This window comes from Apium graveolens, chromosome 10 (genome assembly GCF_009905375.1).
Source record: "Apium graveolens cultivar Ventura chromosome 10, ASM990537v1, whole genome shotgun sequence".
Classification (NCBI taxonomy): domain Eukaryota; kingdom Viridiplantae; phylum Streptophyta; class Magnoliopsida; order Apiales; family Apiaceae; genus Apium; species Apium graveolens.
Genome location: NC_133656.1, coordinates 133653288 through 133724597, shown reverse-complemented (window position 1 = coordinate 133724597; position 71310 = coordinate 133653288). Strand labels below are relative to the sequence as shown.

General features: G+C 36.2%; 2 protein-coding genes across 2 annotated transcripts; both read right to left on the bottom strand.

The window, feature by feature from the left end:
* Nucleotides 1-30463: 30463 nt before the first annotated feature.
* On the bottom strand, nt 30464-46632 carry LOC141691015 (protein FAR1-RELATED SEQUENCE 5-like). The gene is made up of 3 exons (XM_074495766.1): nt 46590-46632; nt 45351-45909; nt 30464-32093 (listed from the first exon to the last, which is right to left on the bottom strand). The coding sequence occupies exons 1-3, from the start codon at nt 46630-46632 to the stop codon at nt 30464-30466; spliced, it is 2232 nt and encodes a 743-aa protein (XP_074351867.1).
* Nucleotides 46633-62450: 15818 nt separating this feature from the next.
* LOC141694000 (putative inactive patatin-like protein 9) lies at nt 62451-64469 on the bottom strand. The gene is made up of 2 exons (XM_074499203.1): nt 63252-64469; nt 62451-62799 (listed from the first exon to the last, which is right to left on the bottom strand). Exons 1-2 carry the CDS (start codon nt 64182-64184, stop codon nt 62578-62580), a joined length of 1155 nt encoding a protein of 384 aa, XP_074355304.1. The 5' UTR covers nt 64185-64469; the 3' UTR covers nt 62451-62577.
* Nucleotides 64470-71310: the final 6841 nt, after the last annotated feature.

Genomic DNA, 71310 nt, shown 5'->3' with positions numbered 1-71310 from the left:
ACTCTTAATGCGATGCTATCCTATCTAAACCCTCAACTTTACGGTACCATATGATATGTTCATGTTGCGAGCCTACGAGCCCATCTCGTATGGCTTATCTATTAGTTGACAAACCTTAAAGTAATGGACTTTCAAAGTTCATCATGTTGTAGGCTTGCAGCTCAATTCTCAATAAATAGATCAAAGTGTGGGCCAATTGACCCATCTCATATTTTTCATAAATTTAGGACCAATTTCTCTTTTGGCCCATTTAATTTTTTATGCTCGTAGGAATATGTTTAGGACCTATGCCAAAAAAGGTTAAAAAAAGGTTAAAAAGGCCCAAATCCATGACACAATTCTAAATTTTTTATGATATGTCTGAAAGATACCTGTAGAGAACCTGCCACGATCACGTAGAAACAAGTTTTGCTACCCGTATTACCCTATGACCACATAAAAAGGTTAAAACAAATTACACACTTATACAACTAATCCCATTAACACATTAAAAGATTAATTGACTTTACAGAGATAGCAATCACTAAACATAATTGGTTGACCATATATCATAGTCAATTCATGCATCTCTATAAGCATTGACGTATATATAAGCACAATCAAGAACACATCTCATAATATCAAACTTGTATAATTGTCATAAAATTTGAGGGTTTCAAAAAAGTCATCCAATAATAATAAACTACATATCCATAATCATAGTAAAAGTGATAAGATACATGAGAAGATTAGAATACAATATAAAGTGTAGAGAACGAAAAATTATGCCTATATTGTTAATGTTGAAATCTTCAAGGATAAAGTCCTTCTTCTCCTATTTTTGGCTTCTCCTCTCGGTGGCTAAGGATATGTATATCCTATCTCTAATAATATAAACCTAATATAAAAAGTATTTTTATTGTTTATAGGAATAAAATAAAAGTTTCTCAAACTGAAAAGGTTTCTCAGGTCAAAATTCGTAGTTGAGTTTTCTCATCGGATCCTGGGCTGGTCAAAGTAAAATTTGATATATGGGCCTGTCTAGAATGAAAGAAAATCACGTTATATTCGCATGGTGTTAGATAATAAATCACACACAGAAGGGGGGTGAATGTGTTTTTGTGTTTTTCTGCTTTTCTTGAAGTATTTATGGTGATGAACAAAGTAAATTAATTCTTGTATTTAAATGTGTTAGTACTGAATTTAGACAGATAAAACAGTTAACACAATTCTTTTAAAACTCACTTAATTTTATATTAAAATTAAGAATGTTTTACTACAAAATTTCTAGGCTCTTTGTTAATAAAGAGCTTAGCTTCTTCCTTGAGAGAATACAAGATTTTTCTAATCTAAATTGTTACAGCTAACAAAGCATTCAGTGTTTACTTTATAGAACAGTAAACACTGGTTATTACACAGCATGCATTAGCATGTATTAAACCCTATTTTTGGATAATCAAATCTTTCTATTTTTTGGCTTAGTGTATCTTTTCCAATCTTGCACTCGCGTGACTTTACTTTGCCAGTTAATCTTGGTCTTTGATCTTGTATTCTTCAAGCTGCTTTTGTAGACTTGTCAATCCAACTGATTAGATTGTTTGTTGATTGATAATCTTGGATATTGAACGGGTCTGCACTTTGTACTTTGAAATTTTACCTCGAGATCTCCAGTTTGATATATGGAGAACTTGACATCTCGATAAGTATATTGGCTTATCGAGATCTCCAATTACTCTATAGTTGTTTTGACTTATCGAAGTCTCTGAGTTCTCTATAAGAGAATTTGGCTTGTCGAGATCTCTCATCTTCATGTCTTCACTTTGGCTTATCAATAACTCTGAGTTCTCTAATGACAAGTTGACTTATCGATAACTCTGAGTTCTCTAGTGACAAATTGGCTTATCGATAACTCTGAGTTCTCTAGTAGCTTTTCCTGACTTGTCGATAAGTCATTCTTGAGTTCTCGAATGAGTTCTCTATGACACTTAATCTGTGACTTGTAGAGATTTTGACTTAAAATATTTTCCCAAAACAGATTTATTCAACTCCAAACTTCTTCATAATTCTTCTGAGACATGATCTTCTTGATCTTCTTCCAGATAGAATTCTTAGACTTGATACTGTTTACAGAAAAAGACTTCAGTCTGCCCTTGAACATTTTTACAGACTTAAGTGGTACAGTACAAAATACAAACTTAGATTACAATACAACTTACTTAGAGTTCTCAATTTGACTTAGTCTTGTTATTGTACAGGCATGTCTTGCACAACACGTGGGCTGTTAAATCGCCCAAATCCGATAAATATAACTCAAGATACGGTCCAAACAAAGAGTCTTGCGCCCTAATAAATCCGAATTTTCTTCTAATTTAACTTCAATCATTTCCAATTTAGAATTCCTTTTTCCTACAATATATATTAAAATCTAATTAGTAAAGATCCAATTAAATGCAAAATATAAATAATATAGGAAAAAAATCATCTAGAATATATATAAATATATTGTCGTATTAATGTATGTTTATAAAGGATGTAATGTAATATGAAAGATGCGAAAAATTAGTAATTTTGATCAAGAATATCTATTCTTATAGCCTGTGATCAAAAAATAAACTTTTAATTTTAAATTACAACTAGCGGTCCAATGTATAGTGTTAGATATATTTGATAATGTCATATCTAATATGATTTGTGTTTAGTTTTCAGATCTTACTTAAACAGGACAAATCAGTACTTAACTGGATATCAGCACTTATACTGAAGTCAAAACTTAAGTTATCAGTACTTAAGGTTCAGGAGATATTTATCAGGAGATAATATCAGGACTTAAAGGAAACTTTCAGATAAGGAAGGCGGCTGATTGAAAGGAAAGAAGATCAAGACAAACGCAAGAAGAGATATGCATGAAGAAGAAATTCTATGAAGAATAGAATACTTGGAAGAAAAGATAACTGGTTGATATATTTTAGGAAGCAGAATTATATTCCATATCAATTAGCGATTATCTTGTAACTGTGTAATATATAAATACAGACATAGGGTTTACACTATAAGTGTTATCATTATCAAGAATATTATTCATTGTAACCCTAGCAGCTCTCGTGATATTTTATTCATCACTGAGAGAGGACAGTTCTACATTGTAACAGAGTTTAATAAAGTTAGTTTTTTGTTACTTGTGTTCTTTGAATTCGATTTGATTGTGCTATACACTATATTCAACCCCCTTCTACAGTGTGTGTGACCTAACACATAGCTCTAGAATGGGACCTGGAGGGTTTTTAGCACATAAACGCAGCGAAAACGTAAATTTAATCTTAAAAAAACCGAAACCCTCCGCAGGATCCATGCGAAAAAAAATAATATTTAATTCGTAGTTCATTATGTTTACCTTAAGAAGCTTTACGGTAATGGAAAGATGGAGGTCTTTAAAGCGATCCAAGAACGATGAACGGAGATCCTTAGTAGCTGCTCCTCAAGTGTGAAGCACTCCACCGGTATCCACCAAGAAAACGATGTAATGAAGGAGGAGGAGATGGAGAGAATTAGGGTTTTGTAAATCTTTTTGGTTGAGGCAAAAATAGGGTTTATAATAGTATATTTATAGGCAAAATTTTCAGCTGAAAATTTTCCCATAAAATATTATTATTATTAACCCTTTATTATTCTCACTAATAATTAAAACACCTTTTAATTATTAATCCTTTTTCTAAACTCTTTAGAAATAATTCTCACTTGATTTAATTTCCAAAAATTAAATTCTTAATTAATAATATTAAGAACCTTTTCTTAATTAATTTATAATCAATTAAATCTCATTTAATCAATTATTAAATTTGCCAATTAATTATTTATTTCATAAATAAATAATTATCAGCCATTATTAATTAATTCCTCCACCATTAAATCATTCTCTTTTATGGTGTGACCTTGTAGGTTCAATATTAAGCCGGTAGTAGAAATAAATAATAATAAAACTATTTTATCATTATTTATATAAATTCTCTAATTCATTAAATATGATTAATTAATTAATCATATTTATTCTACATCGTGAGGGATACTTCTCAGCATATCGCGACTATCCGGATAATACGAATTCACGGCTTAGAATATCAAGAACTTATTCAGTGAATAGTTATCGTACAATTAATTCCTTCTACCCTGCAATGTCACGATTAAATACAAGGCATGGAACTTGTGTCAAGTCTATCTTATTTAATCACTTGCTTTCCCATTCACTATGCTTAGTTCTATTTAATGTAAAGTAGAAACTACTTTCTAATTTCATTCACTCTGGCCAGAGATTCCTGAACTAGCATAAGTGGATCAGCATTGAATATTCTCTTCCTTCACTGGAAGGGGTAGATCCTTTATTGATCATACACTATCTTCGTGTACAAATTCCTATACCCAGTAGAGCCCTTATAATTTTCCCTGGAGACTAAGAACTAAACCAAAGCATAGTTCAGTGTACACAAGATGACTATGATGATCTCAAGTCTAAGGATACTTGTACAACTATCACTATGTGAACAACTGCTGACACGTGAGTGAACTTCATCAGTTGTTCAGCTGTGTGAGTCATGTTCAGTGAACTTATTCTATAATAAGCACCTACATACTAGCTATAGTGTCACCACACAAATGTCTATGAGAACAGACATCCTTCATAATGAAGCAAGCATAGTATGTACCGATCTTTGCGGATTATTAATTACCAGTTAGTAATCCTACAACCAGGAACTATTTAAGTTTAGAGTTATCATCTTTTAGGTCTCATTATTATGATCTCATCATAATCCATAAAAAGCTTTACTCTAAATTGTGGTATATCTTATTTAAACATTTAAATAGATAGAGCCCGCAATAAAAACAAAAAAAGTCTTTTATTAATATCAATGAAATCAAAACAGATTACATAAAAGTTATTCCTAAATCCTCATACATGATTGGACTTAGGACATATCTCTTTCAGGACCAACCGGTGATTTAGAATGTATATTAACATTTTTGATGATAAATAAAATTCATCCGGTAAGATACAACAAACTTAATTTCGTACTATAGTTATGTAAATTGCTGAAAAGTATAAAATCCTCCTGTTGTACAAGACATGCCTGTACAATAACAATACTAAGTCAAATTGACAACCCTAAGTAAGTTGTATTGTAATCTTAGTTTGCATTTTGTATTGTAACATTTAAGGTCTGTAAAAATGTCAAAGACCAGACTGGAGTCTTTTTCTTTAAACAGTATCAAGCCTAAGAATTCTATCTGGAAGAAGATCAAGAAGATCATGCCTCAGAAGAATTATGAAGAAGCTTGGAGTTGAATAAATCTGTTTTGAGAAAAATGTTCTACATCAAGATCTCTACAAGTCACAGATTTATTGTTATAGAGAAGTCATTCGAGAACTCCAGAATGACTTATAGAGAACTCATAAAAGTACTAGAGAACTCAGAGATATCGACAAGCGAAATTGAAGACATAAAGATTGGAGATATAGACAAGTCATTTCTTCACTAGAGAACTCAGAGTTATCGACAAGTCAAATATCACTAGAGAACTCTAAGTTATCAACAAGTCAAATATCATTAGATAACTCTGAGATATCGATAAGTCAATTATCACTAGAGAACTCTGAGATATCGACAAGTCAAAATAACTAGAGAACTTTGAGTTATCGACAAGTCAATTAGTCACTAGAGAACTCCGAGATGTCTATAAGCCAAAGTGAAGAATGAAATGGAGAGATCTCGACAAGCTAAATTCTCTTATAGAGAACTCAGAGACCTCTACAAGTCAAATCAACTATAGAGTAATGAGAGATCTCGATAAGCCAATATACTTATCGAGATGTTAAGTTCTCTATATACCAAACTGGAGATCTCGAGGTAACACTCAAAGTACAAAGTGCAGACCAGTTCAATATCCAAGATTAATAATCAACAAATAATCCAACCAGTTGGATTGACAAGTCTACAAAAAGCAGCTTGAAGAGTGTGCAAGATCAAGGGTGAAGATTAAATGACAAAGGAAGATCAAAGTTAACACAGTATGCAAAGACATGCTAATCCAGAAATGGAAGATATACTTTTCCTAAAATGGAATGATTAGTGACAGTTTACTAAAGTGAATAGCATCTCTTATTACACATTGTGTAAACCAGTAGTTAACTATCGTATAATGTTAACACTGGTCCTTTGTTAGATTTAACAATTTAGATCAGAAAAATCTTGTATTTCTCTCAAGGAAGAAGCTAAGCTCTTTAGCAATAAAGAGCCTAGAAATTTTGTAGCAAAATATTCTTAATTTTAATATAAAATTAAGTGAGTTTTGAGAGATTTGTGTTCACTATTATTGCTTGTTTAATTTCAGTATTAACACATCTCACTGCAAGATTTAATTTACTTTGTTCACGACCATAAAAACTTCAAGAAAAGCATAAAAACACAAAAACACATTCCCCCCTGTGTGTAATTCATTACCTAACACCTCCCACCTCATGTATTTAAATATTTGTTATCAATATTAATAATTTGTATATTTGTTATTATCGATCATATCGATCGTAATGAAATGTATTATATAACTGAAGGAGGGTGTTTATTAAAAGTATAAGATTATATCATATGATTGGAGAAGAGTACTGAAAAGTATAAAATACGGTTGAGGCTATCCTTTATCCTCCTGAGGAGAATTTGCGTTTGAGGATTTAGTTTTCATCTATAACTAGCATAATAACACGTGCGAGGCACGGGTCATATTCTAGAGTTTTTTATGCATCATGCAATTATAATGTTTTTTGTTGTTTCTTATTTGTAAATGTTGTACAATGTCTAACGCATATCAAATACAAGTTGATTGTTTATGTGTATTATTTTCATATAAGACATTATCAAATTATACAACATTTCGAATATAGATCATTAAACAAATATATATATATATATATTCTTGTTTGTGTTATATAATTTGTATTTAATAAATGAATATAAACAAGGTAGTCAGTGTACGTTTAAAACGAAACGATTAAACTTAATCTATAGAATGCCATTACTATATTTACAAAGAAAAAGCTAAAAATTAACATATATGTTGAATACAGAGTTGACAAAAAATTTTGAATTTTATTTAAATAAATTATATGTACTGTTCTGTATTATTACTGAGTTCACTCTTAACTTACAATTAACTTACTCAATTTAAAAAGATAAAAAATGCATAATTGAAGTCATAATGACTTGCAATCATAATATACAATAATGTAAACTTTACATTACTGTTAATATAAAAGTTGATTTTAATGAAAAATGTTAGTTTTTGAAATTTAACGTATGTATGTATGAAAAACGTTAGTTCTTTATTTACACTACTTTTAACAAAGTAAGAATAAGTTATATGTGTGTGTGTTAGTTTGTAAATTATCGTATGTTATATTTCTTAGTAAATTATGATGGTTTTAATTATTTATATGTTAAATATCTGATTTGTGTATATGTATAATCATTATTAACATCTAGTGAGTCAATTGATTACTTAAATAACATGCATTTATAATTATTCAAAAATTAAAATTATGTAATAAATAAATTATAATAATTTATACTCCCTCTGTCCCTTCCATTTGTTTACACTTTTCTTTTTGGGATGTGTTAGGAATATATGTGCATTAGTTTGATGATACGTTTAACAAAATACTTAAGTAGAAATCTAGTGTTTGTAGCCTCAACGGATAAGACCATTTTGGCTATCCGTTGATGGTGTAGCTTTACTTAGAAATAAGTCTAGTGTTGTAGCACATTTCAGTCTCTGAATTTGAGATATAAATTCTTAAATGTTGAGGGAAATTATAAGTCATGTTGACTACTAGAGGATATGCAGATAGGAAGGCCAATTGTAAGTATTTCAAGCCTTGTAATTTTGTATAAATGAAATGGTGTCAACGGATAACTTAAAGACCTTCAACAGATGAGAAACAAAGCTTCAACGGATGTCTCTAAAGCTTTAACGGATAACATCCTTCAACGGATGAGTGCATCAACGGATAGAGCTTCAACTGCTAACACATCAACGGATAAAGCCATCAACGGATGAAGGCTTCAACGGATGTTCTGTTAAATAGCAGTTGACAAGTGGTAGTTGTACCTACAAACAGAGGCACATGGGTTGACAGAGACAACTGAGATGTGGTAGCCTATTTCAGGAACATCAGAAAAAGCAGTCGTTCTACTCTAGTATAAAGAGGCAATAGTCAACAATGCACTGGAGTAAAATGGAGAAGAAATAAGTGGAGAACTTATTTTATTATTGTACTTTTTATCTTTGTCTTCACTTGTAAACTTGGTAATATATAAACCAAGTAGCAGCTAGTAATTAGATTAGAATTTTTCCAGAGCTGTTTAGAAAAATCTTGAGAGAAAAATTATCTAGTTTGTACTAGGACGCAGCTGTGATCAACTTCTTGAATCACAGATTTTCTGAAATACCATCTCTGGTGGAACAACAATCCACCAGAAAAGTTTTTAAGGTCTGTTGTGTTCTTTACATTAGTGTTTGAATATATATCTGTCAGTATTAGCTTAAAGCAATTCATACACTTGTTTATCTTAAACACATAGCCTTTGAAACTGCTCAAAACTTGAAAAAGTTTTGAGATTTACATTCAACCCCCCTTCTGTAAATCTCATTGTTAGTTCATTAGGAATAACAATTGATATCAGAGCAGGCTCTTGACACACAAAGAGTTTAAAGATCTTGGAAACTAACAAAGATGAGTAAGAAGGATATTGGAGTAAAAATCCCAGTTCTTGACAAAGACAGTTATCACCATTGGAAGGTGAAAATGCACCTTCATCTACTCTCCCAAGATGAAGGTTATGTAAACTGTATTGAGAATGGTCCTCACATTCCCCACAAAGTAGCCACAGTTGATACAGCCACAATTGTTGTTGGTCAATCCATTCCAAAACCTAGAGCAGAATGGACAATGGAAGACACAGAAGAAGTCCACAAGGATAAGAAGGCTATGAACATTTTATTTAATGGTCTTGACAAGGATATGTTTGATAATGTGATAAATTGCACAACTGCCAAAGAGGTTTGGGACACAATTCAGCTACTATGTGAAGGTACAGAACAAGTAAAAGAAAACAAAATGCAGCTTCTCATTCAACAGTATGAGTATTTTAATTTTGAAGAAAATGAATCTTTAAATGACACATTCAATAGATTCCAAAAGCTGTTGAATGGACTGAAGCTGTATGGTAGAGTGTACCAGGTGAAGGATTCAAATCTTAAATTTTTAAGATCCTTGCCAAAGGAATGGAAACCCATGACTGTCTCCTTGAGAAACTCTCAAGATTATAAGGACTTCACTCTTGAAAGATTATATGGAATCTTGAAGACTTATGAACTAGAGCTGGAACAGGATGAGGTATTGGAGAAGGGAAGAAAGAAAGGAGGTTCAGTTGCCTTGGTAGCTGAAAATGAGAAAGAATGCAGACAAGAAACTGTGAGATCAACATTAAACTCCAAAGATGGCACAAGCAAATCAGAATCAAGCAAGGGTAAGGAGCAAGTTGCTGAGAATGAAGACAACTCCAGCCAAGATGACTCTGATGGTATTGATGAGCATCTTGCATTTCTGTCCAGAAGATTTGCAAAGATGAAATTTAGGGAAAACACTAGAGCCACTAAACCTCATAAGAACATGGTGGACAAATCCAAGTTCAAGTGTTTCAATTGTGGTATAAGTGGACACTTTGCAAGTGAGTGCAGAAAGCCAACTTCTGAAAAGAAGAAATTTGACCAAGTAGATTACAAAAAGAAATATTTTGATCTGCTCAAGCAAAAGGAGAGGGCTTTCATTACTCAAGAAAAAGACTGGGCAGCTGATGGAGAAGAAGAGGATGAAGATGTGGAATATGTCAACTTGGCTCTCATGGCTGATTCTGAGGAAAATGAAGTTAGTTCATCAAGCAACCAGGTAATCACTACTGATTTAACACAGCTTACTAAAGAAGAGTGCAATGATGCTTTTAATGGCATGTCTACTGAACTGTATCATTTGCGTGTGTCTCTTAAATCTCTTGCTAAAGAAAATAGTAGGATTAAAGAGAATAATTTGTTTTTAAGTAATATAAATGTTGTGTTAGAAGATAAGTTGATTGACCTAGAGAAAACTAAGCTACATTGTATATCTGTTGAAAATGAACTAGCTGAATCTGTTAAGAAAGTAGAAATACTTTCTAATCAATTAGAGAGAGAGCAAGAGGTGATTAAAGCCTGGAAGACATCTAGGGATGTTAGTGCTCAAATTGTCAAGGTCCAAGGAATTGAATCATTTTGTGAGACTGCCTGGGATAAAAACAAAAAGAAAATGGAATTAATTGATGGGCTGTCAACGGATGTGGAATCAACGGATGATGAAAATTATCCGTTGAAGGAAGAAAAGGAGCATCCGTTGAAGGTTCCTCAATTAAAACAGGCAGATGTTTCTAAAAGTGAAAATCTAAAGAAACTCAACAAAAAGTTTGGTTCAACTTCCAAGAACTTTGTCAAAGAAGAAGCAAGCACATCCAAAGATTTCAGTAAGGTGAATATAGGACACATGACCTTAGAACAGTTAAAGAATAGGCTCAAAGTGGTTGAGGATAAAAAGGAAACTAAAAGGAAATCTAATAGAAATGGGAAGGTAGGGGTTAACAAACATAACAATTACACACCTGATAAGTATGCTCCTAGAAAAAGCTGTGTGCATTGTAGTAGTGTTAATCATCTATCTGCTAATTGTAAATCTATTAAGAAAACTCTCATACCTGTGCCCTCTTCCATGCCTAATATGTCTGCATCACCTCTGCATGCTATGCCTGTTATGTCTCAACAGAATCCTTATGCACATTTTGCAAACATGCCATATTTTAACAATCCTTATCTTGCTGCATTTAGTATGCCTCAATTGCCATACAATATGCCAATATGGAATAACATGCTTGCACAATCCATGCCTTATCAAATTCCAAATGTGCTAAATGATTCTGTGACTAACCCTACACCTCAACCAACTACATCTAAGATCAAGGTTGACTCAAAGTTACCTAAGTCTAAAGATGCAGGAGGAATGAAGTCTAGGAGAAAGGCTAACAAGAATGGACCCAAGGAAACTTGGGTACCAAAATCAACTTGATTGATTTTATGGTGTGCAGGGAAAAAGAAGAAATCTATGGTACTTGGACAGTGGTTGTTCAAGACACATGACAGGAGATTTCTCCCTGCTCACAGAGTTTAAGGAGAGAGCTGGCCCTAGCATAACCTTTGGAGATGACAGCAAAGGGTTTACTATGGGATATGGCTTGATTTCAACAAGGAATGTCATAATTGATGAAGTTGCATTAGTTGATGGTCTCAAGCACAACTTACTGAGCATCAGTCAACTATGTGATAGAGGGAATACAATTTCCTTCAATTCAGAAGCCTGTGTTGTCACCAGTAAGAAAGACAACAAAGTGGTTCTAACTGGAGTTAGAAAAGGAAATGTGTACTTAGCTGACTTCAACTCTACAGATGCAGAATCTATTACTTGTCTCTTCAGCAAAGCAAGTTCAGCTGAAAGTTGGCTATGGCACAAGAAGCTATCCCATTTGAATTTCAAGACAATGAATGATCTAGTCAAAAAGGACTTAGTTAGAGGAATTCCTCTTGTTGAATTCTCAAGGGATGGTTTGTGTGATGCTTGTCAGAAAGGCAAACAAAGGAAAGCATCATTCAAAAAGAAGCTTGAAACAACAATTGATGAACCATTACAGCTGCTACATATGGATTTGTTTGGACCAGTCAATGTATTGTCAATTGCAAGAAAAAGATATTGCTAGGTGATTGTAGATGATTTCTCAAAGTTTTCATGGGTTTATTTTCTTGGATCAAAGGATGAAGCAAGTGAAATCATTATCAATCACATCAGGCAAGTCAATAATCATCCTGACTTGAAGGTTAGGAATATCAGGAGTGACAATGGAACTGAGTTCAAGAATTTGACAATGAGGCTGTTCTGTGAAGAAAATGGAATCATGCATGAGTTCTCAGCTCCAAGAACACCTCAGCAAAATGGGGTAGTTGAAAGAAAGAACAGATCTTTAATTGAGGCTGCTAGAACAATGCTTGAAGAATCAAAGTTACCAACATATTTCTGGGCTGAAGTTGTTAATTGTGCCTGCTACACTCAGAATATTTCTTTGATCAATCAAGCTAAAGGCATGACTCCTTATCAGTTGTTCAAGAGAAGAAAACCAACTCTAAACTTTCTTCATGTCTTTGGATGTAAATGCTTTATACTGAGAAATCAATCTGACCATAAAGGGAAGTTTGATGCAAAGGCTGATGAAGGGATATTTGTTGGTTACTCAGCTGGAAAATCTAATAGGGTCTACAATCTAAGAACCAACATTGTTATGGAATCTGTGCATGTTGCGTTTGATGATAAAAAGATTGATGGACTAACAGATGAGGGACACCATGAAAGACTCAAATTTGACAACATTGAGATATATTGTGATGATAGTGAAGAGGAGATTGATGGAGATGACACTTCAAAAGGGATTCAAGATATGCCCTAGGATAATGCACAGAATTCTGCATCCGTTGAAAGAGGCAATGCAGTATCCGTTGAAAGACATAGTGCATCATCCGTTGAAGTACATAATGAAGCATTCGTTGATCATAGTTCATCAACGGATAATCGATTTACATCATCAGTTGATAGAACTCCAAGTTTCCTGCAAAGGACCAACAACTCAGGGGGAGTTTCAACTGATCAACACTCTGTCTCACATCACGACAATACTGAGGCCACCTCATCTAGAGCACATCTTCCACCTCAAAGGAAATGGACCAAGAATCATCCCTTTGAACTGATCATTGGTGATGCATCATCTAAAGTGCAAACAAGAAAAGCTACTCAAAATGAATGTCTGTATAGTAGTTTTCTATCTCAGGAGGAACCTAAGAAAGTGGAAGAAGCCTTAATGGATCCAGATTGGATATTAGCTATGCAGGAAGAGCTGAACCAATTTGAGAGAAACAAAGTTTGGAAGCTGGTACCCAAGCCAAAGAACAAGAGTTCCATTGACACAAAATGGGTATTCAGAAACAAGATGGATGAAAATGGCATTGTCATAAGGAATAAAGCCAGATTGGTTGCTAAAGGCTATTCTCAACAAGAGGGAATAGATTTTGATGAAACATTTGCTCCAGTTGCAAGACTTGAAGCCATCAGAATCTTTCTAGCCTATGCAGCTAATGCCAATTTCAAAGTTTATCAGATGGATGTCAAGAGTGTATTTCTAAATGGGGAATTGGAGGAAGAAGTTTATGTAAGCCAACCTCCAGGTTTTGAAGATCAAAATTTTCCAGTACATGTGTATTATCTGTTGAAAGCACTCTATGGACTAAAGCAAGCACCTAGAGCCTGGTATGAGACTTTGTCAAAGTTCCTTCTAGATAATCATTTCACAAGAGGTACTTGTTGACAAAACTCTCTTCTTTAGAAATGTTAATGGCTCTAAGATACTTGTACAAATTTATGTAGATGATATTATATTTGGATCTACAGATGATAAGCTTTGTAAAAAGTTTGCTAAATTAATGCAAAGTAAATATGAAATGAGCATGATGGGAGAGCTAACTTACTTTCTTGGGTTACAAGTAAAACAAGTTAGTAGTGGAATTTTCATTAGTCAAACTAAATATATTTATGATCTTTTAAAGAAGTTTGACTTAATGGATTGTTCACCTGCAAAAATTCCCATGGCCACTGCCACTAAGCTTGAATTAAACAAGGCTGAAAAGTCTGTGGATATTACAAGTTATAGAGGCATGGTTGGCTCACTTTTATATTTAACTGCTAGTAGACCTGATATAATGTTTTCTACATGTCTCTGTGCTAGATTTCAAGCTGACCCTAAAGAATCTCACTTAGTGGCCATTAAAAGAATTTTCAGTATCTCAAGGGGACTCCAAATCTAGGAATTTGGTACCCTAGAGAGTCTGGTTTTGATCTAATTGGCTACTCAGATGCAAATTATGCAGGTTGCAAAATAGACAGGAAAAGCACAACAGGCACCTGTCAATTTCTAGGGAACAAGCTTGTATCATGGTTCAGCAAGAAGCAGAATTCTGTTTCCACATCAACAGCTGAAGCTGAGTACATTACAGCTGGTAGTTGCTGTGCACAAATACTATGGATGAGGAACCAGTTATTTGACTATGGTATGACTGTTGACAAAATTCCAATATTTTGTGACAACACAAGTGCCATTGCCATTACTGAAAATCCAGTGCAGCACTCAAGAACCAAGCACATTGATATCAAGTACCACTTCATTAGGGAACATGTGATGAAAGGTACAGTGGAACTTCATTTTGTTCCAAGTGAACAACAAATTGCAGACATATTTACCAAGCCACTTGATGAATCAACATTCACAAGATTGGTAAGTGAGCTAGGTATGCTTAATTACTCTTAAAATTCATGTCCTTATTGCAATTTGAATTGAAGCCTGAAATGTATTAGCTGCAAGAACAAATTTGATTTTTAACACAGATTATTCCATCAACGGATATTCCCTATCCGTTGAAGGTCAAAATTGTTCTGTCAACGGATGTTCATTATCCGTTGAAAGTCATATACATTTCTGGAATTTTTATCCGTCAACGGATAAAACTGAAGTGCTCTTCAACGGATGACAGTTTACCTTATCCGTTGAAATATCACATCAGTCGATTCAGGTGTTTCACAGCCGTTGATTCTATTGTCTTAACCATTGATACTCATACATACAGCTGTATGTATTTGTTTTAAAGGTAGTTTTTAGAATACTTACAGTTTATTCTTAAACGGCTGAAATTCACTTACATATATTTATTGTTTAATCTCTTATTTATGCTTTTTAATTTGAGAAAGTATATAAGCCCTTCTGATTTTTCATTTTTTAATTTACGCTTTCTTGAAATTTCAAAACTTTTACCATTTTCTCTCTGCAAAACCTTCAAGTTATTCTCTGCAAATTCTACTCACAATAATGGCACCAGTAGTAAAGATTATGTCTCAATCCGGATTCATCTATGAGAAGAACAATTTCATAGCTTTGGTAGAAAAGAATGAAGCCCACTCCGATTATCACAAAATGATGGACTTCATCAAAAACTGTAAACTTAGCTATGCAATGCTGGAAGCCCCAACGATTTACTGTGAAGTAGTTGAGGAGATTTGGACAACTGTTGAGTTCAACTCAATAGATATGACTATCTCCCTCACTCTCAAAGGTAAAAATCACTGTGTTAACTGTGATGATTTACTAGCATATTTTAAATTACCTGAGAACAATGCCATGACACCACACACTGATAATGATGTATCCAGCATGTTAGATTCCATAGGTTATTCTCTTAACTCTGCCAGTTTAGGGAGTATTAAAAGAAAAGGCCTTAGGAAAGAATGGACTTTTCTTGGGGATGCCTTTATCAAGGTTTTCTCTGGGAAAATTAGCAATTTTGATGCCATAACTTCATCTCTTGTTAATATGCTCTATATGTTTATTCCTGATAGGTATTTTAATTTTAGCAACTATGTTATGCTAGAATTGGGTACTAGATTAGGTAACAAAGCTAATAGATCTAATAACATCTATTATGCTAGATTCTTTATGTTATTGGCTAACCATGTTGCTGAAGGTTTGGTCAAAACCAATGAGAATAATAAACTCAAGTGCTGGGCACAAGAGAAAAGAGTTCTTGCAGATTTATTGAGAATGGATCTCAACAGCAGTGTGTCATTGGTATATTTACCAATCATGAATGCACCTCAGGTAAGTGAGGTAATTGCTTTTACAACTCCTACTTCTTCCCACCCCTCTATTTCTTTATCTTCTAGTGTGGCCATGGAATCTGTGACAATGCCCCAACAGATTCCTACCAAGGTCACCAAAACTAAACTTTCAAAATCAAAGACAAAGAAAACTACCTCTGTTGTTTCTCAAAAGACAACAGTTGTAACATCTACCATTAACCTTGAAGGGAGTGAACAGGGTGTGAGTGGTGAGGGGAGGGGTGAACATCAAAGAAACCCCCAGGATAAGGAAGGAGGGATAAGTGCTTCCCAAGTTAGCCAAGCCACATTTTCTCAAAAAGCTGAGGTGGTTGAAAGGGTTACTAGCATATCCCTAGCTGCATCCTCCCAAAATGATGTAACTATTGAAAATAGTTCCCAACCAGGAACACAGAACAAATGAGGGAGGGACACTAAAGCCAAACACTCACCAACAAAAGCCTTTATTAGAAGAAAGAGAGCAAGAACCCAATCTTCTACACAGGGTGCACACACTGCACAGATACATCCATCTGTATCTATACCTTCTCAAACTCAGTTTGATGTGGCTCCAACAAATGTGGAGTCACAGCCCCATTCTCTCACAATTAACACACATCAATCACCACACACTTCTTCACCATCTCTAGATGTGGATATGTTATTCCCATCAATTCCTGATTCTCCCTCTTTACAACTCAGGGAGGAGCCCCACTCAAATACAGGTGATCATCATCTTTTAGATGATTTGTTGGATCACCCGCAAATTCTTTCAGATGTAATTGAAGGATCTGTGTCACCAAAACTCATATCAATCTACACAGATTCAACAGTTATATCACTTTCAATTTCTACTTCTTTTCCTTCTACAACGGATATCACTCATCTGTTGACAAGTGGTTGTTCTTCAACGGATAAGCGTAACATCAGTTATCCGTTGATACCATCAGTTTCACCTTCAACGGCTATTCCTCATCCGTTGATAGTCTCTACACACTCAAATGAAACAATTCCAAGTGTAGAAGACTTGATTACTGTACAATCACTTCTAGGACTGAGGGAAGGGAGTGACAATTTGAGTGAGAGGCTGGGTTGCTCCCAGGCAAAAGGAGAGATTGAGAGCTCAAACATGCATGCTATTTTTTCCAGCATGGCAAAAGTAAGTGAGAGGAGTACCACCTTAGTAGGTGAAGGTGAGGGAGTGAGTTGTGTGAGCCAGGGGGAGCCCCTGATGCAAGAACATAGAGAAAATGAGAGAAAGGCAGGTATAGCAGAAATAAGGATGGATCCAGCCATTGCTAGTGAGTCAATGATTGTGAATGATGCTGAAAAGGAAAGACAATTTCAACAACATTACAAAGCTGTTATTGATAACATTTCCTTGGATGCTGACACTTTTACTCATCCTGTTTCAGCCTATCAATTATTGGTTGCACAGGGCAATGTGGAGGCAGAAAAGACACTACATCTAGTACATACAACAGCATCTCTTCAAAGGGACAAAGCTGCTATTAACAAGATGCCTTCAACAGCTGGTGAGTCATTTGAAGAATTTGGAGTAAATTTTGATGATGATGACTTTGTTTCTTCTGATGGAAGCATGAACTTAGGGGGAGATGAAGGCCCTAGTTCTATTCCAAATCTACCTGAATGGGCCTTCACAAAGGAGTCTACAACAGGGCAATTCAATGTCTCCTTAGTCAAACAAATCAGTACTATCAAACAGGCCATTCAGAAAACTTCTCATGCTGGTACAAAGGCTATCCTTACAGCTCACTTGGACTCACTGCATCTCATGAAGTTGCAGCAAGTAAGACAGAATCTGAGTGTGGATGAACTCAGAAAGGATATTGCTGACTTGAAATCCTACAATTCTGAAAAATTGGATTCAGTCATGCCCTATGGTACAATGCAGGACATTTTGTTGAGATTGAAAAAGGAATCACATATTGAAAAGAGGCTGGCCAAATTGGAAGACAGAGTTAAAGTTATTGAAGATTCTGTGGCCACCATTCTTCACAACCAACAATCTCAAACAAATCTACTTATGCAGCTGGCAAAAGCACAGGGCTTGACCCCTCTCCTTGATGATAACAAAAAGGGGGAGAGTAAAAGGGAAGGGGAAGGAGAGCCATCTACAAAAATCCAAATATCTAAAGTGCTAGTTCCTGCCATCACTACTTCTCCAATCATTCAAATCAAAGGAAAGCCTGATGGAATTGATTTAATCCAGCTAGCAGCAGCTGAAATTCAAGTGAAAGAGCAAAGGAGGAGAATTGATGAAAGGATGCAACAGCTGTTTGGCTCAACACAAGATAAATCAATATCTGTGAAACATAGCACAAAGGTTGAACCAATCAATATGGAGCACAAGCCAGAAAGGAGAAATAAGGTTGGAGAGACTTCTTTCAAGAATCTAAAACCTATGATTCTCAAGCCCAACACTAGATCCAGCAAGGACTCCACAAAGAACCCTCTAGACTTTGCTCAGATGAAAGAAGTGGACTTTCCTCTTCCAAAGCCTGATGAAGACAAAGTTTTGGGTACTAGCATCATAAAACACAAGGAGACCATGGATGAGGCAGTAAGGAGAAACATGGCTATTATCTTTAGAGAGGGAAAGAGCATATGTGTGATGCAAGGACATCCCAAATTCTCAATAGCCAAGAGGGAAGAAACCAAAAGGTTAAAGAAAGAAGCTGAAAAACTCAAGGCTGACAAAAGAGCACAAGCAAAGCTTGAACAAAAGCTAAAGTCAAGTCTAGTTGAAAATGAGAAAGGAATTGAAGTCAGGGGTGAAGACAAGATTGCAAACTTAGATGAGGTTTTTGGGAGTATATTTGGTGAAAGTATGGAGGAAAAAGAGGAATGGCAGAAGGGAAACAGAAGAAAGGCCAAGGCACATAGAAGGAGTGAAGGCAACACTGAAGAAACTAAATCTCTACCTTCCATACCTGAACCCTTTGTTGCTGATCTCACTATAAACATCCATGGTGAACCAATCATCCCAAAAGAGGAACCTATTGATTGGGACACCATCAATTTGCCTACCTTTTTAACCACTCTTCCACTATCAAAGAAACAGAAAAGAAAATCCATATCTACACCTCCCCTAAACTCTAAGAAATTCACTCAAAAACATAAACCTAACCCTAAGCCACCCATTTCTAAAGATGATTATGTTCACATCTGTGACATAAAAGAAATTTCAGACATTGAACTCTATCTGGATGAGCTGGAGGATGTAAGGGGAATTGCTGCTTACAGATAGCTACCAGAGAGATTGGTGTTCAGATACAAAGGAGCTGGGGAAAGAACATGGCCTCTCTACAGGATTCTGAATGAAGGCTACTCTACCTTGATCAGAGTCTTTTCAGCCATACAAAAGGATTCTGGCTTTACCAGGACTGCCAAGACTGAAATTCTCAACAAGATTGCCAACATAAGGAAAACTTGGAGGGAGCCCAATGCCTTGCCCAAAACCTTACTCATTCAAGAAAGGGGAACTACAATTCACAAATCACCTCATTGGTTGATGGAATTTAGAGATGATAAAGGAGTCAGAAGATTTTTCAGACTTGAAGACCAACTCAAGATTGCCAGCAATGAAACTCTCAAAGAAATGCAATCTAAGTTGGATACCAGTGATGAAGATGAAGCTGAATTCTTCAGACAACTCCAACTCCAAATTGAGGAAAATGACAAAGGGCTAGGAAAGAAAACCAGGGATCAAAGAAGAAAAAGATGATTTGCTCAGGCTAGAGGAGCATCCTTGGAAATACTGTAAATCTTCAATTACCTTCTAATACATACACTTTTGCAGCACTTTTGAATTTCTACTTAGTTTCAGTTCATATATTTGTTAAGTCTTTTGTTATCATCAAGTTAACCTTGAATTTATGTCTACAATTCTTATAGACATAAATAGGGGGAGATTGTTAGGAATATATGTGCATTAGTTTGATGATATGTTTAACAAAACACTTAAGTAGAAATCTAGTGTTTGTAGCCTCAACGGATAAGACCATTTTGGCTATCCGTTGATGGTGTAGCTTTACTTAGAAATAAGTCTAGTGTTGTAGCACATTTCAGTATCTGAATTTGAGATATAAATTCTTAAATGTTGAGGGAAATTATAAGTCATGTTGACTACTAGAGGATATGCAGATAGGAAGGCCAATTGTAAGTATTTCATGCCTTGTAATTTTGTATAAATGAAATGGTGTCAACGGATAACTTAAAGACCTTCAACGGATGAGAAACAAAGCTTCAACGGATGTCTCTAAAGCTTCAACGGATAACATCCTTCAACGGATGAGTGCATCAACGGATAGAGCTTCAACTGCTAACACATCAACGGATAAAGCCATCAACGGATGAAGGCTTCAACGGATGTTCTGTTAAATAGCAGTTGACAAGTGGTAGTTGTACCTACAAACAGAGGCACATGGGTTGACAGAGACAACTGAGATGTGGTAGCCTATTTCAGGAACATCAGAAAAAGCAGTCGTTCTACTCTAGTATAAAGAGGCAATAGTCAACAATGCACTGGAGTAAAATGGAGAAGAAACAAGTGGAGAACTTATTTTATTATTGTACTTTTTATCTTTGTCTTCACTTGTAAACTTGGTAATATATAAACCAAGTAGCAGCTAGTAATTAGATTAGAATTTTTCCAGAGCTGTTTAGAAAAATCTTGAGAGAAAAATTATCTAGTTTGTACTAGGACGCAGCTGTGATCAACTTCTTGAATCACAGATTTTCTGAAATACCATCTCTGGTGGAACAACAATCCACCAGAAAAGTTTTTAAGGTCTGTTGTGTTCTTTACATTAGTGTTTGAATATATATCTGTCAGTATTAGCTTAAAGCAATTCATACACTTGTTTATCTTAAACACATAGCCTTTGAAATTGCTCAAAACTTGAAAAAGTTTTGAGATTTACATTCAACCCCCCTTCTGTAAATCTCATTGTTAGTTCATTAGGAATAACAGGATGTCTCTTCCAATTGTTTGCATTTCAAAAAATTTCAAAAGTAGTAAAGTTTTTATAATTTTTAAAATAACTACATCCGCTATTTATCTCCACTATACTCATTTTAAACATATAATATTAATCGGTCGCACTACTTTAGTCACTTTTTTAAATTTCCAGCACTACTTTATCATTTTTCTTAAATTTCGTGTCCAACCCAAATGTAAACATTTGGGAGGGACGAAGGGAGTGTATGATATTTACATTATCACTGACAAACAATCTATATCTATTTTTTTACGCAACCGAGTATCTATCATGATAGTAACATAAAAATAAATTATATATTGTAAAGACTTATTATTGATATTCATGATTTTTTTCAAGAATTCGAAGGAAAAATTGTAATTATATCGTTATTTAAACCGTTTTTAAGTTTCTTTCATTAGGACACTAATATTTCTTTATATAATAATTTGATAACATTGTATACTATTTTTCTAAAATAAATATTTTTCAATTCGATAAAATTTTATAAATATCAATTTAACTGGTTAATTCCTTCAAATTATTGAATAATATATATATATATATTAAATAGTATAAAATGTAGTGAATCAAATGCTACAATATAGTATAGATATAACTTTTATTTGAATAATTCAAAATATTAAAATAATTCAAAATATTTGTACAATATTATTTTGATCAATGAATATTGTTTATCTAAAAGAATTGTTTTTTAAAAAGCAAGTTCTTTAAAGTGAAAAATGAAAAATAAATCGATTTAATATATCATCGTAGTTTTAACAAATCTCGTGAGATCTCATATCAAATTTCGAATATTTTTAAAATTGGGACAAGTCCCAAAAACAATAATGCGCTACCAGTGAAGTTAGTAATTTTAATTAAAATAATCAATTGGCTTGATCCTATAAACACTTCAAATATATTAATTTATATTAACATCAGATATTAAAATATTTCACATTATTAGTAAGATATTATGGCCGAACTTGTAATTTAAATTTACTAAACGTAGAATGTGACGATGTTTTTTGGTCGGGTCATGTAATTAAATTACGAGTATTTTTTTAACAATAGGCCAAGCTCTAATTTCGAATTCGAAATAAACTAGAGTTGTTCACGAACCAAGCCGAACAGAGTTTTGATCGAACCGAGATGATCTTTAGTTTTTTCTGACAAACCTAGCTAAGCCGAGTTTTCTTAACGAACATAAAACTGTATTCGAGCTCGAGCTCGTTAACGAACGAGCCGAACACAAGCTTTTATCAAACAAAATAGAGCCGAGCCGAACACGAGCTTTCTCCATCAAAACGAGCCGAGCCGAAGTAACAAATTCTTGTCAAAACACTAGTTGACTGTTAAAATAACAAACCAAATACTTTTATTTTTTTCTAAAAAATTTGTCATATCACTAAAATATATTGATCTTAACATCCGTATGATTGGATCATTCATAAATATTTTTTTAAAAAATGAAATATTAATATGAGTCTAAACATTGTTTACAAGTACTGTTCAAACCATTGGTTAATTGTCAAAATAACAAAAAAAAAATTATTTTTTTCTAAAAAATTTGCCATATCACTAAAATATATAGATTTTAACATATGTATGGTTGGATCATTTATAAATATTTTTTAAAAAATTAAAACATTAATATGAGACTAAACACTAGTTATAAGTATGGTCAAAACACCGGTTGACTATTAAAATAACAAACCAAATACATTAATTGTTTTCAAAAAATTTATCATATCACTAAAATATATATATATTAACATCCGTACGGTTGGATCATTCATAAATATTTTTTTAAAAATTGAAATATTAATATGAGTCTAAACACTAGTTATAAGTACTGTTCAAATCATTGGTTGATTATCAAAATAATAAATAAAATAAATTTATTTTTTTCTAAATTTTTTATCATATCACTAAAATATATAGATCTTAACATCCGCATGGTTGGATCATTCATAAATATTTTTTAAAAAATCAAAACATTAATACGAGACTAAACACTAGTTACAAGCATAGGTCAAAACACCGGTTGACTATTAAAATAACAAACCAAATACATTAATATTTTTCTAAAATTTTTGTCATATCACTAAAACATATAGATCTTAACATCCGTATGGCTGGATTATTCATAAATATTTTTAAAAAAACTTAAACATCAATATGGGACTAAATAGAAGTACTGGTCAAATTACTGGTTAATTGTTAAAATAGCAAACCAAATATATTCATTTTTTCTAATTTTTTTATTATATCACTTAAATATATAGATCTTGACATTCGTACGGTTGGATCATTTATAAATATTTTTAAAAAAAGATAAACACCAATCAGGAAATAAATACTAGTTACAAGTAGTAGTTAAATCACTTGTTAATTATTAAAATATCAAAATAAGAAATTAATTTTTACTATTTGATTTTTTTTCAAATTACTAAAATATATATTTTGAAATTATTATGGTTCAATAATTTAAAATTATTTATAAAAAATCTGAATAAAATTCATAATAATCAAATATATATATATATATATAATTTTTAAAAAAAATTAGCCGAGCTCGAGCCGAACCGAGCTCGAGCCGAGCTTGAGCCGAACATGCCAAAAGCTTGGTTCGAGCTCGTTTTCTTAACGAACACATTTTTGTGTTTGATCTCGAGCCCTTAACGAACCGGGCCGAACCGAGCCCTTAACGAGCCGAGCTCGAGTTTGTTCGCGAACGTCTCGATTCGCGAACAGCTCTAAAATAAACTAAAATACATTGACTCATTATAATTTGAACGTATCTAAATATGTAATATCAATATAGATTATTTATATATAAGTCATTCTATTTTCAATATTTTTAAAAAAATATATATAAGTACATTTTAATTACTTTTTATAATAAAAAATATGTTAAAAATATATGAGATATATTTTCAAATTAAAAAATGATTAATAAATAAGTTAATAATCTATGTACTATGTCTAATTTTATATCCGAAATAAAATTCTTTAAAATTAACTGTTCAAATATCCAAGGAACTATCTTTTTTTTGCGGAATTCAAGTAACTATCTTTAAAGTTAAATAAATATTTATTTAGCACACTTACATATTATGTGTACGATTAAAAACATATAACAATAACAATAATGTGTAGTGATATGAGACTGTGTAGTTGAATGAAATATGTTAAGTTCGACCACATATACTCTTGTCTATTATTATCTCCGGGGAAGCATGGTTGTAAGTTGTAACTTTCTCTACTTTTAAACCCATACCTTTATATTACGGGTCCTATTCCCTGACAATCATGTGTCAGGGAACCCTTAACCAACACACTATCTCCTGGCCGTTGGATCGTGGATCCAACGGCCAGGATTAAAAAAAAATTGGCCGGTCCGCGCTTTGTTTTCCGCGGAATGCTACCCTGTCCGCGCTTTTTTTCCGCGGAACATATTTCCCTTCCGCGAATAATATTAGCGGAATGTGCAGAAACTAATAACAGCCCGACTTTCTTTTCCATCAGTTATATACACAAACACAAACACTAAAGGTTCGATTTCCTCCTTCTCTGGCGATTTTCTGGTGATTTCAACCGAAACAACAACCAACCAACAACCGTTTTCTACCCAAAGGTTCGATTCTATCGATTGTTCTTTGTATTAGTATGTTCTTTGGGTTGGGTTTTTGAAATTGAATTGATTGAATTGATTGAATTGATATTTAGTGTAGTATGATTTAGTTGATTTGATTCAGTATACTCGTGATCAAAATCGTAAGCTACTGAATGCACCATGTACGGGAAACTGTAATCGAATTATGGTTCGGTTCATTGGTTGAAATTTAATATTTTATATCTCTAGGTATAGAATTATATGTATAGAGGATTGATTGAGAGTGTATTGGTACTTGTATCTGTTTAATTGTCCATAAGTTTGGAATTGGTGATTTTAGCCAAACCATTTTTTAAGCAGTTGGTTAGTTATGAAATGTATGTATTGGGTCCTTTTACATTGTCATAATGTTGAAATCTATCTATGTTTAGCCCAACTCATTAACGAAGACCATATCTTGTTTGCCCTATGTTGTGTAAGTCAAGTCTGATGCAAAGTCGTGTTTAATCATAGTTCATATCTCCAACAAGCATTTCATTCATTCTTTAAGATGTGTTTCTGATCATATTGTTGTGCGTATTTTGATTTATGCGTATTCTACGTTAATGGTGATGATTGTTTCTACTTGATCGTGATTAGTTAATCGTAATGGTTGCATTTTGTCGAATGTTGATGGTTGTGGTTGTGTAGGAATATGTAACGTGAGAATGTCTTGGTTGCATTTTGTTCAATATTGTTGATTGTGGTTGTGTCGTATTTGTGAGAATGTCTTGATTCCGTAATGTTGTTGGTTGAGATTTGAATTAACAAGGCCTAAATTTTGTTACATTCTGGTTCTTGTACATTATACAGTCAATTTTAAATGTGGAAGTAACTAACGTTAAATTGTGTGTTTATTGTTCAGGATGGATAACATATTGCCGCGTCCAGTTAGTCATGACATTATCTTTGATAACTCCTATCATGTGAGTTCGGATGTTTGGGAGGGACATGAGCGGGGTCCTTTGGAGTGTTATTGTGGGAACAGGAACATGAGTATGTGGGTTTTATCTGATGCACAGAAGGACTTGTTGCATAGCATTGGTTTTGGTATGTTTGCAAATTCGGGTGCGGTTTTGCAGAATGATGCGAGGCTTGTCACGACACTTGTGGAGAGGTGGCGTCCCGAGACCAACACCTTCTTCATGAGACAGGGGGAAATGACAGTGACTTTGGAGGATGTTGGCTATATTTTGGGTTTACCGGTTGCTGGTCATGCGTTAGTTGGGACGGTCTGGATAGTGGTTTGGCATATTTTTCGAGACAGTGGTTTGAGCCATTGGATGAGGTGAAGGCGGGATGGGCCAGAGCCGGCATAAAGTACACTTGGTTGTATCAGAGATATGGGAGGGCTGATCTGGGTCCTGATCCGAGGAGGATTTCTATCCACACACAGGCATACCTGCTCATCATCGTTGGTTCTGTTCTATTTCCTACCAGTAGTAGGAATGTGGTGCACCCGATGTACATTGGACACCTCCGCTATCTTACGGGTGTGCAGAGTTGGTCTTGGGGTTCTGCGGTTCTTTCATATCTATATAGGGGGCTCGAGCATGCAGCACAGAAAGGGGCCAAGAGGATTGCCTGTTGTACGTGGTTGTTGCAGTTGTGGGCATATAAACGGTTCTTGATTGGGAGACCTCTTCCTGATCCTATCAGGGATTCATATCCAGTAGCTGAGTTTTGGGCTAGGCCGGCAGATGAGGTGGTAGCTGAGGAGGAGGAGGAGGCGGAGGCGGAGGAGGAGCCTAAGGGGAAGAAGGGGAAGGATTGGAAGGAGGTGAATGGGAAGGAGGTGAAAGGGAAACAGGGGAAGGAGGTTAGGGGGAAGACGGTGACAGAGGTGAAGGAGGTTAGGGGTAAGGGTAGGGGAAGGGGAAGGAAGGGTAAGGTGCAGGCTGCTGTTGTTCCTGATGATCTTATGGATGGGGATGTTCTGGGACTGGGATTGTTCTTAAGAGAAAATGGGCTATAGGTAGGCGAGATAGTAGATTGGCTCCTCATCATAGTTTGCCACATTATAGAGGCGAGTTTGATGGAGTAGCAGCTGATATTATGTCTTGGATGCCATATGCCCACTTTCACAATGTGGAGGAGGATTCAAATGGGGATCATGACATATCGGCTGAGGATTGGGAGGCTCATTACTTTGGTCTTGCCAGGATTCCAGTGCTATACTATGATGTTGTAGAGTATCAGCATTCAGACAGGGTGATGAGACACTTCGGGTTCAGATAGGGTATCCCACGGTCACCTGTTAACATGACAGAGTATAGGAAGCCTATGATTCTGTTTAATCCCTATGACTGGCGAGGTATATGGTTTGCTGAGATTGGTCAGTAGACCCGTTTTAGTCAGCACCCCGAGGTTGTAGTTGCTCATCAGCCAGACGCAGTGGATGACACAGGCTACATGCAGTGGTACTCGGGCATTGCACGGATGCGTGTTGGGAAGCCACAACCATTGCCAGAGCACAGTACAGCACCCGGGAGTTGTTTAACAACTCCCAGGCATTTGATCTTGTAAGTTTGTTAATAATTATTTCCCCGATATTTTGTAGAATTGTTTCCTCCTTTGCATTATAGTAACATCTGATTATATGCCAAAAATGTATTTTGCAGATACAGAAGGGGTTGGCATGTCTGCAAGCTATGGATAGTAGCATTCCCCCTGAGTATGAGCAGGAATTTGGGAGGATTGCCTCTATGTTTCTTGAGCCGTACTGTAGATTCATGCAGGATGTTAGAGGTCCGACATATATGGCTCCAGTGTTCCAGCATGTTTATCTTTCTCCCGAGGCGCTGAGGCCTAAAGTTGGAGAGACTCGAGAGGCCGATGTAATTGACATGACATGGCCATCTCAGCAGGTGTCACAGGCCCCGACACGGGTATCTGTATTTGCTGCAGGCTTGTCTTCCAGGGCTGAAAAGGTGGATATCCGCCGCCCTGTGGAAGAGAAATGGGATATAAATAAGAGACTAAAGTGGGAGAGGATGGACGCTATTAGGAGGGATTGGGATGAGGTGGTTTTCCCGGGAGTGGTCCTATTAAACACGATCTTAAGTGGACCTTGGACACAAGTGTTATGCAGAGTTTGGAACCCCAAAGGATGGCTAGATGATAGGATCATATATACCTACATGGTATAATCTTTGACCTTCTTTCATTTATGTTTTTTTTTTGCTTCATTTATCGTATAACATGTTTCTTGCAGTGGTTGTTACGTGATCGTGAGGAGGCCATAGTTGCCGCGGGGGTGTATCCGAGAATGCCTTCATTTTACTTCATGGATCCACTTTTTATGGAGTTGGCGAAAAAAGTGGACTACTCACGTCCCTATTCTGCGAGGACCATGCATTTCTTTGTTAATTGGGCGAGTTGTGGGGTAGGTCCACCAATTAACCAGGTGGACTACATATTTTTTCCTGCAAACGTGAACCAGACCATTAGATTCTCATGGTATTTTCTGTGAAGGAATGGGGCGTGATGGTACTTGATCTTATATACTTCAACGCTCAATATCCCGAAGAGGAAGAGTGTGTGGTAATAGTTCCTCGACGATACCTTATATTGTAATTTCTAAATCTTTCCTTATTGCTTACGTGAACTAATGTTGTTTTTTGTTGTGTGTTAGGTTGGAGTTTTTGGAGGAATGCTTCGTTATGTTGGCAAGAATAGAAATGTCCCAGATGAAGAGCCTTTAGTTCATGTTTGAGATGCAATGCCTAAACAAGATAACTACTCAGATTGCGGTGTGTACGTGTACAAATATATGGACTACACCTTGCAGGGATATGACCTGGCTAAAGTGCGTTGGGATGTCTCGAACGTGGAGATCTTTCGTTATAAGATTGCGAAGGAGTTTCAAAGAGGGATGGCTAAACCCATACCAACACATCGCATGAGACAAAAGATGGAGAGGGTAGCCGCAAAGAGTAGTAGTTAGGTCATTCATCTAGTTGTGTAGTTTAGTTGAACTTGTGACTTAATCTTATGCTTGTGTAGTGTAGTTGAACTTGTTTCGTTACATTTGAATATCATCGCGTCCCCTTTATTTGGTTTAATGACAATTGACATTTGTTTCGTTTATATCGGGCGTTTATCGACCGTGTCCCTTTCCCGTCCCCTTTTTAGTTTTTTGTTTCTATTTTTTATTGATTTGTATATATAATGGCCCCCATACATTTGTGTGCAAATTTTAAAAAGTTTGGAGAAATTTTAAAATTTGAGGTTTTGTAATTTTTTGGCGATTTGGCCCATATTTGGAGGGGTGCCTAAATTTGGCGAATTTTTTTTTATATTTTACAGGTTGTTGTTGTTTGATTGTGCATAGATTGTTGCTTGGTTGGTTGGTATCATGTAAAACAGGTAGGATGTGCCTTTCCAGAAGGAACATTTCCAAAAATCTTTCTGCTCTTTCCGTGGAAAATAAGCGCGAAAGGGTTAATGTCTTCCGCAGTTATTTTCCGCGGAAAGGACAGAAAGATTCTGGAAATTTTATCCCCTATTTTATGTGAAATATGTAAAATAATGATGTATTTCAACTATATGAACTGGATTATGCAATAAAATGTTGATTAGAATATCGTTTCTTATGACTTCCAAAATTTAAGAATTACTTGACTATAATGACTAGCATATGGTCATTTTGCCAACTTTGAATGTAAATTCCCATGCATGACAAGCATAAATATTACAAAATAAAGTTACATTCTATTTCATATCACATTAAAAGAGTTGTGTTTCGACATAATAAGTTTTCAAGTAATGGATCAATGACAAATTAGAAATTACATAATTGTCGCAATTGAAATCCAAATAAGTGCTTAACTTGTCTAGTTTGACAAAATTACATCGAAATAAAAAAAATACTTAAATAAAGGGAATTCTCGTACGAGCTACCCTAACTAACTAAATATCTCTAAAAAGTTAGAGAAGCCGCACGATAGTCGGTGCGTTGAGACCCCGGGGGGGCGTCGGCCCTGACAATGCATGTAACCCAATAGAGCACAACAACACATCCTTCGCGGAGCACACCTTCAGTGACTTCTCTATGGGTCTCGTGATCATTCCATATTGTGACGGGAATGGTGCTTGACCCGTCGTAGAGAGTAAATTTGCACCATGGTGCATGCCTCCAAGCCCATGCGGTGGTATCGTCACCACGTAAGTTGGACACCCAACCCTTGACGTGATCAATGCGTACTTGGTCCCGGGTGGCACCCTCACAAGGCTTCAACTTACGTATGTCTGCGATCCTATCACATTCCACAATTTTACCGTCATCCCATTCGGAAAGTCTCCAAGGGCCATCGGGGGAGTCCTTACCCAAGTTCAAAAATGGGAAAAAGTAAGGCGGCTCATTGCTCCAAACTCTTACAAACATGCAAGGAAGGGTTAACCAGTGGCATGCTTCGGCCCAAACCCTTGAACGGTATGCCTCTTCTTCTGGAGGGTGCAACTCCGGGTCTTCTTCCTCCACTAGGGGAGGTCCTTCGATTAACCGTGCTAGTTCCTCGCTCCATTCACGAGCGATTACATCCAACTCGCTAAATGTTGGTGACATACAATCCTCGAATTCAGAGTCCGAGTTTGAGAATGTGTTGCTAACGTGAGATACCGATTCGTCATCCGAGGTATTGGTCATTTCACCTACATATAATAAGAACAAATGCATGTTACCAAAATGAGGTGGAACTACTAAAATCAATATAAGTGTAAAGGATGACAAGACAGTATATAAGAGATTGTTATATAAAATTTGAATTACAATTGGCCACTTTGACTTTTTCTCAATTCTTCCAATTTCACTAAACATTTTCTAGCATCATGTCCCTCAATGTTGCAATGTCCGCATTTCCTTTTTTTCTTTGCAAGTTCCTCAACGGGACTTTTAATTCGGTGCTCTTTTTTGCGTCCTTTGGTTTTTGAAACAACGAGTTCAAGAATAGTTTCTTACAACTTCTCTCCACTTTCTTGAGAAAGTTTGGTATCAAATTCACTTCCAACACCTTCCACCCCATGAACGGGCATTTTCTCAATAATTTCGGTCTCTCGATTAATAACTCTCACGGCATACTCATAACGTTCCTTCGACGCCATGCAACTATGACTAAACCCCATAGTAAGTAAAGTCATGTGATTAAATCTTTCCGTTTGAGTCAAATCATGGGATGAGGCATCATCTCCGGACATGTGATATGGAAACACACCATCAACTCTATTGGCGTCCCTAGTCCACCTCCGTTTCACAAAATGTTCGGGAAATTCGGCAACACACCTCTTTGTCAACACGGTAATAATATGACGACACGGCATGCCCGAATGCTCAAACATTCTACATATGCAAGAACCCCGAAATGACAACTTGTTGAAGGTAACGAGATAAGTGGTTCTCCTATACTCAACCATTAATGGTCGATAACATTTGTAGTACGTATACTCCACATCTTCTAAGGAACGGTCTCTATCCTTCTCCACAAAGTACTTTGCGGCCTCAACCAATTGCTCTTGAAATTTTTTGAACATCTCTTTTGTATAAATGGAAGCAGCATGTTGCTCCAAGGCGGTGTTCAGTCGCATGCAACGAATTTTATGACGTGTATTATAATCATCTTCTTTCTCACGCATAAATTGTCTTTCTAATGCTTTTTGTGCACCCTCGACAAATTCTTTCAACCCCGTGCAAGACCCTACATAAGCATCAAAAAAGGCATTTATTTCTTCGCTTCTTGAAGTTGTTTTTTGACCCGCGGAAAAAATGTTACGTGTATAAGCATCAATCCACTTATGCTTCAATTTATACAAGCCTTGCAACCATGTATTATCCTCCAACTTGTACTTCAAGATCAATGCTTTCCACCTATCCTCAAAAATTTCTTCGGTCAACGAGTGATATATGCAATTGTTGAAGTCACCTTTAAATTCCTCCTTTGCATAGTAGGTTGAGAGCTTCTCCGGAAATTTGTTACTAATGTGCCACGAACACAACAAATGTGTCATGTTCGGTAGTTGAGATTGAATTGCCCCCGCCATCGCTTGATCTTGATCGGTGATAATAGCCAAAGGTGCTTTTCCTTCAACGGCCTCTAACCAAGTACCCAAAACCCACTCAAATGTAGTCTTCAATTCATCACGCATTAGTGCAAAACCAAAGAGAACCGAATGATAGTGATGATTCAACCCGGCGAACGGCACAAACGGCATAGCATACCTACTTATTCGATATGCTGTATCAAATGCAACCACATCACCAAAATTTTTGTAGGCCAACAACGACTGGGGGTCAATCCATAAAAGACACTTCAATCTTCCTTCTTCATCAATTAGAGTCCGAATAAAAAAATTTCTTCCACTTTCCTCTTCTAACCTATGTAACAAATCCAATCCCGCTTGCGCATCATTCATACCCAAATTATCTTTTCTAAAATCTCGCACGACATTTCTCAAGTGTTGGGCATGAAACCCTACTTGCTCCTCTCCTCCATGCATTTTTCCAAATATATTCATTTGTTGTGTAGGCGCAATACCCGAAACATGTAAACTCTTAATTAAATTCTTTTGGGCGGCGATTACATGTCGCTCCCTTTTAATCAAATTCATCTTAGAAGGCGACACAACATCGTGATTGTGATTTGTTAGGAATATATGTGCATTAGTTTGATGATATGTTTAACAAAACACTTAAGTAGAAATTTAGTGTCTGTAGCCTCAACGGATAAGACCACTTTGGCTATCCGTTGATGGTGTAGCTTTACTTAGAAATAAGTCTAGTATTGTAGCATATTTCAGTCTCTGTATTTAAAATTGTAATTCTTAGAAGTTGAGAGAAACTATGAGTCATGTTGACTACTAGATGATATGCAGATAGGAAGGCCAATTGTAAATATTTCATGCCTTGTAATTTTGTATAAATGAAGTGGTATCAACGGATGACTTAAAAGACCTTCAACGGATGAGAAGCTAAGCTTCAACGGATGTCTCTAAAGCTTCAACGGATAACATCCTTCAACGGATGAGAGCATCAACGGATGAAAGCTTCAACGGATAACATCCTTCAACGGATGAAGTCATCAACGGATGAAAGCTTCAACGGATGTTCTGCTAATTAGCCGTTGATAAGTGGTAGTTGTACCTACAAACAGAGGCACGTGGGTTGACAGAGAAAACCTGAGATGTGGTAGCCGAATTTCAGGATCAACAGAAAAAGCAGCCGTTCTTCTTTAGTACAAAGTTGCAATAGTCAACAAAGTACTTGAGTGAACAGGAAAAGAAGCAAGTGAAGAACTTATTTTACTATTGTAATTTTATATTGTTTTTCACTTGTACACTTGGTAATATATATAAACCAAGAAGAAGCTAGTAATTAGATAGAATTTTTCCAGAGCTGTTAAGAAATATCTTGAGAGAAAATTCATCTAGTTTGTACTAGGATGCAGCTGTGATCAACATTGTTGAACACAGATTTTCTAATACACCATCTCTGGTGGAACAACAAATCCACCAGAAAAGTTTTTAAAGTTTGTTGTGTTCTTTACATTTTGTGTTTGAATATATATCTGTCTGCATTAGCTCAAAGCAATTCATACACTTGTTCATCTAGAACACACTGCTTTAATAAACTTCTCAAAACTTGAAAAAGTTTTGAGATTTACATTCAACCCCCCTTCTGTAAATCTCATTGTTAGTCCTCTAGGAATAACAATTGGTATCAGAGCAAGCTCTTGACACACAAAGAGTTTAAAGATCTTGGAATCTAACAAAGATGAGTAAGAAGGATATTGGAGTAAAGATCCCAGTTCTTGACAAAGACAGTTATCACCACTGGAAGGTGAAAATGCACCTTCATCTACTCTCCCAAGATGAAGGTTATGTAAACTGCATTGAGAATGGTCCTCACATTCCCCACAAAGTAGCCACAGTTGCTACGGCCACAATTGCTGTTGGTCAATCCATTCCAAAACCTAGAGCAGAATGGACAATGGAAGACACAGAAGAAGTCCACAAGGATAAGAAGGCTATGAACATTTTGTTTAATGGTCTTGACAAGGATATGTTTGATAATGTGATAAATTGTTCAACTGCCAAAGAGGTTTGGGACACAGTTCAGCTGCTGTGTGAAGGTACAGAACAAGTAAAAGAGAACAAAATGCAGCTTCTCATTCAACAGTATGAGTACTTTCATTTTGAAGAGAATGAATCTTTAAATGACACATTCAATAGATTCCAAAAACTGTTGAATGGACTGAAACTGTATGGTAGAGTGTACCAGGTGAAGGATTCAAATCTTAAATTTTTGAGATCCTTACCAAAGGAATGGAAACCCATGACTGTTTCCTTAAGAAACTCTCAGGATTATAAGGACTTTACTCTTGAAAGATTATATGGAATCTTGAAGACTTATGAACTAGAGTTGGAACAGGATGAGGTATTGGAGAGGGGGAGAAAGAAAGGAGGTTCAGTTGCATTGGTAGCTGAAAATGAGAAAGAATGCAGAAAAGAAACTGTGAGATCTACATCAAGCTCCAAAGATGGTGTAAGAAATCCAGAATCAGACAAGGGTAAAGGGCAAGTTGCTGAAAATGAAGACAACTCCAGTCAAGATGACTCTGATGGTATTGATGAGCATCTTGCATTTCTGTCCAGGAGATTTGCAAAGATGAAGTTCAGGAAAAACACTGGAGCCACTAAACCCTATAAGAACATGGTGGACAAATCCAAGTTCAAGTGTTTTAATTGTGGTATAAGTGGACACTTTGCAAGTGAGTGCAGAAAGCCAACCTCTGAAAAGAAGAAATTTGAACAAGTAGATTACAAAAAGAAATATTTTGATCTACTCAAACAGAAGGAAAGGGCTTTCATCACTCAAGAAAAGGACTGGGCAGCTGATGGAGATGAAGAGGATGAAGATGTGGATTATGTCAACCTTGCTCTCATGGCTGATTCTGAAGAAAACGAAGTTAGTTCATCAAGCAATCAGGTAATCACTACTGATTTAACACAACTTACTAAAGAAGAGTGCAATGATGCTTTCAATGACATGTCTACTGAATTGTATCATTTGCGTGTGTCTCTTAAATCTCTTGCTAAAGAAAATAGTAGGATCAAAGAGAACAATCTGTTTTTAAGCAATAGAAATAATGTGTTAGAAAATAAGTTGATTGACCTAGAGAAAACCAAATTGCATTGTATATCTGTTGAGAATGAACTAGCTGAATCTCTTAAGAAAGTAGAAATACTTTCCAATCAATTAGAGAAAGAGCAAGAGGTGATTAAAGCCTGGAAAACATCTAGGGATGTAAGTGCTCAAATTGCCAAAGTCCAAGGAATTGAATCATTCTGTGAAACTGCCTGGGATAAAAATAAAAAGAAACTGGAATTAATTGATGGACTGTCAACGGATGTGGAATCAACGGATGATGAAAGTTATCCGTTGAAGGAAGAAAAGGAACATCCGTTGAAGGTTCCTCAATTAAAACAGGCAGATGTTTCTAAAAGAGAAAATCTAAAGAAACTCAACAAAAAGTTTGGTTCAACTTCAAAGAACTTTGTCAAAGAAGAAGCAAGCACATCCAAAGATGTCAGAAAGGTGAATGTAGGGCACATGACCTTAGAACAGTTAAACAATAGGCTCAAGATGGTTGAGGATAAAAAGGAATCCAAAAGGAAATCCAACAGAAATGGGAAGGTAGGAGTTAACAAACATAACAATTACACACCTGATAAGTATGCTCCTAGAAAAAGCTGTGTGCATTGTAGTAGTGTTAATCATCTATCTGCTAATTGTAAATCTATTAAGAAATCTCCCATAACTGTACCCTCTTCCATGCCTAACATGTCTGTATCACCTCTACATGCTATGCCTGTTATGTCTCAACAAAATCCTTATGCACATTTTGCAAACATGCCATATTTTAACAATCCTTATCTTGCTGCATTCAGTATGCCTCAATTGCCATACAATATGCCAATGTGGAATAACATGTATGCACAATCCATGCTCAATAATTCTATAAATATGCTGGATAATGTTGTGACTAACTCTACACCTCAACCAACCACATCTAAGACCAAGGTTGACTCAAACTCACCTAAGTCTAAAGATGCAGGAGGAATGAAGTCTAGGAGAAAGGCTAACAAGAATGGACCCAAGGAAACTTGGGTACCAAAATCAAATTGATTGATTTTGTGGTGTGCAGGAAAATAGAAGAAATCTATGGTACTTGGACAGTGGCTGTTCAAGACACATGACTGGAGATTTCTCCCTGCTCACAGAGTTTAAAGAGAGAGCTGGCCCCAGCATAACCTTTGGAGATGACAGCAAAGGGTTTACTATGGGATATGGCTTGATTTCAACAAGGAATGTCATCATTGAAGAAGTTGCATTAGTTGATGGTCTCAAGCACAACTTACTGAGTATCAGTCAACTATGTGATAGAGGGAATACAGTTTCCTTCAATTCTGAAGCCTGTGTTGTCACTAGTAAGAAAGACAACAAAGTGGTTCTAACTGGAGTTAGAAAAGGAAATGTGTACTTAGCTGACTTCAACTCTACAGATGCAGAATCTATTACTTGTCTCTTCAGCAAAGCAAGTTCAGTTGAGAGTTGGCTATGGCACAAGAAGCTATCCCATTTGAATTTCAAGACAATGAATGATCTAGTCAAAAAGGACTTAGTAAGAGGAATTCCTCTTGTTGAATTCTCAAGGGATGGTCTGTGTGATGCTTGTCAGAAAGGCAAACAAAGGAAAGCATCATTTCAGAAGAAGCTTGAAACAACAATTGATGAACCATTACAGCTGCTACATATGGATTTGTTTGGACCAGTCAATGTATTGTCAATAGCAAGAAAAAGACATTGCTTAGTGATTGTAGATGATTTCTCAAAGTTCTCATGGGTCTGTTTTCTTGGATCAAAGGATGAAGCAAGTGAAATCATTATCAATCACATCAGGCAAGTCAATAATCATCCTGACTTAAAGGTAAGAAACATCAGGAGTGACAATGGAACTGAGTTCAAGAATTTGACATTAAGGCTGTTCTGTGAAGAAAATGGAATCATGCATGAGTTCTCAGCTCCAAGAACACCTCAGCAAAATGGGGTAGTTGAAAGAAAGAACAGATCTTTAATTGAGGCTGCCAGAACAATGCTTGAAGAATCAAAGTTACCAACATATTTTTGGGCTGAAGCTGTTAATTGTGCCTGTTTCACTCAAAATATTTCTTTGATCAATCAAGCTAAAGGCATGACTCCTTATCAGTTGTTCAAGAAAAGAAAACCAACTCTAAACTTTCTTCATGTCTTTGGATGTAAATGTTTTATACTGAGGAATCAATCTGACCATAAAGGGAAGTTTGATGCAAAGGCTGATGAAGGAATATTTGTTGGTTATTCAGCTGGAAAATCTTATAGGGTCTACAATCTAAGAACCAACACTGTTATGGAATCTGTGCATGTTGTGTTTGATGATAAAAAGATTGATGGACTAACAGATGAGGAACATTATGAGAGACTCAAATTTGACAATATTGAAATATATTGTAATGATAGTGAAGAAGAGATCGATGGAGACGACACTTCAAAAGGAATACAAAATTTGCTCCTGGATAATGCACAAAATTCAGCATCCGTTGAAAGACATTGTGCATCATCCGTTGAAGTACTTAATGAAGCATCCGTTGATCATAGCTCATCAACTGATAATCAATTTACATCATTAATTGATGGAACTCCAAGTTCCCTGCAAAGGACCAACAACTCAGGGGGAGTTTCAACTAATCAAAACTCTATCTCACATCATGACAATACTGAGATCACCTCATCTAGAGCTCATCTTCCACCTCAAAGGAAATGGACCAAGAATCATCCCTTTGAACTGATCATTGGTGATGCATCATCTAAAGTGCAAACAAGAAGAGCTACTCAAGATGAATGTCTGTATAGTAGTTTTCTATCTCAGGAGGAACCTAAGAAAGTGGAAGAAGCCTTATTGGATCCAGATTGGATATTAGCTATGCAGGAAGAGCTAAACCAATTTGAGAAAAACCAAGTTTGGAAGCTGGTACCCAAACCAAAGAACAAGAGTCCTATTGATACAAAATGGGTATTCAGAAATAAGATGGATGAAAATGGCATTATCATAAGGAATAAAGCCAGATTGGTTGCTAAAGGCTATTCTCAGCAAGAGGGAATAGATTTTGATGAGACATATGCTCCTGTTGCAAGACTTGAAGCTATCAGAATCTTTCTAGCCTATGCAGCCCATGCCAATTTCAAAGTCTATCAAATGGATGTCAAGAGTGCATTTCTAAATGGGAAATTAGAGGAAGAAGTCTATGTAAGTCAACCTCCAGGATTTGAAGATCCAAATTTTCCAGACTATGTGTATTATCTGTTGAAAGCACTCTATGGACTGAAGCAAGCACCTAGAGCCTGGTATGAAACATTATCAAAATTTCTTTTGGAGAATCACTTCACTAGAGGTACTGTTGATAAAACTCTCTTCTTTAGAAATGTTAATGGCTCTAGTATACTTGTTCAAATTTATGTAGATGACATAATATTTGGTTCTAAAGATAATAAACTTTGTAAAAAGTTTGCTAAGCTAATGCAAAGTAATTATGAAATGAGCCTAATGGGAGAACTAACCTATTTTCTTGGTTTACAAATTAAACAAGTTAGTAATGGAATTTTCATTAGTCAAACTAAATATATTCATGATCTTTTAAAGAAGTTTGACTTAATGGAATGTTCATCGGCAAAAACTCCCATGGCCACTGCCACCAAACTTGAATTAAATAAGACTGAAAGGTCTGTGGACATTACAAGTTATAGAGGCATGGTTGGTTCACTTTTATATTTAACTGCTAGCAGACCAGATATAATGTTTGCTACATGTCTGTGTGCTAGATTTCAAGCTGATCCTAGGGAGTCTCACTTAATTGCTATCAAGAGAATTTTCAGATATCTCAAGGGTACACCAAATTTAGGAATTTGGTATCCTAGAGAATCTGGCTTTGATCTAATTGGTTATTCAGATGCAGACTATGCAGGTTGCAAAATAGACAGGAAAAGTACAACAGGCTCCTGCCAATTCCTGGGAAACAAGCTTGTATCATGGTTTAGCAAAAAGCAAAATTCAGTCTCTACTTCTACAGCTGAGGCTGAATACATTGCTGCTGGAAGTTGCTGTTCTCAAATGTTATGGATGAGGAATCAACTCCTTGATTATGGACTTCATGTTGATAGAATACCTATCTTTTGTGACAACACAAGTGCCATAGCCATAACAGAGAATCCTGTGCAGCACTCAAGGACCAAGCACATTGATATTAAGTACCACTTCATCAGGGAGCATGTCATGAATGGTACGGTGGAACTACATTTTGTTCCAAGTGAACAACAAATTGCTGACATATTTACCAAGCCACTTGATGAATCAACATTCACAAGATTGGTAAGTGAGCTAGGTATGCTTAATTACTCTTAAAATTCATGTCTTCTTTGCAATTTGATGTGAAGCCTGAAATATATTAGTTGCTAGAACAAATTTGACTTTTAACAAAGTTTATTCCATCAACGGATGTTCCCTATCCGTTGAAAGTCAAAATTGCTCTATCAACGGATATTCATTATCCGTTGAAAGACAAGTATATCTCTGGAACTTTTATCCGTCAACGGATAAAACTGAAGTACCTTTCAACGGATGACAATGTACATTATCCGTTGAAATGTCACATCAGACGTTTGAGGTGTTTCACAGCCGTTGATTCTATTTTCTTAACCGTTGATACCATACATACATCTGTATGTATCGGTTTTAAAGGTAGTTATTAGAATACTTACAGTTTATTCTTAAACGGCTGAAATTCACTAACACCTATTTATTGATTAATCCTTTATTTATTTATTTTTTTTTTTTTGAAAGCATATAAGCCCTTCTGATAGTTCATTATTACTTTACGCTTTCTTAGAATTTCAAGCATTTACCATTTTCTCTCTGCAAAATCTTCAAGTTATTCTCTGCAATTTCTACTCACAAAAATGGCACCAGTCGTGAAGATTATGTCTCAATCTGGGTTCATCTACGAGAAGAACAATTTCATAGCTCTGGTAGAAAAGAATGAAGCCCACTCAGATTATCACAAAATGATGGACTTCATCAAAAACTGTAAACTTAGCTATGCAATGCTGGAAGCCCCAACGATTTTCTGTGAAGTAGTTGAGGAGATTTGGACAACTGCTGAGTTCAACTCCATGGATATGACTATCTCCTTCACTCTCAAAGGTAAAAATCACTGTCTTAACTGTGATGACTTACAAGCATGTTTTAAATTACCTGAGAACAATGCCATGACACCACACACTGATAGTGATGTATCCAGCATGTTAGATTCCATAGGTTACTCTCTTAACTCTGCTAATTTAGGGGGTATTAGACGAAAAGGCCTTAGGAAAGAATGGAGTTTTCTTGGGGATGCCTTCATAAAGGTTTTCTCTGGGAAAATTAGTAATTTTGATGCCATAACTTCATCTCTTGTTAATATGTTCTATATGCTTGTTTCTGATAGGTACTTTAACTTTAGCAACTATGTGATGCTAGAATTAGGTACTAGATTAGGTAACAAAGCTAATAGACCTAATAACATCTATTATGCTAGATTCTTTATGTTATTGGCTAACCATGTTGCTGAAGGTTTAGTCATTATCAATGAGAATAATAAACTCAAGTGCTGGGCACAAGAGAAAAGAGTTCTTGCAGACTTATTGAGAATGGATCTCAACAGCAGTGTGCAATTGGTATATCTACCAATCATGAATGCACCCCAGGTAGGTGAGGTAATTGCTTCTACAACTCCTACTTCTTCCAATCCCTCTATTTCTTTATCTTCTAGTGTGGCCATGAAATCTGTGTCAATGCCCCAACAGATTTCTACCAAGGTCACCAAATCTAAACTTTCAAAATCCAAGACAAAGAAAACCACCTCTGTTGTTTCTCAAAAGACAACAGTTGAAACAACAACCATTAACCCTGAGGGAAGTGATCAGGGTGTGAGTGGTGAGGGGAGGGGTGAACATCAAAGAAACCCCCAGGATAAGGAAGGAGAGTTGAGTGCTTCCCAAGCTAGCCAAGCCCCAGTTTCTCAAAAAGCTGTGGTGGTTGAAAAGGTTTCTAGCACATCCCTAGTAGCATCCTCCCAAAAGGATGTTACTATTGAAAAGAGTTCCCAACCAGGAACACAGAACAAAAGAGGGAGGGACACTAAAGCCAAACACTCACCTACAAAAGCTTTTATTAGAAGAAAGAAGGCTAGAACCCAATCTTCTACACAGGGTGCACACACTGCACAGATACATCCATCTGTCTCTGTGCCTTCTCAAACTCAGTTTGATGTGACTCCAATAAATGTGGAGTCACAGCCCCATTCTCTCACAATAACTACACATCAATCACCAAATACTTCTTCACCATCTCTGGATGTGGATATGCTATTCCCATCAATTCCTGATTCTCCCTCTTTACAACTCAGGGAGGAGCCCCACTCAAATACAGGTGATCATCATCTTTTAGATGATTTGTTGGATCACCCGCAAATTCTTTCAGATATAATTGAAGGATCTGTATCAACACACATCAAATCAATCTATACAGATTCAACAGTTATATCACTTTCAATTTCATCTTCTTTTCCTTCTTCAACGGATATCACTCATCCGTTGACAAGTGGTTGCTCTTCAACGGATAAGCTTAACAGCAGTTATCCGTTGATAACAACAGTTTCAACTTCAACGGATATTCCACATCCGTTGATAGTCTCTACACAAATAACTGAAATGATTCCAAGTGTAGAAGACATGAATACTGTGCAATCACTTTTAGGATTGAGGGCAGGGAGTGAAAATTTGAGTGAGAGGCTGGGTTGCTCCCAGGCAAAAGGAGAGATTGAGAGCACAATAATGCATGCTATTTCTTCCAGCATGGCAAAAGTCAGTGAGTGGAGTACCACCTTAGAAGGTGAAGGTGAGGGAGTGAGATGTGTGAGCCAGGGGGAGCCCCTGATGCAAGAACATAGAGAAAAAGAGAGAAAAGCAGGTACAGTTGATACAAGGGTGAAACCAGCCATTGCTCATGAGTCAATGATGGTGGATGATGCTGAAAAGGAAAGACAATTTCAGCAACATTACAAAGCTGTAATTGATAACATTTCCTTGGATGCTGACACTTTTACTCATCCTGTGACAGCCTATCAAATGTTGGCTGCTCAGGGCAATGAGGAGGCAGAAAGGACACTACATCTAGTGCACACAACAGAATCTCTTCAAAGGGATAAAACTGCTATTAACAGGATGCCTTCTACAGCTGGTGAGCCATCTGAGGAATTTGGAGTAAATTCTGATGATGATGACTCTATTTCTTCTGATGGAAGCATGAACATAGGGGGAGATGAAGACCCTAGTTCCATTCCTAATCTACCTGAATGGGCCCTGACTAAGGAGCATAGAACAGGTGAATTCAATGTCCACTTGGTCAAACAAATCATCACTATTCAAAAGGCCATTCAGAACACTTCAAATGCAAATATCAAGGCTATCCTCCAAGCTCACCTGGACTCACTGCATCTCATGAAGTTGCAGAAAGTAAAGCAAAATATGAGTCTAGATGATCTCAGGAAAGATATTGCTGACTTGAAATCCTTCACTTCAGAAAAATTGGATTCAGTCATGCCCTATGGTACTTTGCAGGACTTGGTTTCGAGATTGAAAAAGGAATCAGTTACTGAACAAAGGCTGGCCAAGTTGGAAGACAGAGTTCAAGGAATTGAAGACTCTGTGGCCACCCTTCTTCTCAACCAACAATCTCAAACCAATCTCCTAATGCAGCTGGCAAAAGCACAAGGCTTGACCCCTTTCCTTGATGATAACAAAAAGGGGGAGAATAAAAGGGAAGGGGAAGAAGAGCCCTCTACAAAGATTCAGATATCTAAAGTGCTAGTTCCTGCCATCACTACTTCTCCAATTATTCAAATCAAGGGCAAGCCTGATGGAATTGATTTGATTCAGCCTTCAGCAGCTGAAATTCAAGTGAAAGAACAAAGGAGGAGAATTGATGAAAGGTTGCAACTGTTGTTTGGTTCTACACAAGACAAATCAATATCTGTGAAACACAGCACAAAAATTGAACCAATCAACATGGAGCTCATGCCAGTAGGGAGTCATAAGGATGGAGAAGCTTCTTCCAAAGAGCTACAAGCTATAATCCTCAAGCCCAATGAAAGATCCAATAAGGACTCAACAAAGAATCCTTTAAAAGAAGTGGACTTTCCTCCTCCAAAAGATGATGAGAACAAGATTTTAGGCAGGAGTATTGCCTATCTCAAAAAGTCCATGGATGAGGCTGTAAGGAGAAATAGAGCTATTATCATTAGAGAGGGAAAGAGCATATGTGTGATGCAAGGACATCCCAAATTCTCAATAGCCAAGAAGGAAGAAGCCAAGAAATTAAAGGCTGACAAAAGAGCACAAGCAAAGCTTGAACAACAGCTAAAGTCAAGTCTAGTGGAAAAAGAAAAAGGGATTGAAGTCAGGGGTGAAGACAAGACTGCAAACCTAGATGAGGTTCTAGGGAGTATATTTGGTGAGAGTATGGAGGAAAGAGAGGAATGGCAGAAGGGAAACAGAAGAAAGGCCAAGGCACACAGAAGGAGTGAAGATAACCCTGAAGATACCAAATCTATATCTAAACCACTACCTTCCATACCTGAACCTTTTGTTGCTGATCCCTCTATAAATATCCATGGTGAACCAATCATTCCAAAAGAGGAACCTATTGATTGGGACAACATCACATTGCCTACCTTTGTAACCAATATACCACTACCAAAGAAACAGAAAAGAAAATCTAAATCTACACCTCCCCTAACCTCTAAGAAATTCACTCAAAAACAAAAACCTAACCCTAAGCCACCCATTTCTAAAGATGATTATGTTCACATCTGTGACATAAAAGAAGCTTCAGACATTAATCTCTATCTGGATGAGCTGGAGGAAGTAAGGGGAATAGCTGCCTACAGACAGCTACCAGAGAGATTGGTTTTCAGATATAAGGGAGCTGGGGAAAGAACATGGCCTCTCTACAGGATTCTAAATGAAGGCTACTCTACCTTGATCAGAGTCTTTTCAGCCATCAAAAAGGATTCTGGCTTTACCAGAACAGCCAAGACTGAAATTCTCAACAAGATTGCCAACATAAGGAAGACTTGGAGGGAACCAAATGCTTTGCCCAGAACCTTACTCATACAAGAAAGGGGAACTAAAATTCACAAATCACCTCATTGGTTGATGGAATTTAGAGATGACAAAGGAGTCAGAAGATTTTTCAGACTTGAAGACCAACTCAAGATTGCCAGCAATGAAACTCTCAAGGAAATGCAATCTAAGTTGGATATCAGTGATGAAGATGAAGCTGAATTCTTCAGACAACTCCAACTCCAAATTGAGGGAAATGACAAAGGGCTAGGAAAGAAAACCAGGGAACAAAGAAGAAAATGATGATTTGCTCAGGCTAGAGGAGCACCCTTGGAAATACTGTAAATCTTCAATTACCTCCTAGTACATACACTTGTGCAGCACTTTTTATATTTCTACTTAGTTTCAATTCAAATATTTGTTAAGTGTTTTGTTATCATCAAGTTAACCCTGAATTTATGCCTACAGTTCTTATAGACATAAATAGGGGGAGATTGTTAGGAATATATGTGCATTAGTTTGATGATATGTTTAACAAAACACTTAAGTAGAAATTTAGTGTCTGTAGCCTCAACGGATAAGACCACTTTGGCTATCCGTTGATGGTGTAGCTTTACTTAGAAATAAGTCTAGTATTGTAGCATATTTCAGTCTCTGTATTTAAAATTGTAATTCTTAGAAGTTGAGAGAAACTATGAGTCATGTTGACTACTAGATGATATGCAGATAGGAAGGCCAATTGTAAATATTTCATGCCTTGTAATTTTGTATAAATGAAGTGGTATCAACGGATGACTTAAAAGACCTTCAACGGATGAGAAGCTAAGCTTCAACGGATGTCTCTAAAGCTTCAACGGATAACATCCTTCAACGGATGAGAGCATCAACGGATGAAAGCTTCAACGGATAACATCCTTCAACGGATGAAGTCATCAACGGATGAAAGCTTCAACGGATGTTCTGCTAATTAGCCGTTGATAAGTGGTAGTTGTACCTACAAACAGAGGCACGTGGGTTGACAGAGAAAACCTGAGATGTGGTAGCCGAATTTCAGGATCAACAGAAAAAGCAGTCGTTCTTCTTTAGTACAAAGTTGCAATAGTCAACAAAGTACTTGAGTGAACAGGAAAAGAAGCAAGTGAAGAACTTATTTTACTATTGTAATTTTATATTGTTTTTCACTTGTACACTTGGTAATATATATAAACCAAGAAGAAGCTAGTAATTAGATAGAATTTTTCCAGAGCTGTTAAGAAATATCTTGAGAGAAAATTCATCTAGTTTGTACTAGGATGCAGCTGTGATCAACATTGTTGAACACAGATTTTCTAATACACCATCTCTGGTGGAACAACAAATCCACCAGAAAAGTTTTTAAAGTTTGTTGTGTTCTTTACATTTTGTGTTTGAATATATATCTGTCTGCATTAGCTCAAAGCAATTCATACACTTGTTCATCTAGAACACACTGCTTTAATAAACTTCTCAAAACTTGAAAAAGTTTTGAGATTTACATTCAACCCCCCTTCTGTAAATCTCATTGTTAGTCCTCTAGGAATAACATGATTTAACTCCAATGATGTTATCTCCCAATGCCTTGTATTTCGCCTATTAATCACATAGATCCTAAACTTACATCCACTTCTAGGAAGTTTATCTCTACGCCTTTTCTTCTTCTCACTACCGACACTTTCTATCAAAACGTCTTCATCCTCTACGGGTTCTTTATCGCGGTTTTCTCCCGCTAAATTACAAACATAAGTACGGGCATATATTGTTTTGTCCACACGCCTTTGTGTATTTTGGATTTTAATTGCAAACCCATTTTTCAAAGCATAGGCCCTAATTATATTTTCGGCGGCTACCAAATTAGGGAAATTTTGACTCAAGAAAGGAATTACAATATCTTCTTCCCCAACAACACTCTTATCCCTACCCTCATGCACAAAATCATTATTTTCATGCAAATCTTCATTTTCAAATCTATGTTCACTAACATAAACATTTTCATCACAATCATCAACAAGGTTAACATAATTTACATTATCATTACGTAAGCAACTACCACTAATATCAACAACCTCATTATTTACAACATTATCATTTTTTCTCAAAGCTTTTCTACCTTGAAACCGAGCAAACATCTTATCCATAACTACAACAAGAAAAAAGCAAGAAATTGAGCTTACCAAATGTAATTAGTGAATAAGGATGAACAAAATTAAGAATTCCCCCAAATTTGCTCTCCAAATCGACAAATGATGCACAAAAAGGAAAGTGTGATTGTTTTTAGGGTTATAAACTGCAAGTATAGACGTTCCGCTAATATTATCCGCGGAAGGGAAATATGTTCCGCGGAAAAAAAGCGCGGAAAGGGTAGCATTCCGCGGAAAAAAAGCGCGGACCGGCCATTTTTTTTAATCCTGATCGTTGGATCACGATCCAACGACCAGAAGATAATGTGTTGGTTAAGGGTTCTCTGACACATGATTGTCACGTAACAGGACCTTATATTACCTCTAAAGAGTTGCATGAATTTTCACCAATTTGTATTTATTTTTTTTTCCCTAGTAAGTACTACTACAACTACAATATACTCTACATGCAGGACATGCATGCTAAAGGACAGAAGTAGACAGTATGTCATTTCACATAATTCTAAATCTCCGGGGACACCCTTGATCAGAAATAAATGAGAACTCTGAGTTAATGGCATCTACCTTCCCCCTTTTCTTTTTGTCCTTGTGTCCCTGACCTGAACAATCACACATTTATACTCCATACTCACAAATCTTTACCAGTCCACTCAATTTCACCCTTGCTGCTATAGCTTACAGCAACTGTACAGCTCAATTGTGCCGACACATGCTTTCCGCATTGATTCTTATTAACATAGCTAGACTATTTTATGACTAATGTAAAATTCACTTACATTTTACGAGAAAGATTATATTGAGTATGGTTCGGGTTTAACAAGCCTATTAGAACTTCAATTAAGGAACAAATTACAATATATTTTACGATTAAAATAATATCCGCTAACATTTTACGAGAATAATTATTCTGAGTATGGTTCGGTTTTAGCAAGAATATTAGAAATTAAATTAAGGAATGAATGGATTTATTGTCACGTGATAAGCCCATAAACAACTCCCCCATCTACGTGTGAAACTACATGAATCTTAGCTGAAGACGAGAATTTGAATTTGTACATGCAATTAAAAAATATACTACTTGTCTGGAAACAACTGCGATACCTATAAATCTTAGTTTGTGAAGGAGACTAGCAGTTTCTGGCATTAACATTGATCAGCTAGAATTATAATTTAATATTCTTGGTACTTGTATATAGTCAACTGTTTAGACAGTTCCAGCTGTGTTGTCCTAGTAAAGTACTGTTTAGAGGATTTTTAAGTCAAAAACGAGTCACTAATTAAATCAGTAAATCTGAAAAAATTGAGATTTAATTCAAGTTAGGCCTGCTAATTAAAATACAGAATAATTCAGATGGATATGAAGTACCAAGTGGCATGCACTTGCTAAACCTCTCGATTGGGTTCATTCTCCAAATTTATGTAGTATTTCAGGGAAAGGCTCTGAAGCTTCTGATCATCTTTCACAAGGCTCAATAAATTTAATCTGCAGAATAACATAACATGCATCTCTAGTTTTTCCTTGAACTCATCACAGCTTTTTATATATGGTCTCAAATTTTGCTCAACTTCTGTAGTTTATCAGCTTTTTGCTGAGTTTTATTCAGTCCTCCTACATTATTATTCTATTTTATATCTATAAAGCTGTATGCAATCACTTGAATTTGGATCGCAATTTTTTCACGTGTGTTGTTTCATTTTCATTTATTATTTTTGTTTAAGCTTGAGTTTTTTTGGGGAAATTTCTCACTTTTCTCACTTCCACCCTTATAAGCCTAATGTACGGGGTATGTTTAGTTGAACGATTGTGTTTATGGTTTGTGTATTCAATGTTGGTGATTCTTATATAAATCTCTCACATGTATTATATGTTGGAATACAAAGATTTATGATGATTTCCAGAATTCAACGCAACAGAATAATAGAGTTCAGATATTGCAGAATGCAGTTGATTCAGATTTTCCAAGTTGATTCAGATTTTCCAGGAGACTATTTCTCAGGTTTAGGTTTGTTAGAGTTTTGTGTAAATCTTGTTTATCTGGATAAACCTTATCTCAAACAAAGCCTATATTATAAATCAAGTTTAAATCTCTCAAGTCTTATCTTTACTTGATTTATCTCTTTCAAACGTACTAACAGATTAGTTTCAAAGATTCATTCAAAATATTTTCAAACAAACTTATCTTCCAACCTTATCTTGTGTTTGAAAATAAATCTGTTAGAACTTTGCTTATAAATACAACTCTTCATTTCAAATTTGTAGCTAACACTTTCACGAGAATCTTTCATCATCTGAAATCATTTTCTTGTTCCATACCCGAGATATTCATATCCAGAAAAACAAGAAACTTAGTTTGAGTTGTAAACTTTAACATTACATTCTTGTAACTGAATCGTGTATTATATCACTTGTCTAGGGTTGTGGGAGGTTGATTACAACAGGAAGGCCAAGTAGCTTTGTGCTAGGTAGCTGTGTGCTAGGGAAATGTTTCTTTCAAGTGGGCCAAGTTTGTAATCAAGGAAAGTTTGTAAGTACTTTGTTTTAAGTGGATATAATACATTCTCTATGTTAGTTGGCATGGGGACTCGGATGTAGTCCATAGATTAGGTGTAGGGGCCGAACCAAGTGAAAACTCTTGGTGTTCTGCATTGTTTAATTTCTTTATCACTGCATTTATATTTCAGTAATTTACTTTCTGCAGTTAAAAGAGACTGTCTCATACCCTGTCTCATTTGTAAAGGGACTGTCCCATTTTCATAAGAGACTCCCATTTGCCTTGACAGTTAGAATATTATTATATCTATCGAGCCATCGAATTTCATTATACGTATATCATGTTGAAGCTTGTGATATGAACTTTTGAAGTACTAGCAAATAATTATGGGAAAATGTGTGACATGCCTTGTTGTTGTATACATTGATGATAGGCTAAGAAACAAACAAAGCCTCAACAGTAGATTGATCCTTATTCCGCTAACCGTTTGTGAGGTTTGTTTGTGATCTTCCTAACATATATGTATGCATTATATAAATATAATAGTGTATCACATGCTCCAACGTCCCTAGCTGTTTTTGGAGCACATATATACAGATGCAAATAATATTTAGAAAAAGATAATATCAAGTTGCGAAGGAAAATAAGGACAAGTATTATACGTAGGAGGAAATGAGAAGATCGAAAGGGACAAGTATTTGATTGGCTCGTCGTCGTATTGCAATGAAAACAATTAAGATAAATTGCAAGAATCTGTCAAGTAAACCAAGGGGAGACAGAATCCTATTCAAATGTATAACCTAATAATGCACTACACATGTTTACAGTGTAGCTGCTTGTGATTACTGTGTGTGTGTGAGAGAGAGGGGGGAGAGAGAGAGAGTAAATGATCTGGACTCAGGCGGGGGACATGCCGGAATGGTCCGGGTGGATGGTTTATGCAGTTAGATACTGTAAATCGGCATGTATGCTGCCAGCCGATTTTCTAATTATGTTTTTCGGGTATAAAAATCACATTTATGTAAAATGTATCACATCATATATTCTAGCACCATCTCACTCCGAAATCAGAAACTAGTTATCGAAATTTAAGATATAACAACACAATGTCAATGAATTATCTCAACACTCTTCATTCTTAAAAATGTTTATTTCAACAAAAATTTGGAAAAGCCTTATCTGCGGAGCAAACTGTATTAGAATTGAGTATTTCAGGTCTACGAGGAGAAACATAATTTGAATTGATATATAAAATTAAAGTAACAACTTTTTTATTTCCATTATTCTAATGTTGTGTTTGGTTGCCGAGAAATAAATAAAATGTACTTGAATGAAATAAATTAAATTAATGGGCAATAATGAAGTTTAGAAAGAAGAGTATATATAAAGTAATTTGGGTGAGTGTAAATTTGTTACGATAGAATTTATAAAAAAAATTGGTGTAAAAAGGAATGGAGCATTCTTTTTCAAAATGAGCTACTTGAACTCTAGTTTATTTGGTTAATGTAATGGAGGAAAAAATAAAAAAATATAAATAATTACATGTTAAATCAAGTTCCATTTTCATTTCAACCAAAAACAACCTAAGTTTTTAAAAAATCCGGTACAATTAACATTAACCGTTAACAAAAATGGACTTCAGATGAGTTATGCAACTGGATTGCTGGGGCCAAAAACGTAGATATGTTGGTAAAAATATGATTAAATCAATCTCGCACATGCATGTAAAAGAAGACAAAGATTATGAGTTAAGATAGCCAAAGCACAGGGACCAGCTAAACTGAGATACATACTTATTATTGACCTACTTTTACTAATGTCGGGGTCAGGTGCTTTCAGATTAACTTTTTTGACCCCCCTAAACAGTTCTTCCTAAGCAGCCTTGGAGATTCTTCTTCGTTAAGCTTTGACTAACTTGAAGTTGAAGACATATTCCCGGAAATATATTCGCAGAAGTCTGGTTTCAGTTATTAATTAGAGGGTGTTTAATGTTTATAGAATACTGCAGTTCCGTTGCATAATTGCGTGGTTCTAAATTCTAAATGCGAGTAAATTTACTTGGGCAAGGTGTTGACTTTATAGCAGTGGCGGAACCGGCGTCAAAAACGCATTAAAGAGGGCGTAGGGTGGGTTTTGGATAAAACCGAAATCGATCCCGCATATCCTCGACTTTTAAAATTTAAAATCAAAATCAAAACTGCAATCACAGCCGAAACCATCGGTCCGGTTTCGGTTTTAAAAATGCTATTCCTAAGTTTCCCACTCAATTCCTATACAAATTCAAGTAATACGAAAAACACAATAGGAAATAGAGTTGTACAACCGATAATAATTTAAGAATAACAAGAGAAAACCATTAAAAAATGCAAAGAAACGAGTAGTACACTTGAATTATATATATAATAAATATAAATTATTTATTTATTTTTAATTACCCGGTTCAGATCAGATTTTTTCGGTTCGGCTTTGACTTATAACCGCATCTGCAAATCGGATTCGGTTTCAGTTTTTAATTTTACGATTTCGGTATCAGATCGGTTTCTTGTGATTTGAATTTTAACAGTTTTTAACGGTTTTGGTTTCAGATTCGGATTTTTTCGATTTTATACTCAGCTTTAAGATCAACGGGGGCTCAAATTTTTAACATTAATAATGTACAAAAAATGTGCAAAATTCAATGTATGCTGTTATCCTATAATAAAATTCTTTGGAGTGTTTTTAGTTGATAAAGTAATGTTTGATTAATTTTGTCTAGCTAAATTCCATCTTTATTAGAGGCGCGGAGATTAAAAATTCACTCAAACATACAATTTGATAGGGGTAAAATAATTTAAATAGGTTTTTCATACCTCTCGCCCCTTCTAGTTCCGCCACTACTTTATTGCATATATTTATTAATTCATTATTATTTCTTTATTCCCCTGAGTTTAGTAGAACCTAGAATATGGATGAATAAATATTCGATAAACTAATAATCTCTCTAAATAAATATTTTTCCAGTCCCAATATTATAGAGACAATATATTTTTGATCTGGATAAATAAATAATCTCGATTAATGAATAAAATATTTCTGTTTCAAGGATATTCATTTATCGAGGTTTAATTGTATGCTTAATTATCGAAAGAATATACGAGATTATTCATGGACGGATCTGAGTAGAAGGTACGAGATATCTTTTAAGAAAAAAATAAATAATAATGTATTATATGAATTCGTACATTTTATCGAGAGTCCCCGATAAAAATACGTAAATACACATATTAGTAATAAATATCATGTAAAACAATTAGAGTATGGAATTTTAGCATCGAATTTGTAATCGACATTATTGGGAAGGTGAAGAATTCTGATTTTGGGACAACGGGCTCCATAGCTCCTTAGGCGGCAAATGAACTACAAAAATTAGTGAGATTATGAACAGAATTCGGGATTGTCTCATTCAAGTGAATTCACCTTGTTTAAAAAAGTGAGGCGGGTAAAATTACCTCCCATGGGCTTTGTACTTAACCAACCATTTTTTTTAAATTATACTTTGTTAAAACAATATGTACATTAATATCAAATTTTAACTATGTCTATGTGACTTTTTTTAGTAATGCTAAATTATTAAAAAGCAAATTTTAAATTCTAATTTTTGTTTTATACAAAATTAGATTAAATTTTTTTATATAATTTTATAAAAGAAAAATAATTCTAGCACTAAATGTAATTTTGGAAATGAATTGACTTAAACGATTTTTAACAATACTTTATTTTCAAAAAATTACATATATTTAAAAGTTTGTGAATGAAACACGATACTTTTTCTAATTGTTTATTTGGTACAAAATTGTATTATTATTATATAAATATTTTTATATTTAAATTTAAATATATGAATAAAACTTATGCACGCATTAAAAATTTGATTTCATTTGATGTGTTATAAGTTAAAAATGAAAAATAATTATATTGGTCACAGAAATTATCGTACTATTTCTTCCTTAATAACATTAAAATATTAAAAATTTAAGTACTAATATTTGTAACAATTTTATCGAATTTAGAAAAGTTTGGCACGAAAAGCCAATATATAATTATTGAATTTGGATATGAAAAAGTTTGAAATCATTCACGAACAAAATTATGAATGATTAAAATAACGCTATATTGGTCTATATACTAAAAAATAATATATAATCTGAAAACTACACTAACACATACACAATAACATGTTCTAAAGTACATGTCACATGCATATTGGTCTATATACTAAAAAATAATATATAATCTGAAAATTACACTAACACATACACAATAACATGTTCTAAAGTACATGTCACATGCATAAATAATAGATCTGCCTATTTTTTTATATAAACATTGTCGCGAAATATTTAAAAACATTATACTGACATATTTCAACATGAGAAATTTGAGATTGGACCGACACATCCTCTACTTTATATGCGATAAATTTCCATTACCTCATACACATATAAACTGAAACTGCGCAGATTATGATACAAAACAACATATTTAACTTAGAGGTCACAGCCAATAAAACGATTTGTTATCACCAGAATCGTCAAATCTTGAAAAAGAAGAAGAATAAATGTAACAAAATAAAGCATCACGTGCAAATAATCATTGAGCCTAAACTATTTTCTTTGTTATTTTTTGTATACTTAAATTAAATTATTATAGATTACATACTTTATTTTTTAATCGCAAAAAGCTAAAAATTTAAAAATTATATACATCGTATTCTGATATTGCTAGAAACGACCCATGTCTCGTATGGACTATTATGCTATTTTGAGTAAAATGTCAAAAATAATAAGATTTCGACATCGGCGACTTAAAAAATAATGTTCAATTTTTAAAGTTATGAATGTCTCAATAATTTAAAATAAAATTGGATAATTTCTAAAACTCATCTTAAAATATAAAATGATATAGTATAAGAAACAAGTGTAGAGTGTGAGCGTGCGTATATAATTATAATATAAGACTATTATTTGATCTCGATACAACTTGTAAAATTATAAATTATAATACTTTAAGATTGGCGATTGAAACATACATGCGAACTACTAGTGGACAACTCGACTCATCTCAGTTGTTCGTGATTAAAAATCGTATTTGATTCGGACTCTGCTCGTTTATAACGAGCTGAGGTTGAGCATTACTTTCCGTTTGATTATCAAACTCGACTCGTTTTAAAAAATATTAATCTCAACTCATCTCGGACAGAACTTGATTCGGCTCTGTTCGCCCGCGGCTATGATAGATATTAACTAACAGAAATCTTTTTTTTTTATAAAACGCACTTGCATTAATATTTATCAGAATCAAGCATACAAATGATAAAATCCGGAGCAGTGTATAACCACTCTGTGAGACCTGACATAAAATAAGTATCACGTGCTAAGTTATGAGTCACAATACTCGCAGATTTATGTGCATACACAACTGATACTTCATTAAAGTGTTTAAGGATATCAATAAAATCTTCAACCATCGCATGAAAATAAGTTTTCCCTAACTCCATTAACTGCATCAACTAGAAGTTTTGCATCGCATTCAAAATTACAGTTACTTCTCCTCCATTCCTTTGTCCAGCTTAAATCTTCTCTAAGAATTATAGTTTCTGCTTCCCGCGATTGGAACCTGCCATGTACTATATTGCACCAGGAACGAACAAAGTTTCCTCATTCGTCTGTAACTACATATCCTACACCCACCTGGTCTGATCCTTGCATACACACTGCATCTGTATTTATCTTGACCCATACGGTAGGTGGTTTACACCACTTACACTCCGTTACATGTTGATGTGTTGTTCTGGTCTTCATCTCTTCCCTAACACACTGCCATTCCGCTAACATGCTACATGCATTTGATCTTACACCAAAACTCGATGTGTTTACATGGTTCCATACCCAATTATTTCTCCTCTGCCAAAGATTCCAATATATCAAACTCACCATCAAAAACTGTTCTTTACGACCTATTTAGAATATCCTTTGCATGACTGTCAAAATCGTCTCATTTGGCCAGACCATAACAAGGTTTCTAAGTTCAGCATTCTCCCACACCTCTCGAGCAAAACTACATTGGAACAATACATGAATATCGTCCTTCACAAATAATTGACACCAAGAACACTGTGTGTGCACATTAATATTCTTCTCAGCTAGTGCATTAGCTGTAGGTAAACAACTACGACACGCTCGCCATATCAGGTTCACTACTTTTCCAGGAAATTTCAGACCCCATAATTTTCTCCAAAACAACCCATTCAAACACTCCGTTCCCCCTCTTAATTTTCTATAACAACTCCTTACACTAAACTCACCCTTATCATCAAGTGCCCAAAATCAAGAATCTTCCCTCTAACTTCTCGACAATGGAATTTGTCGAACCAAATCTCTGTCCCTTTCATTTAAAATATCGTTGAGAATTCCTTCATCCCACCCCCGGTTTTCATCGAATAGACTTTGCACCATCACATGATGTAACTCGTTTGAAATCTCCGTAGTCAGAAAATCATTTGTTAACAAGGTAACCATGGAATTTGCCATATCTTAGTACTTAACCCATCTCCTATTCGACGCCTACACCCCTATCGAACCTCATCCCGAGCCTCTAATATAATTCTCCATACATAACTTGGATTTGATCGGATTTTAGCATTTAAAAAATCTATTTTTGAGTAGTATCATGCACGCATTAACTGTGTAATAAGAGTATTTGTATTATTAACCAATCTCTATACTTTCTTCGCCAACATTACCAAATTAAAACTCGGTAGCTTCTTAAAACCCTAACTACCATATTCCTTAATTACACAAAGTCTTTCCCATGACATCCACTTAATACCCCTACTCGAGCTACCATTTCCCCACTAAAATACAGTCATCGCTTTTTCAATCCCTTCACACACCTCTAAAGGAATGAGAAACATATTCATCCAAAAGTTTAGAATTACATGAGCCGTTGTTTTAAGTAAAGTTACTTTCCCAACTTTTGACAGAGACTGATTTTGCCACCCTTGAAGCTTTTGATGTATTTGTTCTAACAAAAAGAGAAAGTTGCACTCTTCCATATTCCTGCCATCATGGGTATCCCCAAGTACTTTCTCGGATTTTGCTGCTCACGAACCCCCAGCTGATGACAAACATCCTCTTTACACCCTGGACTCGTATTAGGAGAAAAAGTGATAGCTGACTTTGCATAATTTATTTTCTGTTCTAAAATACCTTCATACCTATTCAGAATCTGTTTCATTACATCAACTTTGCTTTCTTTTGCTTCCTGTTGCTTTAAAAAAGAAGTAGCAATTGTTCACGAAAAAATGATATGATATAGTATGTGCTCCATTTACAATAGTACAATCGTACAAAAGACCAGCCTCCTCATTTTGCCTGATAATAGAACTTAACCCCCTCCGCACACATAATATATATGCATGGTGGTATGGGATCATCTTGACATAAGTCTCTGTTATGAGTCCGAGAAAAGGATCTCGTCACAGGTCTGTGAACATGATAATCTCCTTGATTTCCCTGGTCTTTCCTATTTTTCGAGGAACCTACCCTTGAACCTGCTATGGTGATTTGTTAAGAGATCACCAACTCTCCTTAATATTTAATTGAGAGAAAACTGAATGCCCCTTTTATTTCCCATGTTCCTTCCTTTAAATAGGATTACAAATTATTATACCTAACGTACTCCTCAAGAAATAAAGATATTACCTAATATATAAATATACTAATTCCTAAATAATAGGAATTGAAGATTTTAAAGATATTACTTCCTAAAGTTTAGCTAAGAGATCTGGAGCTATCTTCTTTTATATGTCTTGCCAATAAAAGCATCAACAACATTACTCCCCTCCTGGACTAAAAGCTTGTCCTCAAGCTTAAAATCGGGATAAGACTCCTGGAACTCAAACAAAGGAATCCAGGTTGTTTCAGCTAAAGGCAGGCCTACCCATGCCACCAGTAGTTCGACAACACCTCGATTCACCCTAGAACGAATAATTGATTCAGGTTGAGGAATGATTTTCCCGTCTTGAAGAAGTGGTAAAGTGGGCACACTAGCCGGAGGAACACCTCTAAATTCCTTGAGCAATGAAACATGAAAAACATCATGAATTTTGTTACCTTCTGGAAGTTTCAACCTATATACTACCTCACCAATGCGTTGCAAAATCTTGAAGGGTCCAAAGAACTTGGGAGCTAGTTTCTGACTTGTACGTTTACCCAAAGATCGTTGGCGATATGGCTGCAGTTTCAACCAAACTAGTTGTCCAGGCTCAAATGATACTTCGCGATGATGTTTATCAAATACTTGTTTCATTCTGAGTTGTGCCTGTTGTAGACGAAGATGTACATCTGCTAGTAGAGCATCTCTTTCTTGTAGAGAACGATCAACTTCTTCTACACGAGTAGAACCAGGTTCATAAGACAACAAACGTGGAGGATCACGACCATAAACAAATCGAAAAGGTGTCATACCTAGAGAAGAATGATATGCGGTATTATAACAATATTCAGCCCAAGGAAGATGATCAATCCATTTTAGCGGCTGATCTCCAATAAAGCAACGGAGATACATCTCAATTGTCCGATTTACCACCTCAGTTTGTCCATCCGATTGAGGATGATAAGCTGAAGAAAGGGATAAGGTTGTACCACTTAATCTGAACAATTCTCGCCAGAATGTGCTTGTAAAAATAGGGTCCCTGTCACTAACAATAGATTCGGGTAGCCCATGTAAATGAAATATCTGAGTAAAGAAAATATGAGCAACAGAAGTGGCACTATATGGATGTGAAAGAGGAATAAAATGTGCATACTTGGAAAAACGATCTACCACAACATAAAGAACTGATTTGCCTCTTACTTTAGGTAGTCCATCAATGAAATCCATTGAAATGTCTGCCCAAATCTGCACAGGAATAGCAAGAGGCTGCAGAAGACCGGCCGAATGAAGATTTTCCCACTTGTTTTGCTGGCACACCGAACAATTTTGGATGTATTCCTTAACACTGGTTTTCATTCCAAGCCAATAAAAATTAGCTTGAACACGATATAAGGTTTTTTGAATTCCTTCGTGCGTGGAGTTATGAATGGCAGATATGATGTTTGGAATCAATGATGAATTAGTTGGAAGGTATACACGACCTTTAAATGTCACCAACCCATTGGTAAAAGCCCAATTCGAATTTATTGTTCCTGATTGAATTTTTTGCACAAGTGTTGACATATCTGCTGATTCTGCCACCTCATGTCGAACATTATCCAATAAGTCAAATGTGGAGTTGAAATACCACACAGCAGTATAGAGTCTTCATCACGCCTTGACAATGCATCTGCTGCCTGATTTAAGGATCCCGCCTTATAATCAACTCGAAAATCAAACCCCACTAATTTACTAACCCAATGTTGTTGAGGAGGAGTTACAAGTCGTTGTTCTAGTAGATACTTCAGGTTATAATGATCAGTTTTACTGAAAAATGATCTGCCCCACAAATAAGGTCTCAAGTGTTGAACTGCTCTAGCTAATCCAATTAATTCCCGTTCATAAGCTGGCAATTTTAGATGTCGGTCAGCTAACTTTCGACTAAAGAAAGCGATTGGATGTCCTTGCTGTTGTAAAACAGCACCAATCCCCATGCCAGGAGCATCACATTTGATGAGAAACTCAACATCGAAGTTAGGTAATTGCAAAACAGGAGTTGTAGATAAAGCATTTTGTAACTGCACAAAAGTTGTTTCTGCGGCACTGTTCCACTGAAAAGCATTCTTGCGCAACAGATTTGTTAGCGAAGCAGCTATAGCTCCATAGTTTTGTACAAATTTACGGTAATATCCTGTCAAACCAAGGAAGCTACGTAAAGCCTTTGCTGATTGAGGCTTAGGCCATTCTTGTATTGCTTGAATTTTGGAACTATCTACTGTGACACCATCGCCAGTGATAACATGGCCCAAGTAAGTGACCTGCTTCTCACCTAAAGAGCACTTAGACCGTTTGAGAAATAGTGTATGTTGTCGGAGTAATCCAAACACAATCCTTAGATGCTGAATGTGTTCCACCCAAGTCTTACTATACACCAAAATATCATCAAAGAATACTAAAACAAATTTACGAAGGTAAAAATAAAATACCTCGTTCATTAAAGACTGAAAGGTAGATGGTGCGTTTGTGAGGCCAAACGACATGACTAAGAACTCAAAGTGACCGTGGTGAGTGCGGAAAGCAGTCTTTTCAATATCTTGAGGATCCATTCTGACTTGAAAGTATCCTGACTTGAGATCCAGTTTCGTGAAATATCGAGCACCATAAAGCTCATCTATTAACTCGTCTACAACCGGAATAGGAAATTTATCCTTAATAGTTCGTTGATTCAACTCTCTGTAATCTATACAGAATCTCCATGTACCATCATGTTTTGCAACTAACAAGACGGGGGAAGAAAAAGGAGAACGACTAGGCCGAATGATCCCTCGTTTCAACATTTCATCACATTATCTTTCGATCTCTTCTTTTTGCAGGTGTGGATATCGATATGGTCGTACTACTACCGGATCAGAATTATTTGACAAGATGATTCTGTGATCACAAGCTCGAGGTGGAGGGAGCCCTTTAGGTTCTTGAAATATATCAGAAAAATCAGTAATCAGTCTTTTCATGTCCATTGCGTGTGTTGTTTCGTCTGTCAACATATGCACATGTGGATGTTTTACCTCCACTAAAACTCCCTGCCAGATGACCTTCTTATCATTCAAACAAAATGTCATCTTCAGAGAGTTAAAATCCCATAAGATTTGGCCTAAAGTGCTAAGCCATTTAACCCCAAGAACTACATCAAATCCATCCAAGGACAATACAAATAAATCAGTAATGAATGATTCAGAATCAACCTGGATGTGCACGTCCTTACATATTCCAGGACTATGTATCTTCTCACCATTTGCTATAGCAACTTGTAATCTCTGCTTGATCTCCATCGGCAATTTCAATTGGAGGGCGACCTTTTCATTTATAAAATTGTGTGTACTTCCTGAATCGACAAGTATCAATATCGGTTTTCCATTTATCCACGCTTGTAGCTGCATAGTCTTGAAATTCCTTATACCGGTAATTGCATTAAGTGAAATTTCAGGTTCGAACATATGGGGTTCTTCTCCATCATCATCGCGATCATCAACCAAAAGGCAAAAAATTCTCTTGCATTTATGGCCTGCTGAATAGAGTTCATCGCAATTATAACATTGTCCTTTTGCCCTTCATTCTGACATCCCAGCTTTAGACAAACGCCGGATGGGAGGTACAATACTGCTGCCCACACTAGATACTGATTTTAAATTGTTGCTTACTGGTGGCTTCAAGTTAATGCTAGTTTGTGACTTTGGCTCATGATTGGTTGCAGTAGGTATTGATGTTCCCAGGGCCTTTGGGCTTGACCATGTTGTTTGAGGTCTCCAAGTGTTAATACTTCCACGATTAAGTTGCATTTTTCTTTCAAACGCTCTGGCCAAATTCATGGCTGTTACCAGATTTGGAGGATTCTACATCTCTACATCTACTCTGAGAGTCTCGACTAACCCTGCAGTGAACATATCAACTTGCTGGTCTGATCGGACAGTCGTTGCTCTAGCAAGAAGAGTCTGAAATTGCCTTTGATACTCTTCCACGGTACCTGTTTGTTTAAGGTTGATGAGTTCACCTAATGGATTATTTGTTAGTGGAGGACCAAACCTGAGGAGACAATATGATTTGAATTGAACCCAATTGATCCCTGGCTCCTCTTGTTCCAATCTGTAATACCATAGTTGTGCTTCTTCGGTCATATGAAACGCGGCTAATCCCACCTTGTCTCGTTCATCTGTTCGTTGGTTGGAAAAAAATTGTTCACATCGGTATAACCATCCTAGAGGATCTCCTGTTCCATCATACGATGGAAATTCCAGTCTACTGTATTTAGGTATAAACGGCGCTCCTGTAGATGTTTGGTGAGAGGTAGAAGATATTTTTGGACCTGTCTGGTGGCTTGTGTTGGATCCCATCTCTTCAGACCCCTTTTCCTTTGTGGAAAAGTGTAACTCCATTAAACGTCTCAGTGCTCGCACGTCATCTTTGATTTCACGCATCTCCTTATTATTTTCTGTGAGTTTGTGCTCTAAATCATGAACCCTGGTTGTCAGCTGCTCAAAGTCACCCATGACGGTAGGCTCTGATACCAAGATATTATGAGTCCGAGAAAAGGATCTCGTCACAGGTCTGTGAACATGAAAATCTCCTTGATTTCCCTGGTCTTTCCTGTTCTTTGAGGAACCTACCTTTGAACCTGCTATGGTGATTTGTTAAGAGATCACCAACTCTCCTTAATATTTAATTGAGAGAAAACTGAATGCCCCTTTTATTTCCCATGTTCCTTCCTTTAAATAGGATTACAAATTATTATACCTAACGTACTCCTCAAGAAATAAAGATATTACCTAATATATAAATATACTAATTCCTAAACAATAGGAATGGAAGATTTTAAAGATATTACTTCCTAAAGTTTAGCTAAGAGATCTGAAGCTATCTTCTTTTATATGTCTTAGCCAATAAAAGCATCCACAACAGTCTCTTTGGGGAACAATATCACCAAAAATATACACCCACTAAATCAATCTCATAACTCTATTCACCCAAGTCTAATTAAACCCATATTGTAGCATGCACCATGTAAGTCTTAATCTGAATCCGCAACTGGATTATATACTTGGGGACTAATCACTCGACTCCTTAACTATGTTCTTGTTCCTTTATCAACAAGTTTGGGTACTTAACTATTTCAGAGGCGGTCTACTTCTACTCTTGTTAATCTTGTCAGCTTTATACATAGAACCTTGTTTTACTAGTTGCCCTTTTTTAATCTTTGTTATTAATTCTTTTTAGAATATAAATAAAGCTTAGAAACAAACTGTTAAGCGCCATTTTAAATAATACGGTATTAGTACTTTATACACCTAAGTAGCACAACATAGATTTTGGGCCACTAGGGAAACTATTCGATCTCTGATCACTCTAATAATACATGTATTGTGATAAATGTATTTATAGTACTTGACCCTGTCACCCAACTTAGCAGCTGCCTTGAAAGCATCTTGCCAAATATACATTCATCTATAATTCTAGATGCGATCAATTTCGACAAAGAAACCCAAGGGTGCTAGCTGCTAACATTTCTGTTTAATATAAAATGACAAGCAACTACTCAATTGATCCTTGCCTTTGATCCTCTAAACCATGAGCTCAGACCTGCGTGATCTTGATACATAGCCAAGGGAATACCAATTTTACGATAAAGAGAAGGGTGCTAGTCCACAACCAATTCTTGTTATCAAGTAGTTTGTTATCACATCCAACAATTGTTATCAAGTAATTTATCGACGGAAATATCTATAAATAAAAGGAATTCTAAAATATCTAAGTGCGGATAAAATGATGTAAACGTCCTACCTCTTATATTGAATTCAATTTTTCGTGAAAAATTTTGACGAACAAATAATTACAACTTACAAAATCATTGTATGTCAAGAACCAGAATTCTTAAGACGAATATCCATCTGCATGATAATAAGAGTCAGCGTTCTATTCGAACAATTATAACTTATAAATAAAAATATTTAGTTATGATGACTTGGATTTTGATTTAAGTTTTTATCAATTTTCCTCGCATTTCGGTTTGATATCCATTTGGATTTCCGTTATGCTTCTTTACTCGATCCAGCTCTCAATAACATTAGATGAAGTCACTTTTAAAGACATTTTTCTAGGAGAGGACCCGGTGGAGTCTCATTTGGTTGTATCAAACATTTATGTTAAGACATGATCCCAAGTACACATACCGATATGGTATTGCAAGCACACATGGGGACCCCGTATATTAAGCCTTCAACTACATAGATTGTTAGATTTCAGTCAATTTATATGATCATTAAACACCTCTGATTCTATACTACTATTATTTGTAGTAAAATTCAAAAACTGAGGAGACTGGATGCTAAAAAACAGGTTACCATGTTATTTCTATCTATCAAACTCGATTACAGGGGCAATTAAAGCAACCTGATCACTACAAATTTAAAATTTGAAAATTTCATGCTAATAAAATACTAGAGTAAACTATTAACGGCCGCTAGCAAGAGGGCTAACCGCGATATCTTTGCACGGGCTTGGTGGCAAACTACTCCGTCCCGTGGCAACAAGTCGTTGCACGAAACTTCCGATTCTATCTCCGTTTGTCTCCGCCAGCAAACGCTTACCACCAAACGGCAGAGATTCAACTGCTCTCTCTTTCAGCACTTGTTCCGCTGTCAGCTTACCTCCTTCACTAACACACCCATTTGCCTGCAAACATATAATCTCCTCTTAATTCTAGTTACAACTTACAAAACTAACATATCACCATTCAAAAACAAATCTCGAATTAACCAAACACATCTTGCTGTAGCGATACTTTCCTTGCTCCCTTTACGAGCATTGTCAAAGAATTCTACTTGTATCCCATCCTCTATGATCCTACTTCCCTAATTTGTTTTCTCAAAATGTTTGATTTTTTTTTTAATTTATTAAAAATAAACACCAATTAACTCTGTAATCGGTATGTACAATTCTTAATACCTTATTCAACAGGAATTGTACCTTTAAAAGTTACTGTACATACTTCCATAGCATCATAAACTTAAGCTTACACAGTGCAACAGAATAAAATCTAGTACAGAAATTGTACAGTACTGAAATATGTATCAGGCTATCAGCAAAAAGAATGTAAATGAACTGAACCTCTGAAAGTAACTGACCTGAACTCTGACGTAATCCGAGTGATTCCAGCAAAATGCATTTCCAAGCATTTGATCAACAGTCTCCGAGACTCCATCAAGCACGATATCAACAACCGACGCTTTCACACATTCACCGTTACGTCTCACTTTCTTTTTCATGCCAATCGATAACGGACCATTACCAAGAGACAAGACTAGCAAATCTTCAACGCCAGTAACAGACGGAAAATCGTGCTTATTATGCAACACATGAGTAACCGCAGCAGCAGTCGGATTATTCATCACGAGGCCACCGTCTATAGCTAAGCACGAAGTTTTTCCATCAATTGACTTCAAATTAAACGGCTTGAGCACGAACGGAGTTGCTGAAGTGGCACGGCAAACTTTCCAGAGCTCGAAATCGAAACTCGCCGACTCACTAGCGTCAGCTCTGGAGAAAACGAACGGCGCCGAGGTGTTAACGTCGAAACACGGAACAAGCAGAGGCTTACACGTGTCCTTCAAAGTCAACACCTTGCCATCATCACGAGTCAACGCTTTCTTCAACACTCTCTCCATACTATTACTATCAAACCTCTTCTTCCTCATTCCAAAAACGCCGCCGTTTTTGTGTTTATACAACTTCGATTGATTTTCATCAACAATCTTCACCGCCTCTTCGGCGGAGTAAACCGGCCGTCCGGCACCGTCATCCGCGGCGATCATCGCTGCGAACAAAGCGCCGATTCCAGTACCTGCAATGATATCGAAAAAATCAGCGATTTTCGCGGCGGAATTGCCGGTTTTGGTACGGATCTGATGCTCGAGATGTATCAAAGCAGCGCCGGCAACAATGCCGGTGGTTCCGCCGCCGTCAATACTAAGGACACGAGTCTTCTTGCCGTCACAGTGATACAACCACTTCTGCTCAAGCTTGGAGAAGATCTCAAGCGTCACATTACTCAGCTCCATTGTTCGTTGTTCCTGAGATATTTAGATATTTATAAGCCGAATATACTGAGATATGTTAAGTTTCGGTCTTAGTAATAATAAGGAGTAAGTGAGATTGAATATGAGGGACAGTGATCCGTGTGCTCACGCTTTGTATATGTGGAGTATTAATGGTGGTGCATGAGATAGAGATACGTATAGGCAGTGTGTAAGTATAGGCTGGGACTGATAAGGAGGGAGGGGGGAGTGTAAGTGAGGAAGGGGGTAGTTATTTTATTTTATAGACGTGGGTTTTGTTTCGTCCCTTCATGTCTCCTTCATTTGCGATGCTATTGACTGAGTTTGTGTAGACTTGCTTTGTTCTCGACTACTTTTAAAGTACCCTATTTACGTCTACATTTCATTTTAAAAATATATTACATGTTTATATAATTTCTTTATTTAAATAATTATACTCCAGGTGATTTGATCACTCTTTTGAAAATAATCGTAAATATAGCTATTTTTGTGTAATTTACGTTTTAAATATACTTCCTCCGTTTAATTAAATTTTAAATACGTTTTAGCAAATAATTTAGCAATTTCTCTCCATACTATGTGAGAGTTTTATGTTTCTCTCCGTTCAACCTCAAGTCTAAAGGGTGAATCGTGTGAGTTTTATTTTCTCATGGCTCGTGTTATTGATTTAAATGAACAGTTTGCTTTGTTAGATATTGAGGAGGAAGAAAATTCTGCTTTTGTAATTGAAGGAGAAGAAGAGGTTGAAACCAATAAGTATGAATTATGTATGGTTGGTAGATTCCTGACGGGGAAAAGCATTAACGGTAATGCCATGAAAACAAAGATGACTGATGTCTGGAAGCCGGCAATGGGTGTAAACATTAAAGAACTGGAAGTAGGGATCTTTTTGTTCCAGTTCTTTCACAAGGAGGATAAGATCTGGGTTCTGAAAGGTGGTCCATGGTCCTTTGATAACGCAATGCTGGTGTTGGCGGAGATCCCCAATGGTGAAGATCCTATGAATGTCCCTCTGTGGCACATGAATATTTGGCTGCAAATATTTGATCTTCCTTCTGGGTTCATGTCTGAATCGGTAGGAAAGCTTTTGGGAGACTTCTTTGGTGAATTTTTAGAATATGATTGCAAGAATAACTCAAGTCTGTGGAAAGAGTTTATGTGTATCAAAGTTAGATTGAATGTCAGAAAACCTCTCAAACGGAGGAAGAAAATAACAAAAAAGAATGGAGTGGAGGTGATGGTGTCATGCAAATATGAACGACTAGGGGAGTTTTGCTTCACCTGTGGTATGCTAACTCACACGGAAAGATACTGTAAGAAATTTCTTTCTCGAACGAATGATGAGGGTAGTCAGGAGTGGGGTAGTTGGCTTAGAGCCCCGCCTAGGAGAGCTGGTGGTCAGGCAAGAAGCAGATACCTGAGGGAAGACGATGACTCAGGGTGGGAGGCGCGTCAGGGACGGTACGGGCCAGGCCCGAAATCAGGGGGAGTCAGTTACGCAAATGAGGATAACAACATGATTTTAGGCAATGAGGTAAGGTTGGAAAGGCGAAATCAAGGGGATAATACATACGCCTTAATTCCAGGAACAAGAAACTTGGAAAGTAGGAGGGAATATTTAAATTTGGAGACTCCGGGGGAAATTGGGAAATCAAATATTGAAAGTGGGCCGGATAATGATGAATTGACTGGGCTTTTAGTTACAGATAGGAAAAGGATGCGGGGTGGACCGGGCAACTATGACACAATGGACACACCAGGTGGACTTGGACTAGTGACAGACTTAACTGTAAGCAATAAAACAAAGGATGGTGGCCTTTCTGGTTTGGATTGTACATCATCAACCAACTCTCAACTGGCTACGCTTGCTAAGCAAGCTAGCCGGACGTCATGAAAATCCTCATCTGGAACTGCCAAGGCATGGGGCCGCCTTGGAAGATTCAGTTCCTTCAGGACGTTATACGTCAACATAGGCCTGATGTAATGTTTATCTGTGAGACTTTAAGTAACTCAAAAAAGATGGAAAACGTAAGAACGAGAACAGGATTTCAAGGTATGCTTACAGTGGAAGCTCAGGGGCGTAGTGGAGGCTTAACCTTACTCTGGAAAGATCAAATTCAGGTCAGTTTACAGAGCATATCGATCAATCACATCGACGTGGTCATATTCATACCAGATATGCAGACATGGAGAATGACGGGTTTTTATGGAGAGCCCAACAGAAATCATAGAAGAAGAATATGGGAGCTGCTTAGAAACTTGTCTAGAGAAAATAACCTGCCATGGTGTACTATTGGTGATATGAACAACATCTTGCAACAAGAAGATAAGAGAGGAGGAATGTCATATCCGCAATGGCTGTTAGATGGTTTCAGTGACACTTTAGAGGAAGCTGGATTAAATGACTTAGAGCTGCATGGCCACCAATTTATGTGAGAAAGAGGAAGGGGTACATAAAACTGGGTGGAAATACGTCTGGATCGTGCTCTCGCGTCTAACAGCTGGTTAGAATTGTTTCCGTATGCAAAGCTGTACAATCTGGAGGGATCCCCGTCTGACCACAGTGCTATTTTCCTTGACACAACCCATAAAGTTTCAGGTAAGAGACAGTCTCGATTCCGGTTTGAAAATGCTTGGTTAACGGAACCGTTATGCAGTACTATCATTCGAGAAAACTGGGAAACTGGTGCAGCTACAGATGTTCAGCAAAAAATTAAGCTCTGTGCAGACTCGCTAAGTATCTGGGGAAGAGAGATAACGGGCTGCTTCAATAAACGGATACGAGCTTGTCATCATAAATTAAAAGAGCTTCGAAGGAAAAGAGATGATTTGTCAGTAAAAGAGTACAAGGAGGTTAAACAACAGCTATTTCTAATCTTGGATCAGAAGGAGATATTCTGGCGCTAAAGATCAAAGCAGTTATGGTTGAACGCAGGGGATAAGAATACGAAATACTTTCATGCAGCCTGCAACAAAAGAAGGAGATTGAATCGAATTGTTAAGTTGAAAGATGAATCTGGGAAATGGTTTGATTGGAAAAATGGACTTCAAGCTCTCATCGAATCATTTTACAGAGACCTATTCACAGCTGGACAAGTGGAGCTCGAGGGTGTCATTGACTGTGTTTCTCAGTCGATATCTGAGGAGCAGAATAACAGCTTGAAAACAGAACTGACGCGTGAAGAAGTGAGAAGGGCCTTATTCCAAATGCACCCTGATAAAGCACCAGGGCCAGATGGAATGACCCCGACATTCTATCAAAGGCATTGGCACATTGTTGGTGATGACATTTATATATTGATCAAAAACACCTTTAATACAGGAGAGATTCCGGAGGGATTAAATGATACTAATATCATTTTGATCCCGAAAAAACAAGCCCCTCAATGCTAGGAGAGCTCAGACCAATAGCGCTTTGCAATGTGGTAATGAAGATTGTCACTAAGGTAATGGCAAATAGAATGAAAGAGTTACTCAACAGTGTGGTATCTACTACTCAAAGTGCGTTTATCCCGGATAGGCTTATATCTGACAACATCATGGTTGCGTATGAGATAATGCACTACTTGAAAGGTAAGAAAACAGGAAAGGATGGTTTCATGGCTTTAAAACTCGATATGAGTAAAGCATATGATCGGATAGAATGGGCTTTTTTGAGAGCAATTCTGTTAAAGATGGGGTTCTCTCGGTGGTGGGTTCAGTTAGTCCTTCAGTGTGTAACAATGGTTGTGTACTCGATCACTCATGGGGAGCAGGTAATGGGGCCAATAATTCCTACCAGGGGTCTTCGTTAAGGCGATCCGTTGTCCCCCTATCTGTTTATTATTTGTGCTGAGGGATTATCTTCGCTATTGAGAAAGTATGAGCACAACAAATGGATTCATGGAGTTAAGGTTTGCAGGAAAGCTCCGGTGATAAATCATATGCTCTTTGTCGATGACTGATATTTATTTTGCAAAGCATACCCAGAAGAGGCTATGAGAGTGCGGGAACTGTTGGAGATTTATGAAAAAGCTTTAGGCCAACAAGTAAATAAAGGAAAATCATCAATCTTTTACAGCTCGAATGTCCTACAGTACAACAGGCAACCCATTTGTGGCACTTTGCAGATGATTGAGGCAAACGAGCATTCAACATACCTTGGTCTGCCAAACATCATTGGCAGAAATAAATATGCAATTCTAGGTTATTTGAAGAACAAGGTTAACATGATGATACGTAGCTGGGATGGGTATTTTGTTTCCAGAGCTGACAAGGAGATTTTGGTGAAGCAAGTGGCCCAAACATTACCAGTTTACGCTATGAATGTTTTTGTATTACCTCAAGATATTACCAATAGCATTGAAAAGTGTTTAACGAAATACTGGTGGAGTTCTGGGCAAAGCAACAACTCGAATGTGGTATGGATGAACCGGGACAGGTTGTCTAAACACAAAAGGGGTGGTGGCATGAGTTTCAGAAATTTCAGGGATTTTAATATCGCTATGCTGGGCAAACAATTATGGAGGTTGGCTACGAATACCCAGAGCCTAGTGTCAAGACTATATAAAGCTAGGTACTATGACAAGTCTGATGTGCTTCACGCTAGGCTATGTCATAATCCTAGCTTCATCTGGAGAAGCTTAATGGAGGCTCAACAGGTGCTTAAAGATGGTGTTCGATGGAGAATGGATAATGACAGTTGCATCCAGATCTTAGACCAACCCTGGTTACCTACAGAGGTAAATCCTTATATCATGTCTGAAACATTTAGGCTACATGGTAGAACAGTTAACTCATTAATGTGTACAGACAAACTGGAGTGGGATGTGGAAGTAATCTCAGACATTTTTAACAATAGGGATAAGGAAAATATTTTGGCTATCCCTTTGTCTACATCAGACCAAAATGATCAGCTTTACTGGAAGTTTGAAGATTCTGGTATATACTCAGTTAAATCGGCCTACAGAAGACTGCAAATTCAGAGAAGTAACAGAAATATAGATCTGCATGACAGAGTCTGGCAGATTATTTGGAACATAAAAGCCCCGCCAAAAGTGATTAATCTGGTTTGGCGAGCATTAACAAACACGTTGCCAATCTTAGTCCAACTCCAGTCAAAAAGAGTACAAGTCCAAGCTACCTATCCAACTTGTCAGGAAGAGGTGAAAACAATAGTTCATAGCCTGGTGGAGTGTCAATATGCTAGACAGTGCTGGCAGGTTCTACTTCCAGGTTCTCCCTTTATAGAAGCTCCAGATTTTCGTACATGGTTGGTATCTGTGTTTGACATGGTGGATAAGAGCAAATTTGCAGAAATGGTCTCGCTTTGTTGGTCTCTTTGGAGAACAAGAAATGATCTGGTCTGGAACCAGAAACACACGAGAATCTATAGGACAGTTGCAGCAGCAAGGCAGTATCTTGTGCAGTGGATTACAACCCAAGATAGAAGTTTTACAACTCCTCTTCAGCCTAAAGTAAATGGAGATGGAGCCAGTGTTTGGGTCAAGCCCCAACCGAACAAACTCAAGATAACAGTTGATGCAGCGGTTTTTGATGATCATGGCGGTGTTGGATTCGGACTAGTGGCAAGATATTCAGAGGGACAATTAAAGGAAGCTAAGGCAATTTTTCAGTGAGGTCTACATTCCCCTGTGGAGGCAGAAGCTATGGCTTTTAAGGAGGCTTTGAGCTGGATGGACAGGCGCGGCTGGCATGATTTCATTGTTGAATCAGATTGTTTAACAGTGGTTCAAGCAGTAAGAAGCAGTGTGCCTATGAGATCCTACCTTGGCAAGATCATTGAGGAGTGCAGGAGGGAGTTACAAAGATTGAACAAAATAGATTTATTTTTTATTAAATGATCCGCTAATATGGTTGCCCACCAGCTAGCTAGGAAATCATATTTTTTGTCTGATCGTACGTTTGATAGGTTTAATATTCCTCGTTCTATCCAGAATTGTATTGAGTCGGATTTGATTGCTTAATAAAATCTTCGCTTTCTGTCAAAAAAAAAAAATATACTTCCTCCGTTTTGAATTATCTATTTTGTTTAAATTTTTAGAGCTGATACAACTTTTACTGAAAATTTAATATGGTATATAATCATAAATATTTTTAAAAATTATATCATTTGAAAGTATATTTAATCTGTTTTAACATATATTTTTCAGTTTTTCAAAATAATAAATGAATAAATTTTTATTTCTAATTAAAATTGAGTCGATTTAACCATAAAAAATCAAATAAGATAAACAATTGGGACATATTGAGTATTAGTTAAAGGAGAAGATTTAACGAGAGTTAACGATAAAATATTTTTTAGAGGCGAAAAGAAATATTGACAACTATTTTTAGAATTTGAGAATTTAAAAATTTGATCATGATTTTGAAAATCAATTTAAAATATGGTCATTACTTTATAATTTACTCTAGAATTTATTTTCCTTATAAATAAAACAAAAAGTACGTATTTCTAACATCTTACATCCATATCAATAAAATAAATAAAAGTGTTTATGACCTTTTAAGGATAACTCAACAATTATATATATTAAATTATTACCTATTTTTCAAATGAACTGATCATGAAATTAAACGAATCTAATTTGAATAAAATTTAGACTCTATTTAATATAAAATTGAAGTAACCGATTCCCCCGACTTCTTTAACTAAACGAGTCATCTCGATTAGTGAAAGTAAATAAATCAAATTGGGACAGAAATTTGAGCTTGATTAATTAAACAGTCAAGTCCACAAGACTCAGTTAAATCCTGCTCAACCTTGGCTGGCCGACCCAAGTGTTTGAAATAAAAGTGTTTCTTGACTTCTTCTCGTGAATAATTATGAATTAAGAGAATAGATGTTGCTCGAGTCTATCATGTGTGTTTTTAATATGGTAAAATATCTATAAGAAGATTTGATAGGTACCTATTTCACTTAACTTTTCACAGCAGACATGCAGAAAGTTTGGAAGCTTTGCAAGACATTAATTTTATTTTACAGGACCCTCATCTCATCTGTGACTGTGAGTAGTCTTACTGGTAAGGGCCAACTAATAGTTTGTCAGCTTCTTTCAGTGCAAAAATCCTTCTCATCCTTCCTGTCATTTCATTTATTCATACATGCATCCTTCTCCCTTTACACATG

What these genes read in the sequence shown, in the direction of transcription:
- LOC141691015 (XM_074495766.1), bottom strand. Translation starts at nt 46,632, where the DNA reads ATGCGGAAAGCATGTGTCGGCACAATTGAGCTGTACAGTTGCT. An exon ending in AATTGAGCTGTACAGTTGCT is followed by an intron (nt 45,910 to 46,589) that starts GTAAGCTATAGC and finishes TTCTTGTTGTAG; the next exon opens with TTATGGATAAGATGTTTGCT. An exon ending in ATTAATAGGCGAAATACAAG is followed by an intron (nt 32,094 to 45,350) that starts GCATTGGGAGAT and finishes TTTGATTAAAAG; the next exon opens with GGAGCGACATGTAATCGCCG.
- LOC141694000 (XM_074499203.1), bottom strand. Translation starts at nt 64,184, where the DNA reads ATGGAGCTGAGTAATGTGACGCTTGAGATCTTCTCCAAGCTTGAGCAG. An exon ending in CGGATTACGTCAGAGTTCAG is followed by an intron (nt 62,800 to 63,251) that starts GTCAGTTACTTT and finishes ATATGTTTGCAG; the next exon opens with GCAAATGGGTGTGTTAGTGA.